Below are 72089 nucleotides of genomic sequence, written 5' to 3'. Positions count from 1 at the left end.
CCAATCGCTGCTCAAGCAGAATAAAGCCCTGACTGAACGCAACAAACTACTGGACGAACAGCTGGAAATCACCAAGGAAGAGGTTATTATTGTTAAAAGACAATCTATTTATCTATATATCGTTCTATATAACGTTTTATTGTTCTATCATTTAAAATTTTTTCTATCGTTTTATTTTTATCTTATAAAATGATAGAACGATAAGACGTTAAATAGAACGATACATAGAACAATAGAACAACAAAACGATAGATGGATAGATAGATAGATGATAGTTGGATAGAAAGATAAAACAATAGAATGATAGAACGAGCGAACGATAGAATAAAAGAACGATAAAATGTTATATAGAACGATACATAGAACAACAGAACGATGGACAGATAGATGATAGATAGAAAGATAAAATAATAGAATGTTAAAATGATAGAACGATACAGAACGATAAAATAAAAGAATGATAAAACGTTAAATAGAACGATACATAGAACAATTGAACAACAGAACGATAGATAGACAGATAGATAGATGGATAGATGATAGATAAAAAGATAAAACAATAAAATGTTAAAATTATACAGTAGAACGATACATATCTATCTATCTATCTATCTATCTATCTTTTTATCGCTCTATGATTTTATCGCTCTCTGTCGTTCTATAATTCTGTCCTCTATTTATCGCTCCATCTTTTCTATCGTTCTATCTGTCTATCGCGCTGACGTTTTATCTATCTATCTATCTATCTATCTATCTATCTATCTATCTATCTATCTATCTATCTATCTATCTATCTATCTATCTATCTATCTATCTATCTATCGTTCTATCGTTCTATCGTTCTATCTATCGTTTTATTGTTCTACCTGTCGTTTTATCATTCTTTCTATCGTTCTTTCGTTCTATCTCGTTCTATCTATCGTTTTATTGTTCTATTGTTTTATCGCTCTGTCTGTCGTTCTATAATTCTGTCCTCTATTTATTTCTCCATCTTTTCTATCGTTCTATCTGTCTATCGCGCTAACATTTTATTGTATCTATCTATCTATCTATCTATCTATCTATCTATCTATCTATCTATCTATCTATCTATCTATCTATCTATCTATCTATCTATCTATCGTTCTATCGTTCTATCTATCGTTCTATCGTTCTATCTATCGTTTTATTGTTCTACCTGTCGTTTTATCATTCTTTCTATCGTTCTTTCGTTCTATCTCGTTCTATATAGATTGATAGATAGAATCATTTTATCGTTCTATATCGTTTTATCACTCTATCATTTTATCGCTCTATCTGTCATTCTATAATTCTGTCTGTTCTATCTATCTATAATTCTATCCATTGTTCGTTCGTTTTATCTCGTTCTATATAGATCGACAGATATCTATCTATCTATCTATCTATCTATCTATCTATCTATCTATCTATCTATCTATCTATCTATCTATCTATCTATCTATCTATCTATCTATCTATCTATCTATCTATCTATCTATCGTTTTATTGTTCTATCGTTTTATCGCTCTGTCTGTCGTTCTGTAATTCTTCTTAACATGCATAGTCACTGTTGTTATATTGCACAGTAAAGAGTCTTCAGAAATATTAGTTTCATGTTTAAATCATAAAAGCATTCAGGATTGAAACAGACTATTTTCAATTTTGTGTGAACTAACAGTTAAATGTTGATATGCACCCAGTGTTTTGTGTTATATGGATGCTTACGGTGACTCTGGGTCTGTTCTTACAGATTGCTCAGCTGCGTCATGAGCTCTCCATGAGGGACGATCTCCTGCACTTTTATGCCAGCACTGAAGATATAGAGCATGCCTCAGAAACACTGTGAGTTTACGTCTCTCACACAAGAACACACTGATCAACAACTTAATCCTGCAGTACTGATAAGTGTTTCATCCTCCTTCAGGCTTATACGGAATGATTCGTCCTCATCTCTCAGCAACTACGTTAATTACGACTTCCTGCAACAGAAACTCAAGGGTTTAGAAGAGGAGAACTTTAAATTGCGCACAGAGGTGTGTTTAAATTGCATACATGCATTCACAAAAATTTGTGCAATATCCAAGTACGTTTTCACACCCATTACTCTTTTTTTAGGCTGACGAGTTAACATTTGAGACCAGCAATTATGAGGAACAAGAGCAACGGCTTATGATGGTGTGTGTGGACGAACTCAGTAAGTAAAACAACCATGCTTCCCAGCACTTCTTTTAGTATCTCTTGATAACAGACTAAAGGGTCCTCTTCTTCTTTCTCTCTCTCCAGCGACGGCAAATAAGCAGGTCGTATCTCTGTCAGAGGAATTGGCCCGGAAGGTGGAAGATTCGCTAAGACAACAAGAGGAGATTAGTGGCCTCCTGGGACAGATTGTCGACCTGGAGCAGCGCTGCAAAGGGGTTAGACACACATACACACCCACACATACTTCCTGTTTTTCTTTCACACCATTTAGAGAATACATTTTTATAAACAAATACATAAAATATGCTTTCAAATTCAGATCACCGCTGAGAATGAAGAGTTAACGCAACATCTGAATGCTTCCCGGGAATCCCAGTCCCAGCTTAAAACAGAGGTACAATGCTCAAAATATCAATATTATATGCCTCCTATGCGTTCTACTTCTGATTTACTGTTTTCAATACAGTGTCAAATGATGATGTTCTGTCTCCCTCTGGTGGCAGCTGAAGGAACTGCAGGAGAGGTACTCAGAATGTGAGGACATGCTTCATGAAGCCAGAGAGGACATTAAAAACCTACGCAGTAAGAGCCTGCCTAACAGCACTGTGCAGCGTTATAGCACCCTGGCATCAGTCGTCCCAATGGATTCACTCGCCGCAGAGATTGAAGGAACTTTCCGGAAAGGCCTAGACAGCCCAGCGCCCACTGAATACAAGTTAGTCATCTGTGTACATATAGCAGCTGTTCATATTCTATAAAAAAATATGTAATCATCTTTTGTTTTACACTGAAATATCTAAATATCTGTAAAAAAAATAAATAAAACGTAACAATTTTTTTAAATATTAAATGAGTATTTCACTTTCAGAACAAAAATTTACAGAGAATGTACTCACCCCCTTGTCATCCAAGATGTTCATGTCTTTCTTTCTTCAGTCGTAAAGAAATTATGTTTTTTGAGGAAAAGGGTTTCTCAGGATTACTCTCCATATAATGGATTTCTGTGGTGCCCCCGAGTTTGAACTTCCAAAATGCAGTTTAAATGCAGCTTCAAAGAGCTCTAAATGATCCCAGCCGAGGAAGAAGGGTCTTATCTAGCAAAACTTATATATAACTATATATACTTTTTAATCTCTACAGAGAGTACACACAGAGCTAGACAAGACGAGCATTTGAGGTTATAAATTGTAATTTTTTTTTTTTTTTTAGAAAATAACCGATCGTTTTGCTAGATAAGACCCTTCTTTCCTTGACTGTGATCGTTTAGAGCCCTTTGAAGCTGCATTTTGGAAGTTCAAACTCGGGGGCACCATAGAAGTCCATTATATGGAGAGAAATCCTGAAATGTTTTCCTCAAAAAAACATAATTTCCTTACGACTAAAGAAAGAAAGACATGAACATCTTGGATAATAAGGGGGTGAGTACATTATCTGTACATTTTTGTTCTGAAAGTGAACTACTCCTTTAAAGAGATCACCAAAAAATTCAAATTATCACATGATTTACGTACCCTCAAGTTATCATAGGTGTATATGACTTTCTTCTTTCAGACGAATACAATCTGTTATATTAAAAAAATGTCCTGGCTCTTCCAATATTTATAGTTTTAGTGAATGGTGAAATTTTCTGCGCAGGAATCATCCGTTGCGGGTGTTTGAGACCGTGAAGGTGGCCAATCACGCGGCTCGGCTACGTTCTCAGGTTCAGTCTCCGCAGGTTCCGGGTTCGAGCCCTGCATCGTTACGCTCTAGTCGGATCAGTACACCACGGACCAGTTATTATGAATCGGACAATATGAGTGTCAGCATGGAGGATAAGCACTCCCCCCCGACGCACACACAGGATCATGGGTCAGTATCTATTTATTTTCAACTTCTCACAAAAATGACTGACCATTAAAGAGATAGTTCACCCAAAAATGAAAATTCTGTCATTAGTTACTCACCCTCATGTCATTCCAAAACTGTAAGACCTTCGTTCACCTTCAGAGCACAAATTAAGATCTTTTTGATGTAATCCGAGAGCTTTCTGACCCTGCGACGCAACTGATACGTTCAAGGCCTAAAAAGGTAGTAAGGAATTTGTTAAAATAGTCCATGTGACATCAGTGGTTCAACCTGTTTGTGCAAAAGTATACTAACTTGTAGATGAACAGAAGAAAGGGTCTTATGGGTTTGGAACGACATGAGAGTGAGTAATTAATAAAAGAATTTTCATTTTTCAAACTATCCCTTTAAGAATGAATCAATAATGAATAATAACTAGGGTGACCATACGTCCTCTTTTACCCGGACATGTCCTCCTTTTTGGCTATAAAATTATGTCCGGGGGGATTTTGTAAAATATCATAAAGTGCAGTAACTACACCAACACTGAAACAGAGAAAAATGCCTTTAAAGTTTTTAGGCCAGCTAGTCAAACATGTTGACACTCTTGTTTCTCGGAAACGCTCTCGTTTCTTTGGGACAAAATTGATCAGGAGACTTTGCCACAAGACAAAACAGTTTTCATAAAGTCCATTTTAAGCCTCAATTTCGACCAAATGCGTTGTTAATGCGTGTGTGTGTGTGTGGGGGGGGGGTGCATCCTGGGGAGGGTGTCCTCTTTTTGGATTCTCAGAATATGGTCGCCCTATAATAACATATTTCCTCATAGGTTTCTGGAGTCGAAACGTTTGGGCCAGCCAGGTACACCAGGTGGGCAGGATTTGGAGGAAGCACTTCGGTCTCTCTCAGAGCGTCAGGAGAGCCACACATCAGAGCGGCCGTTCTTCGAGGTGGAGAGAGAAAGGAAACTGCGTGCCCTGCAAAGTGGAAGCAGCGGCAGTGGTGGCGGCTCCAGCGGCTTCCTGACGCCCAATGGCAGTGTTGCATCCACAGGAACTAACTACTCCGGCACCTCCACGCATTCCTCAGGCACAGGCTCCTCCCGCTCGTACCTGCCTGAACGCCTGCAGATAGTCAAGCCACTGGAGGGTCAGTAGATATGCACACATGTAGCTTAAAGAGATAGTTCACCCAAAAATAAAAATTGTGTCAATGTCGTTCCAAACCTGTAAGACCTTCTTCATCTTCAGAACACAAATTAAGGTATTTTTGATGAAATCCGAGAGCTTTATGACCTTGCATAGACAGCAACGCAACCGACACGTTCAAGGCCTAGAAAGGTAGTTAGGATATCGTTAAAATAGTCAATGTTGAAGACTGACATGTAATAAAGATATTGTTGAATTAAGTTTTTTTTTTTTGTGCACAAAAAGTATTCTTGTAAATTTATAACATCACGGTTGAACCACTGATGACACATGGACAATTTTAACAATGTCCTTACTACCTTTTTGGGCTTGAACGTTTCAGTTGTGTTGCTGTCTATCGCAGATTCAGAAAGCTCTTGGATTTCATCCAATAATCTTATCATTTGTGTTCCAAAGATGAACGTAGGTCTTACAGGTTTGGACATGAGGGTGAGTAATTATTGACAGAATTTTCATTTTTGGGTCAAAGGTCCCAAAACTTCCCCCTTTCAGAATCTGCAAAATGTTAATCACTAAAAAAAGAGTGATCATTCAAAATGCATGTTATTGTTTATTTAGTACTGAGCTGAATAAGATATTTTACATAAAAGATGTTTACACATAGTCCACAAGATAGAATAATAGTTGAATTTATAAAAATGACCCCGCTCAAAAGTTTACATACTCTTGATTCCTAATACTGTGTTGTTACCAGAATGATCCACAGCTGTGTTTTTTGTTTACTGATAGTTGTTCACGAGTCCGTTCTTTGTCCTGAAAAGTTAAACTGCTTGCTGTTCTTTAGAATAATCCTTCCGGTCCCCCAGTTTTTTTGTTTTTTCAGCATTTATGTGTATTTGAACCCTTTGTATAATTTTGAAATCCATCTATCTATTTTGTCTTCTGGAAAACATGTAAATATCTTCTGTAGCCTCTGAAGGCCAGCACTTAATGAAAAAAATATGTTGTTTAGGCAAAATAAGAAAAATGTACACCTCTCCATTCTGTTCAGAAGTTTTCACCCCCAGCTCTTAATGCATCTCCTTTCCTTCTGGAGCATCAGTGAGTGTTTGAACCTTTTGTAATAGTTGCATATGAGTCCCTCAGTTGTCCTCAGAGTGAAAAAATGGATCGCAAAATCATACAGTAATTGTTGGAAAGGGTTCAAATACACAAAATGCTGTAAAACCAAAGAATTTGTGGGACCTGAAGGATTTTTCTGAAGAACAGCAGGCAGTTTAACTGTTCAGGATGAGCAAGGGACTCATGAACAACTATCACTAAACAAAAAAAAAAACACAGCTGTGGATCATTCAGGTAACAAACACAGTATTAAGAATCAAGTGTATGTAAACTTTTGAACATAAATTCAACTATTTTTTTCTCTTTTGGACTAAATGCAAACATATTTCATGTTTAACTTTTGACCTCAACTGTAACCCTTTAAGAATTTCATTCTTATAAAGAGAATCTTGACATCAAAGTATCAAAATATGAGTAGGTCCATGAATATGAATACACCAAACACATAATTTTACTAAACTGTCTACTTTATCTTGCCATTGTCCACAGGCTCAGTGACTCTACACCAATGGCAGCAGCTGGCCAAACCCAATCTTGGGGGCATCCTGCACCCACGGCCAGGAGTCCTCACCAAAGACTTTAGAGAGCTGGATGTGGATTTTCAACATGTCTACAGCCTCAACGACCTCGAGGAAGATGAGCCTGATCTGTCCAAATTCCCCAACCTCCTCAACGGCACTGTGGGTAAGAGCCTGTTCACCTACAGCAACACATTTTCTTCTTAATTCTTTGGTTTGTTTAATTTTTGATGTGTCACACTTCAGATGCAAAATGCTTCTGGATTTGAGTATATTTCACCCTGCCTTCAGTGTAGCACTGTAGGTAACAGTCATGCATAGCTGAGGTTTAGCATGTGTTTGTGTTTCCTCATATAAACGCAGTGTCTTCATCCGGACCTAACATCCCTCAGACCTCACCCACACCCCCAACCACTAGCGGTCAGATCCTCCATCCCTCTGCCCTCCTCTCCTCCTTCTCCACCAGGTAAGATGCTGATGCACGATGCTTACTGTAGGACTGTCAATCATCCATCAAAATTCTCTTGTTTTTTTCTTTTTAATCGGGTGTATGTTTAAAACAAGACAGTGACTTTTGTTCTTACTCGGGCTGTCAAGAATTTTAATAGATATTGTCCTGTGTAATTTTAACATGTTAAATCAATGACCTGAATACTTACATTTAAAAACAATTTGTGACCCTGAACCACAAAACCAGTCTTAAGTAGCATGGGTATATTTGTAGAAATAACCAAAAATACATTGTATGTGTCCAAAATTACTGATTTTTCTTTTATGCCAACAATCATTAGGATATGAAGTAAAGATCAAGTAAAGATTTTGTACATTTCCTACCCTAAATATATCAAAACTTAATTTTTGATTAGTAATATGCATTGTTGAGAACTTAATTTAGACAAATTTAAAGGCGATATTCGCAATATTTAGATTTTTTTTGCACCCTCAGATTCTCAATATTCAAATAGTTGTATCTCGGCCAAATATAGTCATTTTCTAACAAACTTAAAGTCGATATTCTCAATATTCAGATGTTTTTGCACCCTCAGATTCTCAATATTCAAATAGTTGTATCTCGGCTAAATATAGTCCTTTTCTAACAAACTTAAAGACGATATTCTCAATATTCAGATGTTTTTGCACCCTCAAATTCTCAATATTCAAATAGTTGTATCTCGGCTAAATATAGTCCTTTTCTAACAAACTTAAAGACGATATTCTCAATATTTCAATTTTTTTGCACCCTCAGATTCTCAATATTCAAATAGTTGTATCTCGGGCAAATATAGTCCTTTTCTAACAAACTTAAAGGTGATATTCTCAATATTCAGATGTTTTTGCACCCTCAAATTCTCAATATTCAAATAGTTGTATCTCGGCCAAATATAGTCCTTTTCTAACAAACTTAAAGTCGATATTCTCAATATTCAGATGTTTTTGCACCCTCAGATTCTCAATATTCAAATAGTTGTATCTCGGGCAAATATAGTCCTTTTCTAACAAACTTAAAGGCGATATTCTCAATATTCAGATGTTTTTGCACCCTCAGATTCTCAATATTCAAATAGTTGTATCTCGGCCAAATATAGTCCTTTTCTAACAAACTTAAAGGTGATATTCTCAATATTTAGATTTTTTTGCACCCTCAGATTCTAGATTTTCAAATAGTTGTATCTCGGCCAAATATTGTCCTATTCTTACAAACCGTGCATCAATGGAAAGATATTTATTCAGATCTAAAGCATTGATCCTTATGACTGGTTTTGTGGTCCAGGGTCACATTTAAGTAAGGCACTTGGGGAATATTAGAAATGTCTGTGTCTGTTTACAACCGAACCTCATTTTAATATTTAGTTTTTACTTTCTTCCCTCCTTACATCTGTAACAGGAAGCGCTGGAATCTGCTTTTTGTACAGTTATAAGTCCGTCCTCCATGAAGTAAGAAGTATCAGGCATGGTCTCTTTGCACCTTTTACTAGGATCATCCATTAAATTGCAAAATCCATCCACTAACTTTCTTTCTTTCTAACCTTAGGTTTTATTCATGAGCAAACAAAACATGGTAGCATAACAGCATCGGGACATTTTGTTACTAATTCCATCTTCTCTCCTGTACAGATATAGGTTTTGGTATGAGTTAAGAGTTATGTCTGGTTGCACATCTGTTTTAACATTAACTTTTTCTGCTAAGGTTATGTTTTATTGGGGGACATTAATGTTGTCAGGTCATTCTCAAAAAATGTTGAAGTTATGAATGCTTCCATAAAAGTTGGTGTTAAGTACTTAATAACATCTAGACATTAATAATCTGGACTGTTATATGATTTGATTTGATTAAAACTTGGATTAAAACACCAAATTTGTCATAAAAGCAAACTTATACAAATTTAAATTCATTTTACCCTTATTAATAATATGGACTTTTTTATTTTATTTAATTGTATTTTATTTTGTTTTATTTTGATTTGATTAAAACATGGATAAAATGCCAGTGAAACATTTATCATCAATTTAAAAAAAAAAAATTGAATTATTTGTACCCTTTTATTAATTTAATTTAATTTAATTTATTCATTTTATAATTTATTTTAAGTCAGAAACCATTTGAAAAGAACAAAGGATTTCTAAGGCATCTGGCAAAAAAAATGTAATGCATAAGATATAAAACAATTCCATATTATCATTAAAATATTAAATGTTATAGAATAAGAAAAACAGTTCTTATATGGTTTCCTAAATATCTGAAAGCTTGCATCATATTTTGAGAATGACTCACTAAGCCTGCACTGTGCATGCTGTTAACCCACTTGTGGAAGTTTCATCTTTACTTTCTTTCATTCACCAGCATAAACATATATAGTCAAGCCCAAAATGATTCATACCCCTGGCAAATTCTGACTTAACGTTACTTTTATTCAACCAGCAAGTTTTTTTTTTTTGACCGGAAATGACACAGGTTTCTCCCAAAAGATAATAAGACGATGTACAAGAGGCATCATTGTGGAAAAAAAATATTTCTCAGTTTTTATTTACATGTCCAAAATTATTCATACCCTTTGCAAACTGTCACAGTCTATGGGAAAATCCAAAGTTCTATACCATTCCAAATAGTCCAAGCTGTTCTAAAGCATCCTAATTACCCTGATTGATTGGGAACAGCTGCTTTAATCAACTCAACAGGTGAAAAACAGAAGCTCTCTGCTGTTGGTTTGCAGACAGTCATGACTAAGACAAAGGAGCTCACTGAGGACCTGCGGCTGCGCATTGTGGCTGCCCACAAGTCAGGAAAGGGCTATAAGACCATATCTAAATGTTTTGAAGTTCCAGTGGCTACAGTGCAAAGTATTATTAAAAAATACAAGATGTTCCACACTGTGAAAAATCTTAGAGGACGTGGTCGGAAGCCAAAAGTGACACCTGTGCTGGCCAGGAGGATAGTGAGAGAGGAAAGAAAGAATCCAAGGATCACCACTAAGGCCATCCTGATGAATCTGGGCTCTGCTGGTGGCAACATCTCAAGGCAGACAGTCCAACGGACACTGCACACCGCTGGGTTCCTCGGATGCAGACCAAGGAGGACACCACTTCTCCAGATAAGGCACACAAAAGCCCGCTTGGCCTTTGAAAATGCTCACCTGGACAAAGAAGAAGACTTCTGGTCTTCTGTTTCATGGTCAGATGAAACAAAAATTGAATTGTTTGGCCACAATGATGTAGCCTTCGTTTGGTGTAAAAAAGGAGAAGCCTTCAACCCTGAGAACACCATCCCCACTGTTAAACATGGTGGTGGGAACCTAATGTTTTGGGGGTGTTTTTCAGCCGGTGGACCAGGGAACCTAATCACAGTAAATGGCACCATGAAAAAGGAGCAATACATCAAAATTCTCATCAACAACATCAGGCAGTCTGCAGAGAAACTTGGCCTTGGGCACCAGTGGACATTTCAGCACGACAACGACCCAAAACACACAGCAAAATTGGAGAAGAAATGGTTAGCAGACAAAAACATTAACGTTTTGCAGTGGCCCAGCCAGAGTCCTGACTTAAATCCAATTGAGAATCTGTAGAGGGAGCTAAAGATCAGGGTGATGGCAAGGAGACCCTCCGACCTGAAAGAGTTGGAGCTCATGGCTAAAGATGAATGGGCAAAAATACCAGTGGAGACATGCAAAAAGCTGGTCAGCAATTATAGAAAGCGTTTGATTGCTGTAATAGCCAATAAAGGCTTTTCCATTGATTGTTGAGAAGGGTATGAATAATGTAAATAAAAGCTGATAAATATTTTTTTCCACAATAATGCTTCTTTTACATCGTCTTATTATCTTTCGGGAGAAGCCTGTGTCATTTCCAGTCAAAAAAAAAAAAAAACTTGCTGGTTGATTAGAAGTAACTTTAAGAATTTGCCAAGGGTATGAATAATTTCGGGCTTGACTGTATGTTATGCGTTTCTAACCAAAAAAGTTTTCACTAACACTCATGTTCATTCCTTTTTTTATTTCTGGTGTGGTTTGGTTTACTGAAATGGAGCATCTGACATCTTCCTTATTCTCTCCCCAGCATTCGGCCCCGCAGTGCATCCGCTTGTGGGAGCTGTGAGCACGTGAGGACGTCATCAGGCCTCCAGTCCGTCTCTGGGTCCACGTCGCACTTCCACCCGACCTCTTCCCTCAGTCTGCTACAGCTTGTATCGGAGCGCGGCATCTCAGCCGCGGTTCATCCCAACTCCCCTACCTTTATTCACAGAGCCACCGCATCCTCAGAGGAAACACAACAAGGCTTTGCTGGAAGCGAACAGGAGAAAAGAGAAAAGGAACGGCAGGGAAATATTTTCAGCGTCAATCTTGTGGAAAAACTCAGAAGCCTGGGCCTGTACAAAGTGGTTGCCAGAGGCTTTTTGGATTCACAAAGAAAAACCAACCCCCCATGAAAGACAAAAAGCCGTTGTGCATCACCTTCATCGTGGCATGCAGCTAAACTTTTCCCATTTGTAATGGGGCATTCCAAAAGCCATATCAAGTTTGCATTTCTGTAGTGACTTTTTATTGGCACTGGGAATTTTAAGTATGGACTGCACCTCAAAAGATTTCGTTATGAAGTCAAACACATCTGTTTTTTGTATCATTGTATGTGTAGGGTGTTTCAAACACTCTTCAGAAGGGAATCACTGTATATTTGTTGTCCTCTTTTGTTGAGACTTTGTCTTGTCACTATCAGTCTTGAAATCACTCTTTTATTATCAAATTGTTCTTGTGTAGCAGCACTACAGAAAAATGCACTACGTGGCACTATGCTTGCTGCCAACCAAGCATCGATGTCAGTAGTGCGTTTTGCCTCCTGAGGAATACATTTGTTCATAATAGCACTTTTCAGGGCATTCAGATCCCTTTTCCTAGGTACATTATGTGAGGTTATGTACTGTACCTGCAGTCTAAACACTGTTTAAATGAGAAGCTGTATTTATGATGACTGTCGTTGGTCATTTTGGGGAACATTATACAGTCTAAATGATCTTGTGCTTTATTTTCACTGTGCTTTAATGCAAGAACACCTCATTTCATACGACTTTAATATCACAGAGACGTTTTCACTGTAATGTTTGTAATGTGTATGATTGTGTTTTGCCGGAATCAGGGATGCAGTAATAAAGTCGATGCAGTTTTTGCTGCAGTTACGTGCTCTAGAAATAGTAAATACACCATAGAGTAAGTCTAATGTAGGGATGAATTTATCACAGGATTTTTCACTGAACACAGTTTTCTTCTCCTCTTCATTAACATCTTCCATCGTGTCCACTTGTGTCTGTCAACCAAATGAGGAGAAATATGGTAATATATCTGTATATGGAGAAAGCCTTGTATGCTTTGAAATTTTTAAAGGAGCATGATAAAGTAGCATTTACTGATCTAAAGTCTCAGACAAAGTGGTTATTTAAAAAGTAATATATTTAAATAAAAATGTCTATCTTACACACTACTCTGTCAAACACAATGCCTGGTCACCATTTTTGTAGATATGTAAAGAGTTGTATAAAAAAACGGTAAAAGTTATGTAAAGAATTGATCACTTACACAAAGATGAGAGGTTAAAAGTTGAGTAATTGTTGTATTTTTTACATTAGAACAATATTTAGACGCTGTTGAGCCTCACAATGAATAAAAAGCCCCTAAGTTCACCAAGTAACTGTTTCAGGCACTGCTATAGTGTTAAATGGCAATAAAGATTTATGTGTATTTTTTATCTGTACTTTTGTATTTGTGTGTTTATGTGTGAACTAATCTGTTTTTTTTTTAACGAAGAAAAAATCCCATATATGAACAGCAAAGAGAGTATAAAAAGTATAAGACATAACACATAACACTATAGTGACATTAAAGCAGGCAGCTAAATCCTGCTGGAAAATAAAGTCATCATCTCCAAAAAGCTTGATTATGCGTCAAGCCACTCCTGAACCAAAAACAACGTCTGTGCTGGGCTAAGGAGAAAAAGTACTGCTCTGTTGCCCAGTGGTCCCAAGTCCTGTTTTCAGATGAAAGCAAATTTTGCTTTTCATTTGGAAATCAAGGTCCCAGAGTCTGTAGGAAGACTGGAGATGCACAAAAGTCAAGCTGCTTAAAGTCCAGTGTGAAGTTTCCACAGTCAGTGATGGTTTGGGGAGCCATGTCATCTGCTGGTGTGGGTCCATTGACTGTGGACTTGATAAAAGACCACCTGTCTACCAGGAAATTTTAGACAAGCTTTTTGGAGATGATGATTTTATTTTCCAGCAGGATCTGGCACCTGCCCACAAAGCCAAAACTACCAGTAGCTGGTTTAATAGCCATGGAATAACTGTACTTGATCGGCCGGCAAACTCGCCTGACTTAAACCCCATTGAAAATCTATGGGGTATTGTCAAAAGGAAGATGAGACCCCATAATGCAGACGAGCTAAAAGCCAATATCAAAGCAACTTGGGCTACCACAAGTTTTTCAAGATTTTTTTTTGTCTTTAATCCATAATCATTCAAATTAAAACAAACAAAGGCTTGAAATATTTCACTTTGTGTGTAGTGAACTAATGCAACATACAAGTTTCACTTTTTGAAACAAATGATTGAAATAAATGGACTTTCCCTCGATATTCTAATTTTTTGGCACTTACCTATATCTTTAAATCCATTCAAGGTATGACTTTGAATAGGATATCATTTTAAAGCTTATGATCTCCTCTTTCCATTGATTTGGGTCACTGTGACGCATTTTGCTGGATCAGGTCACATATACACCGAGGATGGCTTAAGAGTGAGTAAATCATGGTGTAATTTTCAGTTTTAGGTGAACTATCCCTTAAAAAGCCAGTTGAACTGTCTGATTATTTAGGTTGAGGCCTGTCGTCTTGTGTACGTCGTTACACACTGACATCTAGTGTCAAATAACAGGATGGTTCCTGAGATAAAGTAAGTAGTATTCGGTTGAAAATGTAAACATTGCTGCCCTCATGAGGCGAACCGCTCCATACAACAAAACTGATAGCTGTCTTCATCTTTTTCTCATGTGAGTGAAATTAATGAACACCCGGATGACACAAACACATATAGTTGCAAATATATTTAATGACAAAAATCATTGTACAGAGTTTGACTACTTTGCAGGACAGGTACATCTCAGTTTGTACTCCGGCGCCCAAAATCTACCCAGCCTTGATAATCTGTAACGCAGTCCTCCCGTTGGATGATTTCTGCCAAAAACACGAAGAACAGCAAGTAAGGGTGAGGCTTCGTTTCTTCAAACGCTTCTACCTCCAGAGACACGCACCTGATAGTGCCTGTAAAAGCTGCCGGGACATGAGCTCACGCTGGTCCTCAGTTATCTGCGCGGAGCGCCGCACACGGGACTCCGGTCTCTCGGGGGTCTCAGGTGGTCTCTCCGGAATCCGTTCCGTCGCCTTTGTGTTCGAAGTTGTGACCTTGGACAGAGGAGAGGCCACACATGCCACCGCCAGCATCGCTATAGCGGTCAATACAACGCACTTTCCCATCATTTCTGTAGAAAAACAAGTGTTTAAAATAAGTATTTGCGTCAAATTAAATAAAATAGCCTTATAATAAAGATGCCCACATTTGCTGGAAATCCAACTTATGTTAGCGTAAAACAAATGGTAAATAGTAGATATTTTCTAACTGGTTCAAGCTGGTTATCAACTGTTCCAAAGATAGTCTGGTTTGACTCAAAACCAGTTTAGACCAGCTCCTGCAATTGACCAGCTAGAAACTATTTCAAAATGATAACTTTAGCATTGGAATATTAAGAAAAAGAGATTTTCCTGAATGGTCATATCTTTTGCATTGGTTAATGATGACATAATGTCAGTCACATTTTGTCCAATTTTTAAAACGCATTAAACATTCAGTTCACATACAATGACTGAAACAAACCATTTCTATGATTTTACATTTTTGAATTATGTAAATTCTAAATGTAATTAAATTTTTTGCTTTTTTGCATAAAATAAAAAAATCCAACTTATGTTAGCGTAAAACAAATGGTAAATAGTAGATGGTTTGGTTCAAGCTGGTTATTAACTGTTTCAAAGATAGTCTGGTTGGACTCAAGACCAGTTTAGACCAGCTCCTGCTATTGACCAGCTAGAAGCCATTTCAAAATGAATACTTTAGCATGGGAATATTAAGAAAAAGAGATTTACCTGAATGGTCATATCTTTTGCAATGGTTAATGATGACATAATGTCAGTCACAATTTTTCCAATCTTTAAGTTTGTGGAAAACGCATTAAACATTCAGTTCACATACAATGACTGAAACAAACCATTTCTATGATCATTTTCATTTTTGAATTATGTAAATTCTAAATTTAATTTAATTTTTTGCTTTTTTGCATAAAATTAAAAAATCCAACTTATGTTAGCGTAAAACAAATGGTAAATAGTAGATGGTTTCTAACTGGCTCAAGCTGGTTATTAACTGTTCCAAAGATAGTCTGGTTTGACTCAAAACCAGTTTAGACCAGCTCCTGCTATTGACCAACTAGAAGCCATTTCAAAATGATTACATTAGCATGGGAATATTAAGAAAAAGAGATTTACCTGAATAGTGCTGAGCCAGAAAAGTTTTCAAACAAAACCTGTTAATGCAACATAACAGCTCAGTCCTTTTATATTTAATTTTCAGGTTAAAAAAAGTGTGAATCAATGGATTCAGATAATTATTATTTAGGAGGAGGAGCATGTCAGTCAGAATACGTCAGACATGAGAGTAAACTGAACATGGGAAATTCAATAGTTATTTCTGAGAATTTAACATTGCAAACATTACAAAACCAAATGATCAGTAAAGTCATGGGACTTAAATAATGGCAAACAGCATTAAAATTAATATGACCTCTCAAAAACTAATTAGCAGTGGATTTCGTATTCATGAAAGCATCTAAGTTCTCATCTAATCAATTGTCCGAATGTATTATTATATGATGTGCCATCAATAAGTGACCTTTTTAAAACTGTCTTATTGATTCAAATGAACAGATGGAGAAAGGGTGTGACGCAGAGCTTTTGAGTTTATTGCCGAGGAGGAATCTGTTGCTTCCTTTTAGGACCATTAGTTTTATGTACCTAAAGATTTGACTTAAGAACACAATCCTATCATGTGCGTTTGAGGTGAACAAACAGTTGCCAATCCACCTTTGAATGCATAGCCTGTAAGGTATATGACATCAGATGTTGCTTGATTCGATGTGTTGCATCCTTTTTTATTTTCATTTTCCATCTTTCCATATCTTTAGCATTGGTTAATGATGACATAATGTCAATCACATTTTGTCCAATCTTTAAATTTGTGGAAAACACATTAAACATCCAGTTCACATACAATGACCTGGTCCGTGTACTTTTTCGTTCATTCATTATTCAATTTCGGAATGAAAGATGAAATTTAAAAAAGGGTGCAGCTTGGTTTTTTGTTTAAAAGAAAAAAAGCAGAAATGGCTGTATTTTGTTTTCCAAATGTATTGTTGTCATCAAATAATAGTAATAGAAAATTGGACGCATTTCCGATCGTTTTTTAATTTGTAATATTTATTTGTACATTTATTGTATTTCATTTGAATGATCCTATCTTTACCCGGAAGTAAATTACACCGTCGTGCGGGTAACAGTTATTATTGTCTAGTATTACTTACTAAGATCCATATTACTATCACACGAGCCAATGGAAATTAAATGCACGGATGCATAGGCAGATAATGAATGAAATACAACTGTTCACGAACAGAAGATTGGATTTGATTCATGCTGCATACGCAAAGACAATTATGCCTACTGTATATAGATTTACAACTACGATTAGAGTTGTTTGCATAAAATGCACCGTGAACATTCACACGTTTACCTAGCTGTGATAGGCTCTCCATTAATACTATTTTCTCAATTCTGCGCATATATTTTCACTTACCTTACATCAATTGCTCGATCAATATTATCATCACATATTTTACATTTGTAACTGTAGGTACCACAAACAATTTAATATAGCTAAGTTTGTGTATTTTTACAGGTAGTAAAATGCTGTGTGTGCTCACCAGAGAGATAATGATTCATGAAAAAGATGGTCTTTACTCATCTCACTTGCACAAAATAAATGCAGTAATAGAAATTACAGAAACGCACAAAATACACTGAAATACACTGAGAATTATATATGCATTTAAAAATTTTGTTGAAGTCATCCCCCCGGATCTTCTGCATCCACTCAGCCCATACACATGCAGCGTCAACGGGGAATGAGACGAAACGGTACAAAAATGCACACAACGATCAAGTGCTGAGTCTCCTCTCTTGAATCCTAAAAACACTCAATGTGAAAAAATATCTTTGTGACGACAAAATCATGGATCAGATTCATTACATGTTGTTTAAAGGGCCAAAACGGGTCAGCCTCCGAGAAGTGACAAGTTCTCGTTATTGTTATTAAGTTATTGACAAGTGGTTAGGTTTAGGGGCAGGGGTTGGGTTACGTGCTCTGAATGTGTCTGTTGTGACTGTTTGCATTGAACAATCACACCCCAATACATATGCAATAATGGCAATATTATTACCCAATAGATCATTTAATCATGACGATAAAATTCACAGTGCCTTTCGCGTCAGCTTATTGACGCCAAGGGTTTCTTAAAGTAGTGGAGGACCCTGCACGTCCAAAAATGACGCTGAAGGGGTACCCTGTGCGTCAAAATGCGACGCCAAAGGGTCCTGGCCAAACGTCAATATGTGACGACTTGGGAGTGAGACTGTGTTGCGCGAGCGCACATTCAGCTCTGACTGCAGGCCTGGTGCTATGCGTATTTAAATCTCCTCTGATGCGCATTTTCCTGCATTAGCCAAAATCATGACAGTCAACCACATCCAGTCATGTGTGAATTAATGTAAATATTCGCTAAAAACACACAATAAAGACAGCAATGATGCAGTCAGGACTGTGGCACCGGCTTGCTTTGAAATGTATTTGGTTATTGCGCCTGCTGCGTCTCCCGCACCGAAGTCATTTTAAACAGTACATAATAAAGAAAACAATACCTTACAAATAAAAAGGAGCCGATTTTTATGATCAGAACTTCCTTAAACCAGTGAACCTGTAAACCTTTCAGTCCAAGTAAACGAATGCGTTCAAATAGAAAGTTTAAAACGATATTCATAAATGAAGCATATACCCACTTTTCTTCCGGCACCACTAACGTTACACCACTGATTATCTTGTTATTAATATGATTTGATTTATGGTTCATATTCATAATCGTACAGTATGTTGTTGCCAGTTTAAAGGGCGATGTTTCCAAGCACTTTCGGGCTAAAAAAAAGCTGTTTTCATTTGCATTACAATGCATATTATGCTTATTTAATGGTCGCGGGTGCGGGCAGGTTGTAAAAATAGAAAAAATAAAAAATAGGGCGGGCTGGCTCAGGCCAAATAATTTCATAATTGCGGGACCCGCCGGTTGAAAAAAAAACCCCAACCCACGCATCACTATGGGCCAGTACTTCAGGTGAAAACTTCCGGTGATCTGACAGCGAGAGCGAGAGCGAGTTCCATTACCACAGAGATATTTTTTCACATTGAGTGTTTTTAGGATTCAAGAGAGGAGACTCAGCACTTGATCGTTGTGTGCATTTTTGTACCGTTTCGTCGTATTCCGTTGACGCTGCATGCGTACGGGCTGAGTGGATGCAGAAGATCCGGGGGGATGACTTCAACCCCACCAAATTTTTAAATGCATATAATTCTCGGTGTATTTCAGTGTATTTTGTGCGTTTCTGTATTTATTACTGCATTTATTTTGTGCAAGTGAGATGAGTAAAGAAAGACCATCTTTTTCATGAATCATTATCTCTCTGGTGTTTAGCAGCACACACATTTTACTACCTGTAAAAATACACAAACTTAGCTATATTAAATTGTTTGTGGTACCTACAGTTACAAATGTAAAATATGTGATAATATTGATCGAGCAATTGATGTAAGGTAAATGAAAATATATGCGCAGAATTAAGAAAATAATGGAGATAAATTGTAGCCTATCACAGCTAGACAAACGTGTGAATGTTCACGGTGCATTTTATGCAAACAACTCTAATCGTAGTTGTAAATCTATATTTACAGTAGGCATAATTGTCATGAGTCAAATACAATCTTCTGTTCGTGAACAGTTGTATTTCATTCATTATCTGACTATGCATCCGTGCATTTAATTGCCATTGGCTCGTGTGATAGTAATATGGATCTTAGTAAGTAATACTACTAGACAATAATAACTGATACCCGCAAGACGGTGTAATTTACTTCCGGGTAAAGATAGGATCATTCAAATGAAATACAATAAATGTACAAATAAATATTACAAATTAAAAAACGATCGGAAATGCGTCCAATTTTCTATTACTATTATTTGATGACAACAATACATTTGGAAAACAAAATACAGCCATTTCTGCTTTTTTTCTTTTAACGAAAAAACCAAGCTGCACCCTTTTTTAAATTTCATCTTTCATTCCGAAATTGAATAATGAATGAACGAAAAAGTACACGGACCTGGCTGAAACAAACCATTTCTATGATTTTACATTTTTGAATTATGTAAATTCAAAATTTAATTAAATTTTTTGCTTTTTTGCATAAAATAAAAAAGAAACAACTGTTCTGTCATCATAATTCAAAAACAAAACGCCTTATTACAACAATAAAATTATTGAAAAGAAAACCTTAAAAGGCTTGGTATACAATGAAGTTCACTGGTAACCAAAAAGGTTTGGTTACTGTATTCTTCAGAATATTTTCTTTTGTCATACAGGTTTAAACTAACATAATGATGATACACGGTGCCACCTTTTGAGCAATGCTGCCAATGTGGCCCAGCAACATTGCTCAAAAAGTTACCCCGTGTATCATCAGCCTTCTGTTGGTTTAAACCTGTATGACAAAAGAAAATATTCTGAAGAATACGGTAACCAAACCTCTTCGGTTACCAGTGAACTTCATTGTATAACAATAATAACCCTAAAATATTTCTTTAATTACTTTAATTAACTTCCACAGAAGAAACAATGTCATACAGGTTTGCTCTGACACGAGGGGGAGTGAACAATGACAGAATTTTGATTAAGGCAAACTATTAAGAAAAAATAATTGAACAAAACTGCTTTACTATTAATATTTACCAAATGTATGTTGTCTAAGCAACATGGAAAGATATACATCAATATTATATTTATTAAAGCCAGGTATTAATCTAATCAGGTTAGTGTTTTTAAGCATTTTACATTTATTCGAAAATAATAACTTAAGGTAGTAACAATTTAAACAATAGTTACAATTTGAACAATAGCTCACTTTTAACTATTTTTGAATTTTTTGGATCATCAGTTATCAAAACAGATACAGAGATTCGCTGAGAACTCCCACAGATCATGTTTTCATGCATGTTTTCAGTCTTTTTTGATGTAACTAATTGGTTATATCTAAGTGTGTGAGTTGTTTATTTTATTAAATGAGTGTCCCTATTAATGGCATTATATTTTTCATTCACTCTGATTTGCGAATGTGTTAAGCGTATTGACACGAGTCTTGAGTCACAGCCATATCTCAGACTATGAGTGTGAGATTGCATTTATAAAGCAGTTCGATGGCATGAGAGTGTAAATACAAAAGAAACAACAACGGAGTGTCTTTAAAAACCTTCTTATGTGCAGAACTACTTCTATTTACCATGGATTCAAATCTAAGTTTGACAGTTTAACAGCTGAGTCCAATGCCTCCATTACTAATTCTAAAATGTCACTTTAGAACTAGTAACGAAGGAACGTTGATTTGTTTCATTAAAAGCTTACTGTATTACTGTATTAAAAGCTCACTGTATTATATCGAGTATAATGAGAGAAATGGACTGAGTGTAAACCTGCATTGGATACAACATTCATTCTTCAGCTCAATCTCATATTCAGAATAAACAATAGTTTGAAAGTCCGCTGTCGTACTATCCTTTGAAATTTGATGTTTTTCTGCTTACCCCCAGGACATCCAAGATGTAGGTGACTTTGTTTCTTCAGTAGAACACAAACTAAGACTTTTAACACAAACTGTTGCAGTCTGTCATTTATATAATGGCAGTCAATGGTTACCAAATCTTTAAGAGTAAAAAAATATACACAGACAAAACCAAATTAAACCCTGGCTCATGATGATACATTAAGGTCTTAAGACACAATAATGCTATAATACAACTATAATTTTTTACCATCGCAATGGTCTACTGTCCTGAACGCATTCGCCTAGCTGACGCGTGACACGTCAACGTGATCTGCCATAGTAGATGCACCAGCGGATGCGATCTGTCGCACGTATACGTTACTCATTGTTTACATAGTGCATATTGGCCTCTCAAAATGGCAATTACTTGTGCTTATCCTGTGACCCGATTAAAAAACTAAATGATTATGTTTCCTTGTGCAAACTCATCTGGGAGTGTTGACGCACTGGCTGTTGTGAACGCGCTACATACAGCTGAGCGTTCTGGTGGATCAAAGGTATTTTTTCAGTTTTCAGTTCAGTTTTTTGCACAGATTGATCGTTATGTTTCTGAAGACCTCAATGTATCGTCACGAGCCACAGGGTTTAATTTGGTTTTGTCTGTGTAAGTTTTTTTTTTACTCTTAATGATTTGGTAACCATTGACTGCCGTCATATAACTTATAGACTGCAACAATTCGAGTAAAAAATATTCGTTTGTGTTACACTGAAGAACCTACATCTTGGATGCCCTGGAGGTAAGCAGATAAACAACATTTTTATTTTTATTTTTATCTCTTTAAGGGTGATTTTGGATGACAGCGCTGCTCAGTGCATTTGTTGGCTGCATCTTACAAGCCGTTGTTGGAAGTAAAAAAACTTTCTTGTTTACAACAGCTTGGTTGAGGTATTTGTAGTCTCAGGGTCTGTCCACATGAAGCCAGGGCTTTACCTATTTTAACTTTTTTTCTCATTAAAAAAAGGCTTCTGTAAGGATAGATGCCCACATCTTCTATAATTAAAATGAATGGCTAGCACAGTGGCTTTGACATACGGAAACCTACGAATTATCCATTCAGATAGATAACCTCATATGGTCACGGCGACCTGTTCATGTTCCGGCCAACAATACCTCATCCTCTGCATCTAATTATGAACCCATGCATGTTGGATATGCTCACTTGACATGAGAAAGACAACATCAACTCTGCATGTATTGTGGAAAAGCCGGTCATCTCAAGACATCACACCTCATTCGTTACCAACCCGAATCTTAGATTGGTGAGTTCCTGTTCTCATTTCATCCAAGTCACTTACCGACCAGGCTCTAAGAATACCAAAGCTGATGCACTATCCAGACAGACAGACAAAATTAATCACCTCAACATCGAGAAAAAACATTGTCCTCTAAGCTTTGCTTGTTGTGCCAATACAGTGGGATATAATGACAGAAATTGATTAGATTAACAGGTAGAATCCTCCTCTGCCGAATTGTCCACCTGAACTTACTTGCACTGAACTTGTTCCTGTACCCCTCTGGGAGAAGCTCTTGCATCAGGTGCACACCTCTCCAAGCTCAGGTCACCTGGGTATAAATGCCACCATCCAACTACAGGTGCAGCTAAAAAAAAAAAAATAGAATATCATGAAAAAGTTCTTTTTTTGTTTGTAACTTATTTCAAAAACCGAAACTTTCATATATTTTAGATTCATTACATGTAATATGAAATATTTCTAAAGTTGTTTTGTTTTAATTTTGATGATTAGAGCTTACAGCTTTTTAAAGTCAAAAATCCAGTATCTCAAAATATTATAATATTTCCTAAGATCAATCAAAAAACGGATTTGCAAAACAGAAAAGTTCAAGTTGTTTGAAGTATGTTTATTTACGCACTCGATACTTGGTCGACAGCACATATTTGGTCGGCAGCACACAGCAAATTACTTGCTCTTAGCACAAATTACAGCATTAGTGAAGTGTGGCATGGAAGTGATCAGCCTGTGGCACTGCTGAGGCACTATTGAACCTTCAGATTGTCTGTATATTGTTGGATCGACTGTTTCTCATCTTTCTCTTGAAAATATCCCATAGATTCTCAATGGGGTCCAGGTCAAGCATGTTTGCTGGCACAGTGGACCAACACCAGCAGACGTCACGGCACCCCAAAGCATTACTGACTTAAGAAACTTCACAATGGACTTCGAGCAGCTTGGATTCTCTGCCTCATAGTCTTCCTCCGGACCATGATTTCAATATGAAATGCAAAATTTACTTTTGTCTGAAAAGAGGACTTTGGACCACTGAGCAACATTCCAGTTAATTTTCTCCTTAGCTCAGGTAAGATGCTTCTGACGTTGTTTATGTTTCAGAAGTGGCTTGGTAGTGCTTTTCCTGAAGACGTCTAAATGTGAGGACTCTTGATGCGCTAACTCCGGCTTCATTCTACTCTTTGTGAAGCTCTCCCAATTGTTTAAATCAGCCTTACTTGACAGTATTCTCAAGCTTGTGGTCATCCCTGTTGCTTGTGCACCTTTGCCTACCCAATTTCTTCCTTCCAGTCAAGTTAGCATTTAATATGCTTTGATACAGCACTCTGTAAACAGCCACCCCATTCAGTAATGACCTTTTGTGACTTACCCTCTGTGTGGAGGGTGTCAATGATTGTCTCATGAACCATTGCCAAGTCAGCAGTCTTCTCCATTAGTGTGGTTTCAAAGAACAAGAGATACCTGGAATTTTTACTGTAGGTAAGGTTAGGGCTGCTCGATTAATTGAAGGTGATTGTCATGTGCATTTTGTCAATAAAGCCAGTTCTGTGTTCTGCCTTTGGATGAAGATTTACTGCTGATCACAGATCACATAGAAATGGAGACCGCAGATTACTGTGCATCGCTAAAAGATACGCATAACAATTTCAGCTTCCGATTAATCACGATTACGATTTCATTTAAATTTATCGAGCAGCCCTAGGTATGGCCATTTAATGAAACTCAAATGGAAATATTCTAATATTTTGAGATACTGGATTTTTGACTTTCATGAGCTGTATGCTCTAATAAACAAAATTAAAACAAAAAACTTTTGAAATGTGTTACTTTATATGTAATAAATCTAGAACAAATGACAGTTTAAAGGGGTCAAGCAGTTTGAACTGAAATGTGTGTTGGGAGTGTGTGTACACAACCACCTTAGAATGACAAAGTTCCACCCAGTAGTTTTCTTTTAATTAAGTAAAATAATTTGCCTCTTCTCATATCGAGCCGTTCTCAGATGCCTCTCGACAGAGGCCGCTCCTGCCATAGTTGATAGACAGTAATGTTTTAGCATAGACCCGCCCCGAGTCAGAAGTAAACTAACAGCACTGAGGGAATGTGACCGCCGATCTACCTAAATGGGTTCATGTTTACGCGAATCATTTCTCACCATACTGCTTTAAAAACTAGGCTCAGTATAAAGCTTAGCTTTGTAACGCTAGATTTAAAATGGTGTCTGTTATTAATTAAGATGTCATGTACAATTATTTTTATAAATCGTTTTGGATCAGTTATAACTGCATTAAGGATGGTAACGTTAACGCAATACCTGCAACTGCATATGAGTAAAGACCATAACACTCACATTTATGTTTTTCAATATTAGGACGGGGTAAGTTATGTTAACCGATCACTTTTTTGCTCTTGTTCAATCAGCCATACCTCAGTAAACACATCGCGTTCGTCTCTTTACCTCAGTAAACACAACGAGTTCGTCTCTGTACCTCAGTAAACACAACGCGTTTGTCTCTGTACCTCAGTAAATACGTGTTCGTCTCTGTACCTCAGTAAACACATTGCGTTCGTCTCTGTATGTCATTAAACACATCACGTTCGTTTCTCTCTCAGTACTCTACCCTGACAGTACATGCAAAGATAAATCAAAGTGACATTAAAGGTAGACTGAAGTGCCTTGAAACATGCAGCGTTACTTATTCTATGTGGTGACGTGCTTTTAACTCAAACAAAAACATATCGCCCAGCCCCGCCCACTTATTTTGAATAGCCAATAGCGTTCCATTTATATTAGTTCGGGCCAGAGCCGTTGAGCTCGCATGTGTAGCTTATAACAGCCACAGACTAATAAATTACCCCACAGATTCAAACTCATAATCATGCTGAGGCTGTTAGTTTAACATGCCGATCGCACATATGATCTGCTCCACCGTGTATTGAGTCTCTGTGTAGGGGGCGGGACAATACGGACTCTAGAGAGCATTTGATTGGACAGAACGTTTGATGAGAAACTGAAGTGCACGGTGATATCATCAAAATTGTTGATTCATATTGGCGGAAGTGACGAGACTGTAAGTTTTGAATGCCCATATCTTGTAAACGCAAATTTTGTTGTTGTTTTGAAGCACACTAGCTTATAGATAATCTTAAGGCTAATATATTCATACTAAAAGCCAAAAAACTTTAATTTTGATTTCAGGGGGACTTTAAGTTTACTAACCATTCAGACAGGTCCTGTATAAGCCGTAATTGCCGAACTTCTTTGCGGGTGTCATCTTGTTTCGGTTCCAACTCCAGTTTTTAAATTAAATTTCAAATGGATGGGGTTATCAGTGTCTTCAAAGCATAAATAAAAAGTAAGTGAATCAAAGTATATTACAAATTTTTCATTAGGACCCTAAAGCATCATATTAACTTGTGGAAAATGGGCATCCGATGACCCCTTTAACTTTAAAGCTGTGCTTTTTAAATAAGTTACAATAAAAAAATGTACCTTTTCATGATATTCTAATTTTTTGAGCTGCACCTGTACTAAAGAACCGATTTTGGTGGACTGCTATGTCCACAGACACTATCACATGTGTAAATGCCTGTGTTGCTTGCAATACATCCAAGTCTCCATGACAACTACCTGCAGGTATGCTTCAGCCACTACCCATTACTCATTCTGGTTACCACCAAGACAGGAAGAACAAGCCAATCGTCATCAACGCCCTTATCCCCCAATATGTCCATGGACAATGCGTATCGTATTTCTCCCACATTACATGAATCTCTGCTGAAACCAGCTGGTGGTCCAAGAGGAGAGTCAGAAGAGGGAGCTGAAACCCACATCCCCCAGCTCATCCTGGTTGATGGTGAGGAGGCATACCAAGTTAGAGAACTACTTGATTTTAGGCGCCGGGGTAGAGTATGTCAGTATTTGTTTGACTGGGAGGGGTATGGACCGGAGGAGCGATCTTGGTTCAACTTCCTCGACCCCTCTCTCACAGAGGAGTTCCATAGGAGGCATCCGGAGAGACCGGCCCTTCTACCACATGGTAGACCCCACCGTCGACAGCCTCCTTATGTCTGGAGCCGCTCTCTGTTATAAGTGAGACTTCCCTACTGCCTTCTCTGCACCACCAGAGGGATTGACTGAGTATTGACTGATTATCCTTTGGACTCTGATTCCCATAAACCCACATTCTAGGAATTGATTGCACACACACACCTGCAAGTTATTACACACATGCCTTATATGCCATGAACTCACACCCTTCGCGAAGTCTTGATTTGCCTCGGTAATCATTTCTGAGCGTTTCTTCATTGTGGATAGTTATTCTTTGGACTGTGATTCTCTGCCCCCTGCCCTGATCCGTATGTTTATTGGACTGTGATTCTCTGCCATCAACCCTGACTTCTAAATCACAGTCCAATAAACAGATATAGATCCACCTGATCTGTATCTGTTTATTGGACTGTAATTCTCTGCCACCTGCCCTGATCTGTATCTGTTTATTGGACTGTGATTCTCTGCCATCAACCTCATGGCTCATGGCCCGCTCCGATCAGTACCTGTGACTGTTCACACTCCTGTATTACTGTTACCATTTGATCTGTTGTTAATAAACTGCACATGGATCCTTACTGCTCAGACTCGTCATTACACTGTTTAACCACTATAGAGACATCAGAGCCAGCAGAAAATTCATGAAGATCTGTCCGAGGTAAGGCTGCTCTCAGTGGATTCATGAACGTTGAATGGCCGCTGGCATCCTAGAGCTGAGATTTCGAATGACGAGGTATGACGAGGTATCATATCAATCACAAGTGCAGTATGGAGTACCTCAAGGCTCAGTACTAGGGCCATTACTTTTTACGCTTTATATGTTACCCTTGGGAGATATCATTAGGAGTTAGCTTTAACTGTTATGTTTTACTGTGATGATACTCAACTCTATATTTCTTCACAGCCCGGTGAAACATACCAATTTGAAAAACTAACAGAATACGTAGTTGATATACAAAATTGGATGGCGAGTAAATTCTAACTGCTAAATTCTGAAAAAAAGAGGTGTTAGTTTTTGGACCTAAAACCTCCGCATGTAATAACCTTAACGACTGTCTAATACTCGATGGCTGCTCTGTCAATTCTTCATCATCAGTTAGGAACCTATGTGTCTTATTCGATAGCAATCTTTTCTTCGAAATCCACATTTCTAGCATTTGCAAAAACGAAATTTTTCCATATAAAAATATATCGAAATTATGACCAATGCATGTTCTCTGGGTTCGGGCTCCATCCCGAGCTCGGAGCCCTCCCACCGGACAGCACGCCAAATATGCTTATTAAATTGCCTTATCACATTATATGAGAGTGCGAACTCGTGAAAGTATCTTTCTTTCTTATTCCGAGGTCACTGTAGCCACCAGATCATGTATCCAGATCAGACGAACCAGTCCGTACCCAGCCCAGTTGGTGGATCAGCACCCAGAGATATCCACTACAGCCCTAATTGTCAGCAGAGACCATGTCAACTAGATGAGCCCCAGAGACAGATCATCAGTGAAGACCTCATCACCAAGATGGCCATCAACGCAAGACCGTGAGAACCAGATGAGTCCTCTCCAATCTGACTTTGTGGCAAAATTGAACTTTTGCATCTACATTAATATTAGTCTGTTTCTTCTTATTCCGAGGTCTGTATCCAGATCAGATGGTCACTGCATTCCCCTGGATCCAGTCCGTACCAAGAGCAGATGGTGGATCAGCACCTACAGCCGAATGTCAGCGGATACTATGTCGACTAGATGAGCCCCAGAGACAGATCATCAGTAAAGAACTCCTAACATAGATGGCCGCTGGCACAAGGCCATGGGAACCAGATGAGTCCTCTGCAATCTGACTTTGATGCAATATGGAACTTTTCCATTATTGACACGCTATTGTCCTATTTTAATACTGTAAGGTTGTTATGACACAACTTGTATTGTAAAAAGCGCTGTAAAAATAACCTTGACTTGACACTCACTGTGAGAAAAAAACTAGAGCGAAATGAGACAAATGGTGAAACGGTTAAAGTTGTGCTATCATTCAAATATCACACTCTTATCAGATTCGAGGACTAGAAAGAACTGTTGTATAAATATAAATAATGACATTAATGGATTAAATAATTCTGATTATTTACGTTGGTTGAAAAACATATCTAAATGCATTTTTGAAATGACACTCTGGACAAAAGAAAGATGCATTTAAGTGACAGATTTTGGAAATTTACCAAAGGGAATACATGCGTTTACAAGATTTTATTCAGAATGGGTCGGGCAATTTTCTTGTGATTTGCACGCAAGTTCTGACAGTAGAATTCAAAATACTTTGACAACATGACTGATTTCCTTTGAATTTCACCATTCACTTACTTTTTAAAAGTCAACAGGCATATCCCCTTATTGTCAACTACACCAGCTAATCTGTTTTATCAGGGCTCACATCTGTACATTTCAAAAGATGGTGATCTGGTATTAGGCTACTGATGGGGAAAAATGTACTTAAGAGATGTGTTTTTAGTTCATCATGATTGATGGTTATTGTTCAGGTTACATGACATTTAAGTGTGTTTTCTTTCCAAGCTTGAGAAAGTACAATGTTTGTAAAACCTGATGAATTTTGTGGTGAATACACAAAATAAACAAGCATCTGAAAAAGGATTTAAGATGTAGTCTTACATACTGTCATATGTATGCAATGGTTGCGTTTAAAAGAAGAAAAAGTGGTATTTTTTTTTTATAAAAGCCTCTGGTATTACTTTCATTTGGCACATGTCCAATACAAACAATCAGTTTATACAATAGTAAAACAGTTAAGATGCAATCTGTCTAAGCCACAAATCATTTTACAGGTTTTGAAGGTCAAGGGTGTGATAGCAGGTTTTTGAAAAGTCTCTTTCACATTCCATCTATTCACTGGAACTAGAAATCTGACACCGTGTGGGATGCAACAGGGCTATATAAGAAATCTTTAGTGCAAATCGATTTAGGTGCTTCGTTTCAACACTGAAGAACATCTTAACTTCCACAGATCTTCTCGCTCAGCCATGTCAGCCACGTCGGTCCGTCGCAGTAGTAAGACGTTCTCCACTCGGAGTATGTTCGGGTCATCCAGCAAGGGTTCCTCTGGTGGACTGGTCATGAATGGATTCAGTGATCAAAATTATGGCAATGCTGGGGGCTTTGGTGCCCGCCTCTTCAGATCTTTGTCCACTTCATCCTTGACGACGGGTGGTTATGAGGTCATGTTCCACGGCAATGAGAAGCAGACAATGCAGAACCTCAATGACCGCCTGGCATCTTACCTGGAGCAGGTAACACACCTTTTATTAGTTGACTTAATAATGGAGGAAAAATGCCATTCATCAGTATTCTAATGAATACTGATGAATGGTTTTTAAAAATGATGATAAACTTAAATATTTTTTACGATTATTTTACTAAGTCAGTAACAATGTATTTTTTTTAAAGTTTATATATTAATTCTTGTAAAAGTCAGACTAAAATTCCTATATATCCCAAATTATTTTTAAATACATTTTATAACATTCAAAATTTACATTCTGTATAAAAAGGTTTTCTCTGTTATGAACCAATGCAATCATTTTATTGCATCATTGCTTTAGAATTTTTTTTAAAGAAAAATGAAATAGTAAATTTACAGAAGCTGTTATTCTTATTATTTAGTAACTTTGGAATGCATTTGGATTACTATATGTGGATACATTTTTTTTGTCATATTTATATACAATCATTGTAGTAATTATATGATTATATAATTATTTTACTATAAAAAGTTTGGTTTAAATTAAGAAAATTCATATCTATATTTCTATATTTCCAAAAATGATAAGACTGAGCATTACAAATTCAATTACATTCACCCTTGAATTTTTGTCTAGTCTTGTCTTTACTGATTTTCCAAAGATCCGCGCATGTGTTTTATCTTTTAGGTGCACACTTTGGAGCAGGCCAACAAGAAATTTGATCTGCAAATTAAGGAGTTTTATGACAACAAGAGGCCAATGCAGAGCAAAGACTTTAGTGTTCATTTCATAACCATTTCAGAGCTCCGCACACAGGTAAATCCACTGTCATTCATCAGAAAGATCACACCCCTGAAATGACTGAGATGGCATGAGGTGAACGTTGCCTCACCTTATGCCATGCTTTGTGTTTCTGTTCACACGCTGTTTAGCATTTGTTCACAGTTGATGTTAACAAAAACCTAAAATATGGTTTCATTTAAAATTTTTAATGCATGCATAATGAGTTTATTTACAATTTAGAGGATATATTAAAAACCTTTGATTAACCACACATTCCAATTTGTCCAAAGATTTACAACCGCTTTATGGAGAACGCTGGGCTCCGTCTGAAGCTGGACAATGCCAAGCTCGCAGCTGAAGATTTCCATATCAAGTATGTGTTGTGTAAACCAACTTCAGGTTTCTTTTAATTTTGACTAGAATTACACAGTATTTTCAGAGTAGGTTGCTTTATCTTCAAGATTAAAACTTGTGAAATAGCATATACTGTTTTTTGTCCTCGGCTGTGGCAGGTATGACACTGAAATGAACATGCGTATGGTTGTGGAAGCGGATTCGGCTCGACTGCGGGGGGTTCTGGGAGAGATTAAATTTTCCATCGGAGACCTCCAGAGCCAGCTTACTGGATTGACAGAGGAGTTGCAGTACCTCAAGAAGAACCATGAAGAGGTCACCTTACTATTTCACTGCCACCTCACAAAAGATTTGTGGAAGAGTGGGTGCTCATTTCTCTTCTCTTCTTTTCCACAGGATCTGTATTTGTTGCGAGAGCAGCATAGCGGCTCTGTTAACGTGGAAATTGACTGTTCATCTCGGTCAGACCTTGACAAGGAGCTGCAAGAGATGAGATCTCAATATGAGATGCTGATTGAGAAAAGCCGCAGGGAGGCTGAAAGATGGTTCCAGAGCAAGGTGAGCCTGTAGGACAAGTTGACATCTTCACTTTCAAGAAAACTATATGTTAGACCTAGCAGAGGCGGTTGAACATTTCTCTAAAAGGTTAGAGGAGTTTAGGAAATAAAAAGAGTGAAATGTAATTCATTGTCACAATGTTTTTTTTTTATTTAAAGTTAATCTCCTAATAATGATTGAGATGCCAGATGTGTGATGGTATGCTTTAGAACAAAGCACTATGTAAAAGGAATGTGATTGCGATGTTCAAGTAATCGTTAAAGTCTTTCTGCTGTCAAAACTTCCGAATATTTTGTTTTGTCTGGCTTAGACAACTGTAGGGGCAGGACCTGCTATAGTAAAAGTATTCTCAGTGTGTTAGAACTTATGTGTGCACTCTTAAGGGAATTATAAACAAATTTAATGTTTTGGTGAATTGGTGGCAAATTTGTGTGAATTCATACTGTAGCTGCATTTATAGATTTTTGCATGATCTGCTTACATCTCACTGAGGGTTAGATTTAGTGGTGGACCTTTATGGTTAGTTATTTTCTAAAAATGGTACATTTTAATCAATCATACTCAAATCGTTCAAATCAGTATGTACCACAAATGGAAATAAATTTGGCGAAATTAAAAATAGTTATGTTATCTCATGAGAACGTGTTGGGTCATCTGTTTATTTTGTAGTAATACAACAGTTGTGAACTCAAATGTAGACATCCACAGCAGGCAGTATTCAGAATATACAGAAGGTTACATATTGTAATTGACCAAACTTGACTATTTTATAATGTATTCCTCATTACTTACTCTGTGTCTGTATTTGTAGGCGGAGACATTGCAAACTCAGGTGACCTCCAGCTATACTGAAATCCAGACATCTCAGACTGAGATCACTGAACTGAAGAGAACTTACCAGAGCCTGGAGATAGAAGTACAAGGGGTTCTCACAATGGTATATTGCCTTTTCATTATACAACCGTTATTTTCGGTCCCTTAAATGTGATTGGCTGAGCAGCATTTACTGTTTTTATCAAGCTGCTTGTGCGTGTTTGCACATTCCAGACAGAAACACCTTTGAGATTTTTTGGTCAATTTTCGAAGGTGGGTCATTCTTGGGATTCGATGCCTTTTGTGTCCCCAGTAAAGATCAAGATGTTATTGCCTTATAATTTACAACAACATACATTTTAAAGTTGTCTTTGGCATGAATAACACCTTTTGAACTTTAAGCAACTTTAAACAATTCTAAAAATTTTAAACCACCAAATATAACCATTTTCCACCTTGTTAAGGGTACTGGGTAATTCCCAGTTCTTGTGTAATTATGATAGGGAGATGAAAAACGTGAAAAATAATTTTAGTCAATCTTAGGTATATAAATTTAAGGATCCATTTACTAAATGTGTCCATCCTGTTAGATTTTCTGACTTAACAGGGTGGACATTTTGACCTAAAATCAGCTATAAGCAAAAAATGCCAGCACAGAAGGTCTGTCAAATAAAGAATTGAAAGTTTTTTAAAATGGAACTGTTAAAGGGATAGTTCACCCAAAAATGAAAATTCTGTCATTAATTACTCATTCTCATGTCGTTCCAAACCTGTAAGACCTTGGTTCATCTTCTGAACACAAATTAAGATATTTTTGACCAAATCGGAGAGCTTTCTGACCTTGCATAGACAGCAACACAATTACCACATTCAAGGCCTAGAAAGGTAGGAAGGACATTGTTGTAAAAGTCCATGTGACATCAGTGGTTCAACCACAATTTTTGTCTGAAGATTTCCAAAGAGAGGATGACTTGCAGTTTTTTGCCCAGCCTTACTTATTCGAAACCAGAATATACAATGAACTAAAAGAGATGGATGACTTCTGCGTATGCATGTGCTGTGTTACGCTTGTGAAAGTGCGTCAAAGACTGATACGGAAGAGTAGAAATAGTTGAATAAACTCATTATTTTCGTTTTCTTTGCGCACAAAAAGTATTCCTGTAGCTACCTAAAATTAAGGTTGAACCCACATGGACTATTTTACCGATGTCCTTACTACCTTTCCGGGCCTTGAACGTGTCAGATGCGTTGGTGTCTATGGAGGGTCAGAAAGCTCTCGGATTTCTTGACATCAGGGTGAGTAATTAATGACAGAATTTTTTGGGGGGGGTGAACGAACCCAAGATATACAAGATATTTCTGAAGCAGTTTACTGTTGAAAATTGACCAAACAATGCTACATGTGATGTGACCGCATCTAACAAAAGTTATGTCTTGAAATATCTAGCGGACTTGAGGTATAACATGATATTTCCACTTTTTAATCTATGTACTGTTTACACTCACTCTGCACAGAAACAAAACCTGGAGCAGAGTTTGTCTGATGTAGGTGTGCGCTATTCAGGCCAGCTGAGTCAGCTGCAGTTGCGCATAGATCACCTGCAGGAGGAGGTACAGAAAATCAAAGCCAACATCCAACAACAGTCTTCAGACTACCTGATACTACTGGACATCAAGATGAGGCTGGAGATGGAGATCGCTGAGTACAGGAGGCTGCTGGAAGGAGAAGCTCACTCGTATGTGGAACAGATTTGTTTTAAAGGAACACTCCACTTTTTTGGAAATATGCTCATTCTCCAACTCCCCCTCGAGTTAATGAGTTGAGTTTTACTAGGGCTGGGTATTGTGACCAATTTGGCAATTCGATTCGATTCTTATTTTTATGGTTTTAATTCGATTCGATTTCGATTCGATATCGATTAGCTATCAATAATTCATTTAAAATGTTAGTTTTGCAGACATGTGATCCATATTTTGATATAAATGCTGGTAACTGAAACTCTCCTACTTAAGTTTATTACTGAAATACACATCTACATTAATAATAGGGTGCACACAGTTGTTTATTTTAAACAACTTTTATTTTAAATGAACACTGTAACAAGAAGTCATAAATATGTGCATCCATTGTACACCATGTAAACAAATGGCAAAATGCACATTACTGTAAAAAATAAAAAGACTGTAAATGTGCAACAGTGAAATCTATTAAGAACTTCAAACATGTTTAAGAAATAAAATATTTTTCTAAATTCAAAACGTTCAAGACAGGCCCATCATAAAGCCCTTGTCTGCGTATACAAAACATTCTAGCTGTCCATAAAACTAACAGTTCTTAACTACAGCCTAATCATTTTTCTGCAAAAAAAGCAGCTGATCAACATGTTCTGATCTGATCTAAGGCAGCTCCTTTGCGCTGTGATTAGATCACCAGCGGTTGAGAAAACTCTCTCAGCAGGAACACTAGTGACACCTTCAGGACGAGAGGTGAATATTCATATCCTCTTAGGTGAAGCACGTGCATTAAGAATCGATTCGGGGATTTCCCGAATCGATATCGTTGAGTTAAACTGAAGATCCGATTAAAATCGGAGAATCGATATTTTTTTACCCAGCCCTAAGTTTTACCGTTTTGAAATCCATTCAGCCGTTTTCTTGTTCTGGCGAAATCACGTTTAGCATAGCTTAGCATAGATCATTGAATTCTATGAGACCAATAGCATCTATTTAAAACTTGACTCTTCTGTAGTTATATTGTCTCCTAATACCGACGGAAAAGGCGACTTTCTAGGTCGATAAGATTAGGACTACACTCCCATTCCAGTCATTTTTGAACGCGATGCTATTGGTCCAATAGAATTCAATGATCTATGCTAAGCTATGCTAAAAGTGATATTGGCAGAACAGGAGAACGGCTGAACGGATTTCAAAACGGGGGGAGCCTATTTCCAAACAAAAGTGGAGTGTTCTTTTAATATTTTCACTAAGTTGTAAATGTCAGTAAAGTTGGTGAGCTTATGCACTTATATCATTGTGTCCTGTAGGACCGTCATAAGCACATCTTCATCTACCTTGTCTAAAACTTCCGTGACGGAGACAAAAACAGTGAACACCAAAACGATAGAGGAGACAGTGGAAAAGGAAGAGGAAGGTGAGTGAAATGAAATTCTCTCCATTGGTTTCAGCTAATGCAGTGCAAAAATGAATGAAACTAGACATTAATCCATATATGTCTGTTAAACCTTTATAGTGTATAACCCACACCTCCAGCGCAGAGTGAAGGTCATTGTGGAGGAGATTGTGGATGGTGAAGTCGTATCTTCTTCTGTTAAGGAGAAAATTGAAGAAGTTAGCTGAGAAGATAATGCAACAGCAAAAACATATCTTATCTTGTGTGTAAACTATATAGACAAATGTTAATACTAAGGTGGCCATGCTTTTTTGCAGAAAAAAACTTGCTGAGTTTTCTAAATTGTCTAAAGTGTCCTGGGCTTGGCTTTGTTTTCCTGTTGTTTTCATACTTGCTGAAGGTAATGATTGAAAAGTAGTTTGCCCAATAACATGGAGGCATTGTACACAATCGACCAATCGTGGCATGCGAGAAGGCGGGATCTACAGAGAATGTTCAAAGCAATGCAAATACCCATACATGAAATGTATGTGAGTACTGTAGTGAGCAGGTGAGCAGGAAAACAAAGGCTAACCCCAGACATTTTTGGTAGCTTAGAAATCTTGGCCAGGATATATATATATATATATAGAAAATATTGTCAATTTAGATTATGCAAAGATTAAATACAGTAATAAAGTAAACAGTTGGCAGTAAATTGGGATTGTTGGAATTAGTCTTTTTTATTGCACTAAGGATAAAATCTGTTTATAATTAATGCTAATATTTTAGGGTTCCTATTTTGTCCTCCAGTCACCTGGAATTTAGAATTACTGTGGTGTTGCTACTTTGGTGTATTTTGGATACTAACCACTAGATGTCGCAATATGCCAATTTTTTTGGCTATAGAGTAAGGATGAGAGTATGAAAGAAGGTGGATGTCAGGGTGTGATGGCGACATGGGCAGAGGTTTTTCTAAATCATGCAAATAAAATATAAACATGACATGTATCACTCAGGAAATGCTTAAAGTGATTTAATTCTTGTGCGACCTTATGGACATTTTTGTCCATGTCAGTTTTGTTTTTTGTTATAAGTGTGCCTGTGTTAATGCCAACTGCATACATTTTGGCTCAGGTGTTTATTTTTATCACAATTTTAACATTTCACCCTCATTTCCTTCAAAAAATAAATTTTACCCTCCGTACAAACAATACTCACATTCAGGACCTTTAGGACAAAAATGTCCACATTGAAACCCATTAAAACTGCAATATTTTAACCCAGGGCCATTTGACTATAAAATTATGCAATATTTGCTAATAGGCATTCATTCTATCAGCAAGGCCTCAAATTTTACATTTTTTACCATTTTTTACTAGATTGTGATTTTTTTAAAATTTAAATCTGGCATTTACATAAAAAAAGAAAAATGTAACACTACTTAACGAATATAAATACCTCAACATTAATGTTGTTGTTCTTCACTGACACACCCAAGAATCTAATAAGCAAAGAAAAAAATTCTGCTTATCATTTAGTATATGGAAATTACTACCATTTTTTCATTTTTTTTTTCATAAAAAAAGACCTGTGGCATTATGTGAACAAACCAGCATTTAAAGGGTTACAATTCTGAAAATTAAGAAATGTTTGATATCTATGGATAGAACAGATGCTGGTTAAAAAATCGACATCAGTGCAAGTGGAAAAAAATATTAATAAATCATATTTTTATGAGTTTTTTATGTGTAACTTTTTGTTTTAAATGCACAAGGGTTAAATAAAGTATAACAAATAAAAAAACTAAATAAAAAAGATTTTATTTGACAAAATAAAAAATAAAACCAACCTTTTTAATCAACATAAATGTTAAATATCTAAGTGTTCTTGATGAATGCAGGATATTGTCCACTAGATGTCATTGTACATCTACTGTATGTGCTGTTATAGTCATAAATGTCATTCCTGTTTTGCAGTACATTTTCATATCCCTATCATATATCAAAAGTTAAATTTGCAATTTGTAATGGAAACTCACATACTTTGAAAATAACATAGAATTAAAAGAAAATCAAGTTATGTTGCCATGTTTGAGTGCTATGAAAAACTATACAATTAAAGTCAAAAGTTTACATACACCTTGCAGAACCTGCAAAATGTTAATTATTTGACCAAAATAAAAGGGATTATACAAAATTCATGTTCTTTTTTATTTAGTACTGACCTGACTAAGATATTTCACATAAAAGACACCATATAGTCCACAAGAGAAAATAGTAGTTGAATTTATAAAAATGACCTTTTTTTGAGATCCTTCTTTTCACACTGAGAACAACTGAGGGACTCATATGCAACTATTACAGAAGGTTCAAATGCTCATGGATGCTTCAGAAGGAAACACAATGCATTAAGGTGTACACTTTTGAACAGAAAGAAGATGTGTACATTTTTCTTATTTTGCATATTTTAGTACTGCCCTTCAAAAGCCACAGAAGATACTTACAAGTTTCCTAGAAGACAAAATAAGTTAAATTTACACTGATCTCCAAATTTACAACGTTATAAAGAATCCCTCAGTTGTTCAAATACACAAAAATGCTGAAAAACCAATGAATCTGTGGAACCTGAAGGACTTTTCTAAAGAACAGTGGGCAGTTTAATTGTTCAGGACAAACAAGGGACTCGTTAACTATTATCACTGAAAAAGTGAATAAAAAAAAAAAAAAACTCTTTTGAAGAATTTGAAGAACTTTCTTAGTATGGAAAGAAATACAATAGAGGTAAATGGGGACCAAAAACTGTTTGGTTATTTTCTTTTGTGTTCAGCAAAAGAAAGATATTCAAACAGGTTTGGAACAACTTAAGGGTGAATAAATGATGCCAAAAATTTTCATTTTTGGTAGAACTATGCCTAAAAATCTGTAATATGTTTTCAGAATCTCAAAAGATGAATAAAACAATATCAACATTAAATTGACACCCTCATGTAAGCTTACTGTTAATCACTTTAATCACAAATATCTGAGCTTGTCTAATGCATATTTCTGCTAAACATTTTTATATTTTTTTCTTAAATTACAACACAAGTTTACAAAGTTTAAATATACTTTTAAAACATAATGTCAAACACATTCTGAAACATAATTAGGCCATGTAATTTACATCATTACATTACTTGATGTAATAGTAATTAGTTAAATCAAATAATTACCACAAGTCCATAGTCTTTAAATGTTGTACAGATGAAGGATTAAGTCAAAAGGATAACACAACGATTAAGGGTTTGGTTAATGGTTATATCATTGTTAAAGCTTTTTAAAAATTATTTTTTCTTCTTTTTTCTAACCAACATTTTTAAAGGCTTTGAGGCACCTATAGAAGATCTCTTGTTGTGACAATCATGTATCTCATTTCTGACTTTATAAACATTATTGAGTTAGTTTGAAAGCATATTTTGGCCATGTTTGGCCCTGGCCTGCTTTATTTTGTTATATAATGTGGGTGTAGACAGATATTGGAGGCCAGATGTCAAAGTGCCTTCCGAATATTTTTTTATTTGACTTTGAATTGAATACTTGTCAAAAAGAATTAAGTCTTGCGGTAAACATTTTGAAAAGATCTCATCTTCATGAAAAGTCTTTTTAATTGCTTAACAAACATAATTAAGAACATCAAGTCACTATTTTCAGGCCCTTGGCTAAAAAGCTGGCATGAGATGGCATCAGATTAATAACCGAGTCACCAGTGAAAACTAGTTTTGTCAAGCTGATGCAAGCTCTCACACTAGGAGGTAGAAGCCACACCCATGACCGATCCACTATCAACACAGCTGCTCTGCCTCACAGAAAAACCAGCATGATCTATGCAGCCAAGGAATTTTCTCATAGTGCTCAAAGATCATTCAGTTCAGAATGGAAATCAATCAATCTGGTTCTGTAAGTCCTTGTTTCTATAAGTCATAGACAGCACAATGAACAGTATTTACAGAATACATTCAGCAGGACTGGGAATCATTCCAACAGTTTATATAAATAGTTCTTTCTGAGGGCAGCAAATCTGATATCTTTTGTTCTCTCTCTCTTTCTCTTCTGTAGTTCTAGTTCGGTTATATTTGTGATACACATACTGTACAGTTGAAGTCAAAAGTTTACATACACCTTGCAGAATCTGTTAACCCTGCAAAAAATGTTAATTATTTTACCAAAATACATACAAAATCCATGTTGTTTTTTATTTAGTACTGGCCTGAATAAGATACTTCACATAAAATATATTTACAAAATAGTTGAATTTATAAAAATGACACTTGAGTCCTAATACTGTGTTGTTACCTGAAAGATCCACAGCTGTGTTTTTGTTTAGTTTAGTTGTTCATGAGTCCCTTGTATTGTCCTGAACAGTTAAACTGGCCGCTGTTCTTCAGAAAAATCCTTCAGGTCCCACAAATCCTTTGGTTTTTTTTCAGCATTTTTGTGTATTTGAACCCTTTCCAACAATGACTGTATGATTTTGAGATCCATCTTTTCACACTGAGGACAACTGAAAGACTCATATGCAACTATTACAGAAGGTTCAAACACTCTGATGCTTCAGAAGACAAAACTATGCATTAAGAGCCAGGGGGTGAAAACTTTTGAACGGAATGAGGATGTGTACATTTGTCTTATTTTGCCTAAATATCCAATTTTTTTCATTTAGTACTGCCCTTCAGAAGCTATAGAAGATACATATATGTTCCCCAGAAGACAAAATAAGTTAAATTTACCCTGATCTTTAAATTCAAAAAGTTTTTACCCCCGGCTCTTCATGCATCATGTTTCCTTCTGGAGCATCAGTGAGCGTTTGAACCTTCTGTAAGGTGGATCTCAAAATCATACAGTCATTGTCAATTATTTTACCAAAATAAAAGGAACCATACTTTTAACAGATTCTGCAAGGTGCATGTAAACTTTTGACTTTAACTGTATACTACAGGTCAAAATTGGAATAATTATGATTTTTAATGTTTCTGAAAGAAGTCTCTCTTCTTATGTTCACCAAGGCTGCATTTATATGATTGAAAATACACAAAAACTGTAATATGGTGAAACATAATTACCATTATTACCATTTAAGAAACTGTTTTCTATTTTAAGACATTTTAAAATGTAATTTATTGTGATTTTCAGCAGCGATTACTCCAGTCACAGTGTCACACAATCCTTCAAAATTTATTTTAATATACTAAATATTTCTTATCATTATCAGTGTTGAAAACGGTAATTACTGATTATTATAATTGTGGAAACCATGCTGCATTAAAAAAACAATGTCATGAATAGAAAAATCTGAAGATCAGGATTTATTTGAAATATAAATATTTGATAACAATATAAATGTCTTTACTGTCACTTAAAAAGTGATACATTTAATGCTTTTTCTTGCTGAATATTTTTTTAAAGAATTTTTTTAACGAACTTACCCTAAACTATAAATTAACTTACTTAACGTACCCTAAAGTATTGAATGGTATGCATCACGGTATCCACAAAAATATTAAATAGCAAAACTGGTTCAATAAATATTTCACAATATTACTGTGTTTTCAAATACATGCACTTTATAACACATTTTCAAAAACATTATTGTTGTTGAAAGAAGCCTCTAATGCTCACCAAGGCTGCATTCATTTGATAAAAATATAGTAAAACAATAAAAATCTTTAATGAATATTTGTTTTGCAACAACTTTTTTGCTCTTAAGACCTACACTCTCATTTTCTCTCTTTAGTCTTTTTAATTTAATGTCATTTCATTGATATAATCTTGCATATTTAAAATGTAATCAATTTATTTATTCATCATCATCGAAAAACTGGAAAAGTAACCATTTGAATAAACTTGTTACAAATGACCTGCCGCTTAATCATGCAACTGAACGATTAAATCCTCGCAACAACAGAATCCACCCATGATTCTAGAGTTGTGCTTCTGCATGACAGGTTAAAGCCTTGAGAAAACATGTTTGGATCATGAGAAATCCAAATCATCACAGAAGGTCTGTAATATCATGTCTTTATATTGCAGTTGATAAACAAAAATTATGTGGTCACCCACTTCTAACTAACGGTATTGTTCAGGCTCTTAATTCGAGTGTGAACAAATCTTAATGCTAGTAAATATGTCAATCAGTGCTTCCAACTGTCAGCATTTTGGTTCACAAAGCAAAGTCCCTATAAAGTCAAGAAGAGCTTGTCTGGCCTGCACAAAGCCTACATCTGAACCCCATTGATCATCTTTGGAATGAAATGGAACACTGACTGTGAGCCAGACGCCGTCATCAAAAACACTGTCACATACCTGACTTTGACTGCTTATGTGTCTAAACAGGAGAAAATCCCTGCATCCATGTTCCAACAGTGTAAAGCCATGTGTTGAAATCAAATGTTCAAAAAGCAGATAGAAGGGTGTGGTGAATGAGTATCCTCTCCATATATAGTGTGTCTAAATGGATCTTTGATTCAAATTCTATGATACGAGTTAAAGGGGTCATCGGATGCAAAACTAACTTTTACTTATGTTGTTTGAACATTAATGTGTGTTGCAGTTTGTGTAGGCCTACACAACCACCCTACAATGATAAAAATCCACCAGTGGTATTTTTTAATCTTTAAAAGTAATATCCCCTTTTTAAAATCAGGTCATTCTCAGCTTCTTGTCATTGTGAGGAAACATAATTGATTGACATGAGCACCGTACCTTAGACCCACCCTCATGAGCTGAAACACTCCGAATGCGATCGCAATTGCATCGACTCAGGTGCAGTGAAAGACAAGAATGTCTCTGATTGAGCAATTGAGGCGTTCTGTTGTAAGATATAATAACTCCTGACATCTGAGCCACTTAAGAGGCAGAGGACAACGTTACTTTCGTTTTTTAAAAGGAAAGCGCCGATCCCGATCTACATATGCATCTATGTTTGTGTGAATCATTCGTGATGCAGCTTCACCAACAGCAGAAGTGAGTATAAGGGTTTTTTATACATCTTTGCAAATGGCCTTTCTTGATAATGTGCTTGTTGGCAAGTTTCGCGGATAAACGCGGCTAAATGCAGCTAAACGCGGCTAAATGCGGCTAAAGAAAACATTACAGCTCATAATCCCTCAGCAGAGAGGGGCGGGGCGAGCAGAGCTCATTTGCATTTGAAGGGCCCATGCAATAAAATGATCTGATATTTTGCAGAGCTGATTTTGACAAGATAAAAGGGTGTTTTTTTTACATTACTATTGAGATTTTTTAACCAAAGTATATTAGGGACTTTTCATTAAGACCCTAAAGAATCATATGAACTTGTGGAAAATGGGCATCCAATGACCCCTTTAACGAAGCGCAATACTTTTGGATGAGAAAGCAAATGTTTTGCAAGCAAACGCAAAGTTTCTTGAAGGAACACTATAGTTAAGCAAGAGAACGCTAATGTTTCATGAGAGAATTTTCCAGAAAAAACGACAGCAAGTGAATGGGCATTTTTTAAAATGCCCCCTAAAAGAAGAAGTTCACTTCCAGAACAAAAATGTACACATAATTTACTCACCACCTTGTCATCCAAGATGTTCATGTCTTGCTTTCTTCAGTCGTAAAGAAAATGTTTTTTGAGGCAATAATGTTTCTCCATATAATGGACTTCAACGGTGCCCACGAGTTTGAACTTCCAAAATGCACTTTAAATGCAGCTTCAAAGGGCTCTAAAAGATCCAAACCAAAAATTAAAGTTTTTTTTTTCTAGCAAAACGATTGGTTATTTATTTTTTTTTTTAAAAAGATTTACAGTTATACTTTTGAACCTCAAATGCTCATCTTGTCTAGCTCTGAGTGAACTCCGGGTCAAGACAGTTAGGGTATGTTGAACAACTCCCATCTCATTTTCTCCTCCAACTTCAAAATCGTCCTAAATCGCTGCAGAAGTACCGACCCAGTGTTTACAAAGTGAATGTGCAAGGAAAGGGTCAAACTTTACAAGAAAACTGTAAAACAGTGATGTAAGACGATTTTGAAAAAAAATCATAAAAAAATTTGATAACTGTCATAACCGGAATACACAAAGTTCACACAGAGCTAGACAAGACGAGCGTATGATGTTAAAAAGTATATAAATCGTTATATACTTCGTAATAATCATACATTAATCGATCCTTTCACTAGATAAGACCCTTCTTCCTCGGCTGGGATTGTTTAGAGCCCTTTGAAGCTGCATTTAAACTTAATTTGGGAAGTTCAAACTCGCGGGCACTATAGAAGTCTACTATATGGAGAACTATGTTGGGGGTAACGCATTACAAGTAACGCAAGTTGTGTAATAATATTACTTTTTCCAAGTAACTAGTAGAGTAACGCATTACCTTTTAACTGACAAGAAAATATCTGAGTTACTTTTTCAAATAAGTAACGCCAGTTACTTTTCCACCCCATTTATTGATTAAAAGCTCTCCTGTCCTCATGTTGAGAGAAATCGCGAGTAAGATGTTACTTTAGTTCTAGAATAAATGTGAACCTGCGTTAATTCATCTCACTCACTACAAAAACAGATACAGCATTCCCTTAAAATGAATAAAAACAGTGAAATTCAATGCAAACCTGCAATAATTAAATGGTAAATAATACAAATATCCTTTATGTATTTAATCCCATTTTATTAACTGATGTTTTTGCTGCCGACCTTCGATGATCCAATTCATCCATACTAATAAGCAAAAATTACTCAAGATAATCTAACATTTGTTTCCCTTTTTATTTTATTGCTAAAAGGTTGAAATTTTTTCTTCTGCGGTCTACTGTACAGATGTGAATTTACTTTTCTCTAAGCCTGAGGCTTTTGGTGTAAAACAGCTTTTACATTTGCCAAAAATGCTTTTTATATTAAAAACAAACGAGCAAGCCCTGCCCAGATTTAAAAAGTAACCCAAAGCATTACTTTCCATAAAAAGTAACTAATGTAATTAGTTACTATTTTAGGGAGTAACTCAATATTGTAATGCATTACTTTTAAAAGTAACTTTCCCCAACACTGATGGAGAACATTCCTGAAAATTTTTCCTCAAAAAACAATATCTGTTGGCGCCAATAGCCTTGTGGGCAGCACGCTGACAAATAGCGGCATTGCGCTCTGGGCGTCCCGTGTTCGAGTCCCGACTCGACGACCTCGTGCCTCCTATCTCTGTATCGTGATTCTGTCTGGAATCGATTCTAAGTTTTTTTAACAGCAGGTGGCGCTCTAATCTAGTTTTTAACCACACACTCAGACGCTCACGGTCATGTAATTCATGCAATTGCACGACTAGGAAATGCTTTTATGATGCAAGAATAATGTACACCCATGCAATTCGCTTCAATCTTTTGTTTATGAATAATTATTTTAGTTTATGAATAATTATTTTAGGTTCAGGTGTTAGGAATTGGAAGCAAACAAAGTACAGATGTTTTTAAAGTATGCAGTGACATATGCTGTTAAAAACTAAGCTGCAGAATCGATTTGAAAAAGCATCGCGATGCATTCGGAAAATCTCAGAATCGATGCAAAATCATTCTCAATTCGCGATGCATCGATTTATCGTCGCGCTATTTGTGCCTGCATTAGTAACGTCTTATATTTAAACGTGAACTGTAATTGATGTAGCCTAATGTGGTGCTTAGAATGCCAGCATTCACTTTGACACAAAAGCTTACTCTAGCAATTTTTTACGGTGTTAGATAATTACACCTTTCACCGCCACCCAATAACCACCGTGCGTGATTCAACCCTCAAGATTTCCAATTTCACCACCGATTTGGATTTGAAATTGACTTCGCACAAATGTTTGCCAGTGCTGCATAGAACAACGAGTATTGGCATGAACTGGCTGAACAAAACAGGAAGCCTGAGACCGCGGTGAGTCATGAACACCGGCTTCCTGCAGGCGATAACAGGGTGGATACCTCAACAAAAGCCAGAGCTGTCATTCATACCTCCGAATCCTAGAAGTGTAATTCTAGTGCTTCATTCAGGGCAGGGCAGAAAGAGAGTCATATTTCTTACTACACTCTTAGAAGAGATATATGAGCTGTTCAAAGATCTTTAATCATGTTTTCTGACCTACAGTAACAGTTTGTGAGCATATTTCCAATGGGCATAATACAAAATACAGCAAGCACACAACTTTCTTACCACACCTAATATGTGACCCTGAACCACAAAACCAGTCTCAATGAGCAGTTTTTTTGTAATTGAGATTTTTACATCATCTGAAAGCTGAATAAATCGTCTTTTTTACATGTATGGTTTATTAGGATAGGACAATATTTGTCCGAGAGATGCAACTATTTGGAAATCAGGAATCTGAGGGTGCAAAAAAATCTAAATATTGAGAACCTTTAAAGTTGTCCAAATGAAGTTCTTAGCAATGCATATTACAAATCAAAAATTAAGTTTTGATATATTAATAGTAGAAATCTACAAAATATCTTCATGCAACATGATCTTTACTTTGATTTTTGACATAAAAGAAAAATAAAAAAAGTTCAAACTCGGGGCACCATAGAAGTCCACTATATGGAGAGAAATCCTGAAATGTTTTCCTCCAAAAACACCATTTATTTACGACTGAAAAAAGAAAGACATGAACATCTTGGATGACAAGAGGGTGAGTTGTTCTGAAAGTGAACTACTCCTTTAAGACTGGTTTTGTGGTCCAGGGTCACATAGGCTATGTGTTTCATTTATAAGTAACTTTTATACAGATTTTTAACCATGTGATTATTATTATTTTTATTCATTTTAATACATCTGCTCTTATTACAATAATACAACTGCCGTTACTGTAATAGTAGTCTCAGCCTCAGACGTCACGCCCACGGAACGTTGGCTAAACGTCTGATGCATATGGTACACTTAACTGGAAACACTTCAGGAATGTCGAAGTCGTCATCTGATTAGTTGAATTTGACCGGATTTCCGGGATATGCGAGTGTCGCGTTTGCTTTCGGTCCTCCGGGAAACAAAGCCCTGACTGATTTACTCGGCGTTTTGCTAAAAGGTGCTTATGCAGATGCGATTGTTGTTATACACTTTTGCGACGTTCGCGAACAAATTATTGACGTACTGCTTGTTCTCCCTCTTCTTATTTAACTGGTTATTTCAATGACTGACTTGTTGCACGCCAGTCTGTTGTTGAGGCATTTCCATGCACCGAAACGTGACGCTGAACGAAACGAACTGTGATTGGCTGTTTGGCATGTCGGTCAAACGGCCTTATGGGCGGGCCTTGGCCAATTAAAGCTGCCATGAATTCCAGACCTTCAGCCGTCAGTCTGAAGGTCTGGCTACGCGAGACTACTGTAATAGTAACAGTTTTTAATAATATGGTGCTGTTTTAAGTAAGTGTCTTAGAACAGCAAAAACAAACATGTGCATTCCTTTTACAGTATTTTATTTGCCTTACATGTTAACTACATCTGTTTATTATGTAAACACATTATCCATGTAAGTTTTTGCAATCTTTCAGCATACAGCAGGATAGACTTTAAAGGACTTTGTAAACAAGGGACGTAATAGGAGAGGGCATGTAAAAGGCACATAAAACAATAAATTGTTCTTTTATAGAGTCCCTTGACTCATTATTTTACTACAAGACAAGAACAACCAGTTTGTCTTTTAAAGTTTGAGTTTCAATGAATCCCTCTTTGTGTAATGACAGTGTTTTCATTGTCTGTGAAACAGAGACTGTTTATCTAAGTTTTAGTATCCCGTAAATGGCCAAAAGAGAATGTAATTGCTTCCCTTCATTTAGATATCAATATAATATGATGGTAATATGACATATTATTCTCTTAGTATTATCTTAGGTACTAAATGTGTTAAATTAGTCATATAAAGATTTTGTGATTGCGCTTACAGAAATAAGAAACATGGAAAAGTGTCTGATATCAGTGATGCTGCTATCTAAAATATGGATCAGGTTTATGACTGCCACACCCAGTACAAAGAAACACACTGAGGTTCTGTAACAAATTCAATAAGTAGCATAGGAATGAAGAACCCTGTTATAAAGTCAGAGGGGAAAATGACTAAATAGGGAAAGCGGTATAAGATGTAGGCTACTTTCAGTGGAAAAGTGTATTATATTTAATGGTTTTTGCGTTCATTCGAAAAGGTTTGCTTTCTTCAAGAAACTTACGAAACTGACAAACAGACATGCTGATAAAAACAAAATATGAAATGTAAGGAAAATTATATTTCAGGGTTTTGTGTTTGTTTGCAAAAGTTTGTGTTCCCCCGAGAAACTTGCATTTCCTCGCAAACGTTTTGCATTACTCTGAGAAACTTCACAAAATGATGATGGAAAATGATACAGAGCACCTGAAGGGACATGGTGATAGAATACCTGTTTGCAAAGAACTTTTTTAAGTGTACCCTTTGGTTGGTCTGTGAAATAATGATATGAGTTGGTGGGGGAAGTTATATTGCAATGTTTTTGTTGGAAAACTTCAAGTTTCCCAGTGGATTACAAAACTTTTGCACACAAATGAAAAGCTTCCTGCGGAATGGCAAAAGCTTTGTGAACGATTGCAAAAGATTCTAAATTTTCTTTTATTTTAGCCCACTTGCAGTTGCTTCTTTTGTCAGTAGTAAATTCCCACAGCGAAAGTAAAAGGCTCACTAAGACTACAGTCATTAATGGATTAACTTCCACATGGCATGTTTACAAAAGCGTGCACATAAATATGTAATTTAAATTACAGTTATATAGCGATCTTGCAGTAACAAGGTGATCTTTTAATCCATCGAAAACATTCCCTGAATTTGTGATCAAAAATAGAGCAAGTAAGAGCTTGTTTGGAAGAAGCACATATGGATCAAATAAATCTTGTCATTCATTATCTCACAAAATTCACACCATTCTGCACCGTCTAACCCGCGGGCATAATCACTCAGCTTCACTTGATGAATCAGTTGATATATAGCCTACATTAAAATTCTTGTTCAGTTATCTTTCCAGCATTGTTTTCATTGATTGTATAATGACAGCTATACAAAAGTACAATGTAACCTTCGTAAATGTGTTCAAACTAGCAATTACGCTACTGATGTACATCTTCATGCAACAGCCTTTTATTGACTCTTAAATAGCTTAACTGCTGATAGAAATAAATCAGTCGAATTGCATGGTCATGCTTTCCAAAGCAAGCAGTTTAAAGTTTCTTACACATACAGTAAAAGAATTTTCTGAGACAAAAGTAAAGCCTTCTGGAGTGGTGTATCTGAGTCATGGCTTAAGCTCTCCGAAAAAGTTACGCAAGACGAGCGGAACCGCTCTAGTACGTCTCCAGATGGCTCTTGTGCAATTTAAAAGTTCACTTTGGAAAATGTTTCTCTCTCTTGCTATGTTTTTGTTCTGTTCATGTTTGAAAAGACAAAGGGAGGTCTGTTCTGGGGAAGTTGGCAGCATTCCACGTGCAAGAGCCCATTTCACTCTGTGGTTTTAGCTTGCTGTTTATAAGTGTTTATCACATCCAGTACTCAGTTGTCTTGGAAACCCCGCTGGCAGGCACAGGTCATCCTGTCAACACACATGTTATGAATCCTGTAACACAGACCGAATGGCAGTAACATGAAACCCTATGCAGACATGCATGGGAAAATCAAGTCCTACATAACAAAACAATCACATTCTGTGAAAAATTTTGCAGGTTTTACATGCATGCATATTTTGAGATAAGATGTGTGCATGCTCTGGTGTTTCTCATCTTTTGCACGTATCCCTGGGCTATGGGCTCTCACTCAGAGCTCATTCCAACAAATCATGTCATTTCACCTGCCAGATCCTCTGCCTCTGGGCATGTTTTGGGCGGAGAGTGAAGTTTTGAGTTCATATTCTCCCCTCACCCCCTCCTCCATCTCTACCTCCACCCACCCCTTACCTCATCCCACAAACATATAAAAATCAATCAGCCTCGTCTGTGCACCACATTCCCTCTCCTTCCAGCAAAAAGAATCTCGCCTCTGCACCCCAGCAATGACGTCCTTCAGCAGCCAAAGTTTTAGGTCTTCTGGAGGGGGCTTCGGTGGAGCCTCCATGCGGGGTGCTTCTCTAGGAAGGTCATCCTTCGGGGGCGGTGGAATCAGCGGCGGCCAAATAAGCTCCATGCGTGCTGGCAGCGTGTATGGGGGTGCAGGAGGCCGCGGCGTCCGAATCTCCACTGGATCGAGCCTCTTTTCATCTGGTGGTGGCGGCGGCGGTGGTGGAGGAGCAGGCTTTGGCTTTGGATCTGGTGGTGGAGGAGGGTTTGGCTTTGGTGGTGGCGCTGGTGGTGGTGGAGGAGGGTTTAGCTTTGGTAGTGGCTCTGGAGGAGGCTTTGGAGGAGGCGATATGGACATCAACGCGCCCGTCAATGAGAAAGCAACCATGCAGAACCTGAACGACCGTCTGGCAACTTACCTGGACAAGGTGCACTCTCTGGAGAAGGCCAACGCAGAACTTGAGTTGAAGATCAGGCAGTTTCTGGAGAACAAAACCTCACCTTCTGCAAGAGATTACTCTGCCTACCAGGCCACAATCAGCGACCTGCAGGATAAGGTACTGCTACAAGATATTGTTTTCATAGCTGCAGGTTTAAGGGCGTGGTCATGTTTGCAGTTTCCTGCACCTCAGAATGAAACCAAGCCATGCACTTGTATTGTTATGCATGTATGCCACCTCCTAAAATGGGTGCAACAGACAATATTTGCATGTGCATCTTAATAATGCATATTTGGAAGCTATGCATTTTGCAAAAACATCATTTAAAGCATCTCTTGTCTCTGACAGATCCAAGATGCCACCCGTGTCAATGGAGGAGTCTACCTGGCCCTCGATAATGCAAAACTGGCAGCTGACGACTTTAAGAACAAGTAAGTCCAAACCTACAGTGTATGAAACCTCTAACTTAGGGGAAGAGTTACTTATAAGCTGCTCTGTTTTGATTCACTCAGGTATGAGAATGAGTTGGCCATGCGCCAGTCTGTGGAAGCAGATATTGCCGGGCTGAAGAGACTCCTTGATGAGCTGACATTGGCAAGATCCGATCTGGAGATGCAGATTGAAGGCTTAAAGGAGGAACTTATCTTCCTCAAGAAGAATCATGAGGAGGTAAAAACCTGTCCTGTCAATCACATTGCTGTTTGATTGTTATCTACATAACAAGCAAGATCTTGCCAAAACAGACATGTTCCTCTGAACATAAAATGAACTGACAAGGCAATGGAATGTGATGCCCATAAGCACTGTAAATTTAAAAAATGTGCCTCGGGGGTCATACATCATCTCAAATTATTCTTCTCTTTGTAGGAACTGGCAGCCATGCGTGGTCAGATGACCGGTTCAGTGAACGTGGAAGTGGACGCAGCTCCTCAGGAGGATCTGAACCGCGTGATGTCTGAGATCCGTGAGCAGTATGAGGGAGTCGCTGCCAAAAACCGACGTGAACTAGAGGCCTGGTTCCAAACAAAGGTAGAAGAGGGCTAATAAATCTGAACTAGTCAGAACTAGAACAATTCATCCTGCAAGTTTTGGTCTTTGGAGACACTTGACTAAACTCTGAATGTTATTTATCTGCAGTCAGAGACACTGACCAAGGAGGTTGTTGCCAGTACAGAGGTACTACAAGAGTCCAAGACTGAAATCAGTGAGCTTAGACGCACCCTTCAAGGCCTGGAGATCGAGTTACAATCTGAACTCAGTAAAGTAAGTGTGTTAGGATATATCAATACCAATATGGTAACTTTATTATGCCATTCTAAGCTGGTTTACATTGGTCTCCAAGCTGACATTCTACTGTTTCCTTACCTACTCTACAGAAAGCTTCTGTTGAGGGAACTCTTAGGGACACAGAAGCACGGTACTCCACGAAGCTGGGTCAAATACAGGCTCACGTAACAAGTCTGGAGGAGCAGATTGTTCAGCTCAGAGCTAACATGGACAGACAAGGTCAGGAGTACAAAATGCTGTTGGACATTAAGACCCGGCTGGAAATGGAAATCGCAGAGTACAGGAGACTGCTGGATGGAGGAGCAAGCAGGTAGGAGATGTTGGAAGATGGATAGTGACACTGACACCGTGTCTACACCGCGCCGCAACAGCTAAAGTCTGTCTACACTGGACGCAGCAAAGCGACCGTTGCAAATCATTTAAACTTTTTGTGAGCACGTCATAAATAGAACGCGGCAGCAGATTACTGTCGGAGATTTGCTGTGTCGCGCCGCGCCGCATCCAGTGTAGACAGCATAATAGGTTCTAATGTCATTTGTCGCGTCGCGTCCGGTGTAGACATGGTGTGAGTGTATGTGTGTTTGTTGTTGCAAAGAACACGTATTAACATTTTCTCTTTGTCAGCATTGTCACTGGTGGAGGAGGAGGAGGAGGGGGAGTAGGAGTTGGAGGAGGAGTAGGAGGAGGTGGAGGAGGAGTGAGCTCTGCCAAAACCGTCATGGTGAAGACCATTGTGGAAGACATTGTTGATGGAGAAGTGGTGTCAACTACTACAAAATAAATGCCAAATGTCATAATACACTGCTCATCTACACCTGTCGCAGCAGACTTTGTCATCCACTGTTTTTGATAATAAAATCAGTGATGCCACAGAAACATGATCGTGCTTTGTCTCATGTTAAATCTGTTTACTGTTTAATGATACATTTTAAGATTTGTGCTTTTAGTACATCAGGCATATGAACCCCCCCCCCCCCCAAAAAAAACAACAAACAAAAACAAATTCACATTCAGATAATCATGTTCATAATCTAACACAAGCAAACTTTCAATTGCTTCATTAACTGTGTAAGTGTGCAATACAGAGGTTTTGAACAGAATGAATTAGTAAAACATGTGATGTCCTCAGCTGAAGTGTGTTTTTGAACAGATTAGTCATTTTTCTCATTAACATTCACACTCTCGCTGCTGCCCGCAATCTTCCCGTCCACGAAGGTCTCCACCACTGTGATAGTTTTGGTGACAATTTCTACAAACAGACAATGGGAGATGTTTAATTAGCAATGCACTATAACATAATAATACACAAAATATATTGTTTACTGTAAAACAGTCACTTACTGTTGTGGTGTTCCCTGTAAAAACAGAGGGAGAGAGAGAGAGTTGGTGTTAGTAATTCAATTCGATAATCAATTATTTAATACAAGATATTCAATTCAAAAAAATAATTTCATGAGCATCACTTCTCATCTCCATCCAGTAGTCTCCTGTACTCTGCAATCTCACGCTCCAGTCTGGTCTTGACGTCCAAGAGTGTTTCGTACTCTCGTTTGTTGTTGCCAATGTTAGCATGAAATTGACTGAGCTTGTCCTCCAGGTTGGTGACAGTTGCCTGAAGCCTAGCCAACTCATCTCCATATTGGGCCTGTGTTTCCTCCAGTTCACCATCAAGGGCTGATTTCTGTGTACAGGCATTATATAGGCATTACACACACACATATATATATATATATATATATATATATATATATATATATATATATATATATATATATATAGCCTAGTAAAGCAACATGACACGACCAAGACAGTGCAGTTTTCCCTGAAAACCAGTACAACTGCAAATCTGACAATACAACTGCAAATTTTGATTCTATACAAGAGTTCAGATCAGTAGTTAATATTAAGTGACTTACGTTTTAGACATAATATTGTTAATGTTGACTGTTTTTGAAAATTTGCTTACAAAAATAGTTCCAAACAAAGATCACAGCCCAGAAGCGCTTCTCTGAGCAACAGCGCCAGCTGTGTTTTGTTACTGATTGATTCAGTGTTTTGAATGAACTGGGTGAATCGAATGATTCAATAACCTATTAAGCTTAGCTGTCTGAAAGAATCATTTGAATGAATCACTCAATGACTCACTTCTTAAGACAGTTACTTGCTGCCTCCTACTGGTGGCCTACATCTACAGTCAAATATTATTCAGACATCAGATATCATTTTTGATGTTTTTTTTTTTTTTTTTTTTTACTATTAGGTGCAGGACACTATACTGCCCTCCAACGGCAAAGCGCAGTAACTACATATTTGGTCAAAATTGAGTTGAGGCTTAAAATGGACTTTGTGACAACTGTTTTGTCTTGTGGCAAAGTAGCCTGGTTAAATTGTGTCCTGTTTCAGAGAAACAAGAGTTTCAACATGTTTGACTAGCTGGTGTAAAAATTTTAAAGGCATTTTTCTCAGTTTCAGTGTTTGCGTAGTTACTGCACTTTGCCTTTGGAGGGCAGTATAGTTCATTTATGACAGTGAGGATAGCAAAATAAAGTAAACTGTGACATTATATGCCCAAAAATTATTCATACAGTGGACTACCAGACCGAAAATTTGATTTGAGCCATTGACCTGACCATGTTTTGTTACATACCTTTCTATCAATGTTATCTGAGGTTATCAAGATGAATTTGTTCTCACACAGTTTAACTCTTGAGTTATTGTCACATTTTACTACCATTTTCTAAACTATAGTGAATAGGGGAGAGTGGGGTGAGTTGTGCCAGTTTTTACTCAAATTGACTTTATAGTGAAGCCATGACAGTAATCCCCCCAATTTAAGTATGTACATATATTTCAGGATGTGGTGCATCCCTGGGAACAATAACTTTGGATCTGAAATAAACTGATTCAGAATTATAGCTTTCAGAAAAAAAGTGGTCTCGTGTAATTTACCCCGATGTATTCTCCCCAAAGGCACAACTTACCCCGCACCGGGGGCAAGTTGTGCCTTTGGGGGGAATACATCGGGGTAAATTGTGCCAGTGATTATTTAAGTAAAAAAGAACATTTTAATTTCATGAACTGTAATGCTATATAAAATCAAGACAAATTCAATAAAAAATGACTAATTTAAAGTTTAGATATCATTACCCTTTTAAACTATTGGCATGTCATATTTTCTACTTTTTCAGAAAACTAAAAAAAACTCAAATATACAATATATGATATTTGTAAATAATTAGAAGACTGTCGGTCAATCATGTAACATTTAATAAAAAAGTGACTTATTATTGAACATTTCTGAACATCCGATTGTGATTAAGCCACTTAAAAAACTAACAAACGGCAGGTAAATCAAACACTAATGAGGCACGCTCATCTCCTTATACAGATTATCTCTCTCTGTATGTAAGTCTAGATCAGGGATGCCCAACCCTGTTCCTGGAGATCTACCATCCTACAAAGTTCAGCTCAAACCCTAATCAAACACCCCTGAACCAGCTAATTAATCTCTTAGGTAGCATGTGATAAGCACAGACAGCTGTGTGGGAGCAGGACTGGAACTAAAGTCTGCAGGTACTGTAGGTAGATCTCCAGGAACAGGGTTGGGCAGCCCTGGTCTAGATGGTCTAAATCCAGACTATTACTTAACATCCCACTGGCACAACTTACCCCTGCCCCTTTGGCACAAATCACCCCAGCCCGACAATTTTGAAAAACTAGCATGATCCCGCAGTTTAGAGCTAACATTATGCTAACTGTATAGACTCACTGTGTAGTGTGATAATGTGAGAAATGGTAAAAGTGTCTGAATAAATGTTGGTTTGTTGAGTTATGTTAATTTTATTTGCTAACAGCTCTATTGTGTTTTATTATATTAACTGAAATTAATAATAAAAGTATAATTTGATAGGAAAGATGACACAAACACAAAGACTGACCTTTATACGCAAAAATGGCATGGAAATCAATGTATGCAAATTTTAGTATGCCATAGTCAACTTTAAATATATAAAACTTCATTTCCCAACAACAAAATTGTGGCCAGTGAAAATGCTTCATATATTTATATAGCTTGAATACACTTCATATATTTATATAATACTTGTTTGTTTACTTACTTACAATAATTATTTAATAATACATACTTTACTGTGCACAATGCTATTTGGTGCAGTAGGGCAGCGTTAAATGGAAACAGTGCTAATGACCCACACGTTTGAGACACTATCTCCTGTTTAAACAGTCTATCTCTTGTTCTTCCACAAATGTAAGCAGAGGAAATTACAGCACATTTTCCCTGACTGCTTTTAAAGTCCTAAAGCTGGCAGAGCGCTGGTTGGTGAACTAGAAGGGGTGAGGCTGAAGCTCACGGACAGAAAGAAAAAACAGCCTGGCACAACAGTTTCTGCCTAGACATGTTGCCACAGACTTTGAAATTATAGTGCATTGCTTCTTCCCTTTTATCCTACAACTCAATGAGGTGATGAAAGCATAGAAAAGCGAGTTTTGCAATATAAATAAATGGCTTATTGTAAAGGGTGTACAGGTTTACCATGCTCTGATGGGTTTGCAGTTCAATCTGTAGTCTCTGCAAGGCGTTTGTCAACTCCTTCAGCTCTGTTCTGCTGTGCTGAAGGTCTTCATTATGTGTGACCACCTCCTGTTGCACTGTGGCGATCTGCAGTTAACAAAATCAAAAACAACTATAACATCACATGCATCCCACTATAAAAGAATTGTGTTCACACGTGAGCGACGGAAGTCCATGTGATTAAAGCTGGAATCTCAAATGCAAATCATTATACTCTGCCATATTTACATTTTAAAGATAGAAATGTCGTTTTCAAGATATCAAAAATAATAGTATTCAATTATAAAAGTATGTGTGGTTTTAACTTCACCTTTTTCTCATACCAGGACTCCAGTTCTTTACGGTTTTTCTCAGTCACAGTCTCATAATGTTGTCTGATCTCAGTCATGGCCTGGTTGAGGTCCATAGAGGGCGCTGCATCCACACAAACGTTAACCTGACCTCCAGCCTCAGCGCTTGCCAGAGACATCTCCTGTGAAAAAAAAAACCAACATCAGAAAATGCCTGATCTAGCACAGAGACGAAGATGGATTGTATAATGATACTGACGTGGGATTAATCATCTAATTGTAGATTTGTAAAGAATAAAAAATGTGGGAGCGGTGCGATGAGCCTAGTGATTTAATCTCAAACATGTCTGGACGGTTTCAGTAGAAAAATTAGGTTTTGTGCACTTCCGTTTATTATAAAAAACCTTAGCACTTAGAAAAGTTCGAAAAGTCTTCTTAAGTGTGTTTATGCGTGAATGATGGCCCTTTCATAAACCCAAGAGGCCCAGCGATAATACTGTTTAGTTTAAAATGATGTAATGGAACGGAAAATCCCCCAGCAGAGCCACAGAAGAACAAAAGAAAAAGGAAAAAGGAAGGAACACTCTTAATGACCCCTCTGTTTTTCTGATGTGGAAACTGTTATCGCTGAAATGGCCGATTATGGGCAGCTACAGTAACCTATCAACATCAGAATTTGTCTTTCAATTGTTTTAAGATGAAAAAAACCTCAAAACAAAAGATATTAACTAATTTTTCTTCCACCCACAATCAGTTAAGAAAACATTCACTACTGTTTCAAAGCTCAGGATCACTGTGGTTTAGTTTCACTATGGTTTTCACATACTTTTTTCCAGCAAAGATGCATTAAAATGATCATATTATGCAGTAATGACAAAAGTATTTATATTTTAAGGCAAGACACTGCAGGTAAATAGGGTAAAAACAAACAAACTAATAGTTATGGCCTTACTTACCCAGTTGATTGATTACATTGATAATTGCAAAAAAATTGTATTACAAGTTTTCTAAAATGTTAGGTTTAAATATGCAAATGAGCCATTATTTAATCAAATATCTAAACACTGGATGAAGTCAGTTTCAAAATTCTTGTTTAATTTTTTTTTGACATATTAGAGTCAAAAGTTTTACAGAGGGAATTTTGTCTCATTTCGTCACGCCATAATTCAGAAAAAAAACGTACAGGAAACACAATTTTTTTTTTTTTTTTACAATTTTTTGGGCAATAAAATGTATAAAATCAAGCAAATTACATGTAAACAAATCCCTCTGTAAAAACCTTCAGGATATAGACAGGAATACAAATTTTAAGGTTGGTGTGTGTAAGTGTTACTGAAGTGGAGATTTATGGCTCAGTGTAAGAGAAAAAAACTAATTTTGAGAAAATGGCCTTTAAAAATATGCATTGTAATTGCAATCTATTGACACAAATAGATAAAGTGCTATAAAAGAAACACTTAACAGTGCTTTTTGTATGTATTTTTTATGACTTTTATGAAACACAAAAAAGCCCAAAATCTCAAACTTGATAGGTGCACGAAAAAACAGCCTTTTTGCCTGCAGTGTCTCCCCTTAAATTAGATACAAATAGCATTGGTTAACATGAGTATAACTCCTGTGCATACATTATCACTCTTTTATATCAGTGTTTTAATATATGTGTGACCCTGGACCACAAAACCAGTCATAAGGGTCAAGATATACAACTATTTGAAAGGCCGAGATACAATCAAAAAATCTAAATATTGAGAAAATCGCATTTAAAGTTGTCCAAATGAAGTTTTTAGCAATGCATTTTATTTAAATTTATGGTAGGAAATTTACAAAATAACTTCATGGAACATGATCTTTATTTAATATCCTAATGATTTTACAAATATATCCGTGCTACTTAAGACTGGTTTTGTAGTGAAGGGTCACATTTTTGGTATGCAACTGAAACGTTTTGAAGTTTGTGTATCACTGTTCAATATAAGGTAAACTTATATCTGGATATCATTTACAGGTCTTTATATTTCACAGGTTTTAAGAGCTGTGTTGTATTCAGTGAGTACCAGGGTGTGTGCTCGTCTGTTTGTGGAAGGGTTGGAATGTGAGGAGTGGTGGAATCTCACACTGAGAGGAGATCCACATCTTTGCTTTTGAATTAAATGGGCCATTCAGAAAGTATAAAACACAAGCAGAATCCTTAACTTGTCCCTCCAATGTTGGCACAGAACAGCACAATGGACTTCTAGGGACAGTCTCCCTGCAGAAACTTTGTCTGGACGTTCACACTGACGGTGATTTGCCGTGACAAAGCAACAGGAAGTCATTAATTTTCATTAGAAGTTGATAATCCTACTGGATCGCAAAAGGGAAGCATGAAGTTCAAAAACACTGCTAGATATGGAAAACAGTCATTCGTTTGTAGCAGTGGTAGTAATTAGGATAAATAATGATAGTGAAGTACTGTATCTTGTTGTATATGCTAAGCTAGTAGGCTAACCAGCTAGCATAGGTCTACACTACCAGTCAAAAGTTTTTAAACAGTAACATTTTAAATGTTTTTTTAAAGAAGTCTCTTCTGCTCGCCAAGCCTGCATTTATTTGATCCAAAGTACAGTAAAAACTGTGAAATTTTGAAATATTTTTTACTATTTACGACAACTGTTTTCTACTGTATATTTTTTAGAATTGAATTTATTCCTGTGATTTCAATGCATATTTTTTAGTCAGTCACATGATCCTTCAGAAATAATTTGAATATTCTGATTTGCTGCTCAAAAAACATTTATTATAGGTTTCTTAGATTAATAGAAAGTTCAGAAGAACAGCATTTTTCTGAAATAGAAATCTTCTGTAACATTATAAATGGCCTTATCATCACTTTTGATCAATTTAAAGCATCCTTGCTAAATAAAACTAATCATTTCTATAATTTCTGTAAACATTATACTGACTCCAAGCTTTTGAATGGTATAGTGTATAATGTTACAAAAGATTTTTGTTTTAGATAAATTCTTATATTTGGATCTTTCTATTTATCAAAGAATTCTAAAAAAAAGTACTCAACTATTTTGAATTGTGGTATTAACAATAATAAATAATGTTTCTTAAACAGCAAAAATCAGCATATTAGAATGATTTCTAAAGGATTTCTGATACTGAAAACCGGAGTAAGGATGCTGAAAATGTAGCTTTGATTACAGAAAAAAAAAACATATTTTAAAATATATTCAAATAGAAAGCTGTTATTTTAAATAGTAAAACTATTTCACAATATCATTGCTTTTGCTGTATTTTAGATCAAATAAGTGCAGGCTTGGTGAGCAGAACAGACTTCTTTGAAAACATTAAACGTCTTACTGTTCAAAAACTTTTGACTGGTAGTGTTACTGAAAATATATCTAAGAAATGTTTTAGAACAGAGTCTGAATGACATCACTATACCACATCACCATGGTAATATTTACCGTATACAGTGCGGTGTAAACGTTTCCAGATTAGGCTACTTGTGATTATATAACAGGTTTGTGTAAAACAGGAATCAGTTTGTGGGTGGAATATCTGAATGACCGGTCTCATGGGCATTGCCCTAAATAGAAATCCTGTCATGGTGATTTCACCGCTGTGTACAAGCTAGAATCTTTTAGAATATACAATAATATACTGTTAAACTAACACCAATTTACAGTTCTATCCAGTTTAATTAAATTAAATGAGTTTTTAAACAAGATAAACCACAAAGACAGCACAGGCGTAGCCTATAACCACACTGAAGACTGCTCAGTGAGGCAAAAATAGGAAATATGTGTCATATATCGTACCTCCTCGTGGTTTCTCTTCATTATGATGAGCTCCTCATTCAAAGCCTCAATCTGCATCTCCAGATCCGACCGCCTGAGGCTAAACTCATCCAGAAGTTTCCTCAGACTGGTGATGTCGGCTTCAACGGCCCTACGCATGGCCAGCTCATTTTCATACCTGAGGCGATGGTTCATGGAATTAATGATCTTCTAATGACCAATTATAGAATTAATGATCTTCTAATGACCAATTAAATCAATTGCAATACATAAAAGTTCACGTTCTCACTTTAGCTTGAAGTCATCAGCAGCCAGTTTGCCATTGTCCGCAGACAGGATTAATGTGGCGTTGTCTTGGGAAGCCAGTTGAATCTGCCAGTTAGAAAAGGAAAATTTGTTGTATCATACAGATGGTTATACACAAACAACAAGTGCCAATGATGTCAGAATATTTAGAAGGTTATAGAAAATACGCCCTCAGAACACTTAATTCCAAATGAGAGGAAAAAAGTCTATTGCACAATAAACATTCTGGCACCTGAAGCCATTTTAATTTCTGTGGAATTGAGTACAGCCACAGAATGTGGAACCAAAGCCAAATCTGACAACAAAACTTGTTCAGTCTGTTTTTTAACATATATTTGTCTAGATGCTATCGCATACTTGTCAATCAGTGGATATATGTATATAAACTAAGAGCTAAAATAAATAAAAATGCCACAAGCAAGTAAGTGTTTGTTCTGTCGTCAGTGTTACTTTTATTACCTTGATGATGTAATTAAACTCTGTATTGTACACATTTAAAATGCTCTGGCAATACTGTAACACAAATGTCATGCCAATAAAGCCACTTGAACTTGTTACTTTAGCATTATTGGCTGACGAACGTTCTAAGGTGTGCATTATTTTCAGGGAAATGCATGGCGAACATAGTTCCAGGCAGCTCTTGACCGCATTACATGTCTGTATCACTTCGCCATGTGGTTTCAGTTATTTCAAAGGTCCTTACAGGCTTAAACAGCAAAATAACTAAAACCCATAACGACGCTGTCCAAACAAATAAATACAGTAATCAACAGGATAAAAACGACAGATTATTTCCACGTTCACACAATTACGTTTTATTATGAACGGAAAGCACATACTCTATTTATCCCACTCTCTCTCCCTTACAGACGCACACACAGTAACATACGCGCTAATGTTGTTAGCACTGCTCTAACGATTAACAACTTAAAAATTATGTGGCATTTCTCACAAGCGAGGAAATACCGCCGCTGTTCCTGAAGAAAATGAACTTAAAATTTCTCTATCAGTAGTGACTCTACTACTGATAACTTTTAAGAGATGCACAGACTGAGAGAGGTAATTCACGAGCTCTCTCTCTTTCTCTCTCTCTCTTGCTGCGTCCCAATGTCCCTACTTATACTATGCCCTTACTGTATGTACTCTTTTGGTGAAGAAATAATACACACTTTTGAGTGTGTAGTAGAAGAGTAGGCAAGCTTTGGGTCATACTAACACGTCACACAACTGCGTCTTAAACTGGCCTGTCAATCATCTTGTCACAGTTAATTAACATCCTCCACATTTAACTTTATTTAACGTCCTATCTTATTGGAGAGAAAAGAAGTAGCACATTGATCTGCCTTATGAAAACTCATATTTTCTGCATGATGATGCATTTAAAAGTTAATGAACAAATGGTTGTTTATAAAAGTTCACATTGCTGTTGCAGATGAAATATAACACAGATAACATTATATATATATTTTTTTTACCGGGTTAATGTTGATTATTAGTAATTTAAAATTTTTCTAAACATCTCTACCTAACCGCAGGTCGTGCACTTCCGCCATGCTTGTAGTTTTTTTAATGTGTTTTATTCGTGTTTGTAGTTCTGGACAGAATCCTTTGCCAAAGCGCAACAGACTGTGGCCAATATTAGCCATTAGAGTGTGCACGGATCCGCACTTAAAAAATCGACCTGAAATAGTAGACCATCCAGGAACTTTTAGCATACTCTTTTCAGCATACTATGCTTTTGGTTTCACATACTATTTAGGATGGATAGTATGAACATTGGGACGCAGGGTCTCTCTTTCTCTGTTTCCATCTGTCTGTTGTCCGCCTGTCTGCCTGTCTGCTTGTCTGTCTGTCTAAAAACTTCATTATTTCGTTAACTGCATTCAACGGCTCAGATGTTGTTAGGTCTAAAATTACGTTTTGGAATTAGCAACGGAGGCATTGGCTGAGCTGCGTAAGAAATTAATCCTACTCACCATAGAGTTTTAAGGACAAAACCCAGACGAATGCCTTAAAATATATCATCTGATCGATGTCTTGAGGTGTGGTAACCGTAGTATAAGCAGAATAATTCACTTCGGTCTGTTGAATTATTAGGGCGTGTTCACACTCGGCGTCTTTTTTGACAAGAAAAAGTTGACAAGGGTGCTTTTTTAGTTAAAAAAAAATCTGGCAGTGCTGCCCCTGCTGAAAAAAACAGCTAAAACCAGCCTAGGCTGGTTGGCTGGTCTTAGCTGGTTTAAGCTGGAAGTAGCTGGTTTTAGCTGGTGGATTCCCAGGCTGGGAAAGTGGCCAAAATCCCTCTAAGACCAGCCTGCTCACCAACTATGACCAGCTAAAACCAGGCTGGTTTTTCACCAGGGGCAGCCGAGGGCATCTTCAGTATTATAATAATAATGCTCCGCTTCGCACCGTGGCCGTACCACCACCTAGGATGTGCATTGTTTACTAAGAATTTAATGGCGCATCGTCAATTATTTCTTACTTATTGTTATTTATTCATATTTAGATCTTCTTTTTTTAGTGATTTTGTTATGTGCTTTTGTCATTTTGTCACTTACCTTGTTCCTCAGGTCCTTGATGGTGTCCAGGAACATGGTGTGGTCAAATGTAAAATCAGGGCGACTTTCATACCACTCTCTGATCTTCTTCTCCAGCTCAGCGTTGGCCTTCTCCAGTGAGCGCACCTTCTCTAGATAGTTGGCCAGGCGGTTGTTCAAATTCTGCATGGTGGCCTTCTCATCAACTGATGGGTCTAAACCATCAGCTAGGTTGAAGCCCCTTGGTGAAGAGGAGATCCTGGTTCCTCTGCCACCGGCTCCTCCATATACACTGAGGGTCCTGGATGAAGGGTAAGACATACTGACGTCCTGGATAAATTCTTGAGCATGGAAGTGGGAGACAAGACACGAAAGCAAATGCTTGGCTGTGACTTTGTCAGATTCAGAAAAATCTTTAAATACCTGCCCAGGATGAGGGAGGGGAGTGGACGTTTGGCTTTTCAAGGAACAGGTGAGTATGAACCCTTGTCCTCTAGAACCCGAACATCAACATTTTTTATGCCCTTTAAAGTCAAAATGTGGCATTTCTTGTCCTAGACTGAATTATCAAGAATTCTAATCATAACATTTCCATTAATCTGAAACCGAAATGTTTTCTTTTTTAAATGAACACACCCAGGCGTAACACATGGTCAAAGGTCTTGTTGAATGTCAACACACTAGATCCCTATCGTGGCTGACTGAATCAGTGAATGACTGAAATTGAAGATTATAGAACTAAAATGGCAATATAACATTTTTTAAGCCAAGTCTTGTATAGAATACTAAGTTTTTACATTTGCAGGAGAACTTTTACATAAATTAAAAAATAAAAAGGGTGATGTATATTGTTTAGTATTTGTGTTCACTAACTGAGACAAATAAACACAATTCCTCTTACCACTAAAGGTAGGCCATTTAAACCGAAAGTTATCTCCTTGTAAATCATCCTCAGATCATATTACAACTTTTAACTACAAATGCAAGGCAATTTTTTAATGGTGGCAGATATGGCATTTGTCTTTGACTTTTCACACTTGAAATCATAGTTATTATATGTTTAAGTTTCATTGATTGGATGAACAGCTCTAGCATTGCTGAATGGAATTTTCATTGGACTATTAAGGTATGGTTTAGTAATTTAGTCAGTTACCATATTAGAGATACTCCGATGTAAACAACAGCATTGATTGCATGGTTAATGTATTACTGAATATGTTGTTCTGCTAATTTATGCTGTCTAAAAAATGTGTGGATGCTGCTAAATCATATAGAGAAGGACTTAGTAAGCAGGAAAGGGCAATATTTTGACAAACTAAAGTTAATAGGTGGTAAAGATACTTTCAAGCAGTATTAATTAAGATATTGGCCTATATTTTATCTACCGTAAATGATAAGAACAAACACGAATGTTGTCAAGATTTTTGCCCTGGAATTCCTGGTTCAGTTTGGCCAACCACAAACGCCTTTTGTTCCGCAGACAGTTTTTTACACTCTTCTCCTTGATTTGTAACTTTCAGCAGTCTATAGTACTCCAAATATTTTGTCCTGGTCCGACCAATAAGTACAGCCCAAAACATGACAATAATTGATCATTTTCAGTAGCAGTAATCATTAAAATATGCGAGTTTCATTCGGTTCAGTGGCATTGTTTACGCTCAGTGCCACCAATATGGTCAATGAATGACATGTCATGAAAACACTCTATACAAGGCACGCCTTTGACTGTCGGTTGTTAACCATTTAGTCGTAACATTCTAACACCGCATCGTTTCACACTTTGACATCTCAATGTGGAGTAAAAACTGCAAAAAACCCCACAGTGTTTCATAACCAAGGGTAAAAAGCAGTGCTAACCTCACTTTTAAATTACAAATGTGAAATATGGCAAAAACCTAATTGCCCACAAACACTATAGGTTCAAAAGGTAAACAAGCAAGTGTGTTTTTTTACGAGCAGGGTGTGTCGAATGTGTGGTTTCACACCAAAAGTTCATGATGTTCAAACTGATAACAACTTAAATATTTTCATCTCATGTAACTGAGCACATTGGTTGACTCTTCTATCTCCTTCTTTACTAATGTGTTTCCAAAAGTGACTAAATGTCCATCTTTCTTTTCTGTTATTTATCTAGTTATAAGACAATTATGTAGGTTATAATTTTCAGTACAAACATGCAGTGTGACAAACCAACCCCCTTTTCCCTTTCATCATTCTCTATCCAAAAGAAAAAAAATCCTTTTACATGGACGGTTATATATATCTGGTAAAGCAGCATTCTGGAGTATACAGTATCATCTCATCTTGACGTATCTTATGTAATGAGGGCGCAGGTACACTCCTATGACAGCGTAAAGAGATAAGATTTAGATGACTGAAAAGATGTCTACACTTCAGCATAGTGGAGACTTTTGATTTATCCAGCTTGACACTGTAAAAAATATGTTGTACTGTATCCATAATGAGCTTTAAAGAGTGTTCACCCATAACCTGAGCAAGAAAATTAAAAATTTTCAGCAGCAGCTGAGCTTCAGTGTTATGCTTAGAAATACTACCAATGATTTTGTAATGACATTGTTGGCTACTTTGGAAATGTAATAGGTTACAGATTACAAATTAGCCTATTTAAAATGTAATAAGTAGTGTAACTTTTTCATTTACTTTGTATTACATATTACATTTGATTACTTTTCAACATTTCTAATGAATGTTTTCAGCTGTTAATAATTTTCAAACAGTTAAAGCAGACAGGGTTAATCTTAGAGCAGTACTCAGCAATGATTACTGTCAGACTTTCAAAATCCTTCATTACTGTAATTAAGATTATAATAATTACATTTTAAACCACAGCCGCCACAAAATCAGACTTTAAAACCACTTTTCACTTTGAGATCATTCTAAGGTTAAATACAGATTAAAATCATAAGATGTAATTTCATAGCTATGTAAATGAAATCTTTGCTTAGCTATGACAAACAACACTGGAATTCAACAATGCCTAGGAAAAAAACAGTTAATCTTAAAAAATAAAGCATATGCATAAATCCAAATAGAAAATTAAAGTTTCAGAATTAGCATGACAGATTGCAGTTACATTTATTTTGTAATCAAATTATGTAATTCTGTTACATGTAACTAGTTACTCCCCAACACTGATTGTTGGTTATTAAAATATATTATATATATTTTTTGTCACCCTCATGTCATTACAAACTCTTGACTCTTTGTGGGACAGAAATGCTGACAAATGCAGTTTGGTTTCTTCATCACATAGAGCTAGACTTGAAAAGACTTGAAAAGACAAATTGTACAAAACAAACAAACAAACAAACAAAAAAGTTTTAAATGTACATTTTGGCAATTATTAAACTTATTTTTACAATTTTACAGTTTTATTTGAACAATTTTACTTATTTCACAATTTTAAGATCTCTGAAGAACAAACACCTCCCCCAGAGTGCTTAAAATAAAAAAAGTACAATTGTTTTCTATTTCAAATAAAGACAGTGCAGTTCAAAATGTGTGTGGGGGGGGTCTACATTTTTCGTATATCACAGAAGGATGTTAAGTCAGGTTTGTGTAAATAATGTTTAGCTGAACCATTGCTTTAAATAGGTGTCAGCAGAAAAAAAAAACATGACACATCTAGAACAATGTGAACAGACACAGATCATTGACCGTAGACTAGTGTAAACTTGAGGTGTTGCATGATTCATTATAATTTAAAGTGGGTGCAGCTCAATAGGTGTGTTTGGATGAAACACAAAAACTAATAAATAAAAGCAAAAAACAATCTCAAGTTTGCAAACAGAAGGAGGTGCTTGTATACAACACAGAATATGGTGTGAAATGTGTGTGAATCAGAGTAGGTGTGTGGCAGTGGCCGTGTTTTCTGGTGTGCCTGATGCCACAGTAGAGGTGTTTAACCACCAGGTGATGCTATGTGACAGTCATTAATTTTGTGTCCTTTTGAACAATTTAAAATCAAACACTAGCTAGATGGAATGTGCTGGAAAATTCATTTTCATTGTTCAGAATACTTTGCAAATTGCAATCAATGAAGAGAGAGGCTTTTTGGGTTCAGATGGTATGGTAGTAACTGGAACATGTTAAGCAGCATAGCATGGGTTTTCCTATTGATGTCAAATGTGTTCAAATGTAAGTGTATGACATCAAAATACTGCGAGAGCATTTCAAAAGCATAAGAAGCTGACTCTTGCGAATGAACTGTGACTCGTTACTATAATGTCATACACCGACTGGTATGCTTTCTACAGTCCTCATACATTATGTACAGGTGCTGGCCATATAATATCTTCAAAAAGTGTATTTATTACTCTAATTCAATTCAAGAAGTGAAACTTGTATAATGTATACATTCATTCCACACAGACTGATTTATTTCAAGTGTTTATTTCTTTTCATTTTGATGATTATAACTGACAACTAATGAAAATCCAAATTCAGTATCTCAGAAAATTAGAATATTGTGAAAAGATTTAGTATTGAAGACACCTGGTGCCACACTCTAACCAGCTAATTAACTCAAAACACCTGCAAAGGCCTTTAAATGGTCTCTCAGTCTAGTTCTATGGTTACACAATCATGGGGAAGACTGCTGATTTGACAGTTGTCCAAAAGACGACCATTGGCACCTTGCACAAGGAGGGCAAGACACAAAAGGTCATTGCAAAAGAGGCTGGCTGTTCACAGAGTTCTGTGTCTAAGCACATTAATAGAGAGGTGAAGGGAAAGAAAAGATGTGGTAGAAAAAAGCGTACAAGCAATAGGGATAACCGCACCCTGGAGAGAACTGTGAAACCAAATCCATTTAAAAATGTTGGGGAGATTCACAAAGAGTGGACTGCAGCTGGAGTCAGTGCTTCAAGAACCACTACGCACAGATGTACGCAAGACATGGGTTTCAGCTGCCGCATTCCTTGTGTCAAGCCACTCTTGACCAACAGACAGCGTCAGAAGTGTCTCGCCTAGGCCAAAGACAAAAAGGACTGGACTGCTGCTGAGTGGTCCAAAGTTATGTTCACTGATGAAAGTAAATTTTGCATTTCCTTTGGAAATCAGGGTCCCAGAGTCTGGAGGAAGAGAGGAGAGGCACAGAATCCACGTTGCTTGAGGTCCAGTGTAAGTTTTCACAGTCAGTGATGGTTTGGGGTGCCATGTCATCTGCTGGTGTTGGTCCACTGTGTTTTTTTTTGAGGTCCAAGGTCAACGCAGCTGTATACCAGGACGTTTTAGAGCACTTGATGCTTTCTGCTGCTGACCAACTTTATGGAGATGCAGATTTCATTTTCCAACAGGACTTGGCACCTGCACACAGTGCCAAAGCTACCACTACCTTGTTTTAAAGACCATGGTATCCTTGTTCTTAATTGGCCAGCAAACTCGCCTGACCTTAACCCCATAGAAAATCTATGGGGTATTGTGAAGAGGAAGATGCGATATGTCAGACCCAACAATGCAGAAAAGCTGAAGGCCACTATCAGAGCAAACTGGGCTCTCATAATACCTGAGCAGTGCCACAGACTGATCGACTCTATGCCACGTCGCATTGCTGCAGTAATTCAGGCAAAAGGAGCCCCAACTAAGTATTGAGTACTGTACATGCTCATACTTTTCATGTTCATTCTCCTCTCAGTTGGCCAAGATTTCTAAAAATCCTTTCTTTGTATTAGTCTTAAGTAATATTCTAATTTAATATAGGGATACTGAATTTGGGGTTTTCATTAGTTGTCAGTTATAATCATCAAAATTAAAACAATGCTTTGTTTAAAACAAAGTATTGTTTACAATGCTTGCACTTTATTATTCAAACCTCTTTTTCAGTCATTACCTTTGGTAGCTATGAAAACAATACCATAAAAAAGGCAAAACCTGGCAATTTAGAAATCCTGCCCTGGACAATTCAACAAAGGCATCAGTACATTATTAGAGAAAGTTTAGTAATACACATTTGAGTCATTCTGAGAACGTAAGTTGATGAATAATGGAAAAAAAATCTAATTGACTCAAAACTTACATGTTCAAAATTATTCAACCTCCAAAAGTCAAATTTGGTGCAAAATCTTTTATTCTTTAAAACCACCAATAAACGCTGCTTGGACGTGCTTAGAAGCTTCTGTCACCTCTCTACTGCAAACTTGGCCCATTCTTTGCCTAAAAAGCCTTTAGATAAGGTTATAATCTGTACAATGCTTGTACTTTATTAATCAAACCTCTTTTTGAGTCATTACCTTTGGCAGCTATGTATAACAGTAGCATAAAAAAAAGGCAAAACCCAGATTTAGAAATCCTGGTCAGGAAATGTTTAGGAAAAAGAGCTAGTATGGTCACCTTAAAATTGGTGTTGACAAACCATCTACATCAACTGGTCTAATCAGCTTCAGGTGGTTAAGTTGGTTGTTAGAATAACCATACCATCTAACCATCTAACCTAACCATCTAACAATCTACTAACACTAGTTAGTTAGTTGACATGTTGTTGCAAAAGAATAGGCCTATGAGAGTTAGTTGATGCCGTCTAACAGTCTACTAATACTCTAATGAGAGTTACTTAACTTAACGAGTTAGTTGACATAGTTGCAAAGTTACATAGTTGTGTTTAGAATGTCCAAAGTGGACAAAATACAATATTGAAATACAGTGTAACCTAACCCAAATACAACTACTGTACCAGTTTAAGCTTAATATTCTGATAGAGGTGATTGGACTTAGATTTGGACTGGTTTGTCTTGAATCTAACATATTGTGCTATTTTATATATACACCCTAAAGGAAACAATTTGTTTTATAATGGCAGCAGCTGCGGTTTTTAAAACACAATTAAATAAGGAAGGGCCTTAATAAAAGTACAACTGTAGTTATCTATTGTGCCTGTAGCATAAACTATAGTAAATTAAAGCGCATAATATGAACCTATTGATAGTGACAGGGGTGGAGGACATGCATTGTAAATGCTAAGATATTCACAATAGGACTGCATAACCTGTAATTTGGTATTAGAGCAATAAGCCCCAAGAAGTCGTGGTTTACAGTGAATTTATAACAGCTAAGGGGCGTTGTTAGGCACGACGTGCATTTGAGTAATTCTGAGAACGGAAGTTAATGAATAATAAAAAAAAATTAAATTGACTCTAAACGTTCATGTTCAAAATTATTCAACCCCCCCAAAGTCAAATTTGGTGCAGATTCTTTTATTCCTTAAAACCACAAATAAACGCTGCTTGGAAGTGCTTAGAAGCTTCTCTACTGTAGTCTTGGCCATTTTCTCGCCTGAAAAAGCTTTCAGATCACTGATAATTTTTGGTTTTTATTTTGACACTGCTTTCTTCAAATTCATAAGTAGATTTGGATGTATACTTTGGGATGATTGTCCTGCAGGAAAGCCCATTGATCATTAGCTTCAGTCTTTGCACTAGAGGTATCACAATTCTTGCTAAAATAACCTGATACTTCAAAGAATCCATGATGTCCTTCATACGATCATGATTTCTACTTCCTGCTACAGTAAAACACCCCCATAACAGTTCTGGCCTACCTCCATGTTTAACAATGGAGATGGTGTTCTTCTGCTTAAAAAGTTCCAGTTTAGTCACATCACCCCATAAAACATTCTTCTAGATCTCCACAGGTCTATTTAAATAAATGTTAGCATGTTCAAGTTGCCCTTTTTGTTCTTCTTGGTATTGCCTCTTCTTGCCTCAATCTTACACTCAGAATTGAAATGTTTTTCCTCCTTTCGTTGGGTCATCTTGCAAGTCTTTGGCTGTACATTGCAGGGTTTTCTGGTTGTTCTGATCAAACATTTTATGATATTGTGCTTTTTTGTTCAACATCCTCAAAGGTTTTCTGCTACAACACATTTTAAACAAATGAATATGGCTGTCAGCAGTGTCTCTAGGAACTTTTAATGCCTTGGAAATCTTCCTGTAGTCTTAGACTTTCTAATATGATAAAACTATTTCTACTATAGCTTTTTTGAGAGCTCTGTTAACTTTAGCATATTTGCTACTCAACTTCAGCACATGGATGGGCTAAATGTATGTATATGTGTAACCAACGTGATGTCATGATAATTTGTATGTATTTTACGTAAAATGTGGTTCTACAAAACGTACATTTACTTACGTTTTTAGCTAAAAATACGTCTAAATTGTACGTTTTGTGCCTCTAAACGTTACATATAAATACCTAGAAACAATGAGACCAGGCTGGTGTAGGAGCTGCATTAGCAAAAGCTAATTCTGTTTTTTTTTAAATAGAGTTTATAAAGGCTTAATTATGTTTTAAGACAATTTTGTTCCCCACCATAAAAATAAGTCACTTCAAAATAGCAATGTTGAATAGGGGGTGAATAATTATGACATAGCTGTGTTTTTTAAAAAAATCCTATAATTCAAAAACATTACATTATATTATGACATTATCACTTTTAATATGCCAGTAAACTGTTGAAGATGCAATTTTTATAAAGACCTAGATCTTCAGAAAAGCTTGTATTAGTAAAGTACTGCAGTCTCTGGGGGTTGAATATTTTCGATTGCAACTGTATATAAATTTTACTGGAAAAAAGTTTGGGAACAGTAAGAGATGCATTCAGTTGATTAAAAGGGACAGTAAAGACATTTATAATATTACCAAAAAATAACCCTTGAGAAGTGTGTCATGGTTTCCACAGGAAAAAAAGCAGGATATTAGAGTGATTTCCGAAAGATTACATGACACTAAATCTAATATTACAATTTTTGTATTATATTTTGGTAGCACTTTATTTTATAGTCCTCTTCCTTATGTACATACTATGTACTTATTATAGTAATTACAATAACTAGGTGATAACTAGGTACTAACCCTGAACCTAACCCTACTCCATGTAGTTACCTCATATTACAGAACTTTCTTAGATTGGTACACTGTAAGTACACAACAAGTTCACATATTACCATATTTTTGATCAAAAAAAGCTGCCTTGTATGTAAATTATCTTGTCTGTAAGTTTCCTTAGAGACCACAAATTTTGAACAGGGTCTATATAGAGAAATCTATATCTATATATAGAATCACTTTCTATATTATGCCACAAATCAACCTCAATAACCACAGCCAAAATAGAGAGAGACTATAAAGACAACCGTCTGTCCCCCTAGGGACATCCTTGTTTGTTAGCCAAACGGATTTCACTATAAAAAGTCTCTCAACAAAGCCCTGCAGGTTTACTCACAGCACGTGGATGATACATTTGAGTGCATTATTA

At 36.7% G+C, this 72089-nt stretch overlaps 5 protein-coding genes across 7 annotated transcripts in view; 3 read left to right on the top strand and 2 right to left on the bottom strand.

Annotated features, from left to right (window-relative positions):
- Nucleotides 1-13054, top strand: part of hap1 (huntingtin associated protein 1) — a 21674-nt gene extending 8620 nt beyond the window's left edge. The window contains exons 3-15 of one of the 3 annotated variants that reach the window (XM_073825641.1): nucleotides 1-82; nucleotides 1751-1842; nucleotides 1925-2033; nucleotides 2116-2194; nucleotides 2284-2414; nucleotides 2519-2593; nucleotides 2703-2914; nucleotides 3835-4050; nucleotides 4856-5175; nucleotides 6786-6980; nucleotides 7178-7280; nucleotides 8700-8749; nucleotides 11369-11506. The exon at nucleotides 1-82 is cut by the window's left edge and continues 35 nt beyond it. In XM_073825641.1, the coding sequence (XP_073681742.1) occupies nucleotides 1-82; nucleotides 1751-1842; nucleotides 1925-2033; nucleotides 2116-2194; nucleotides 2284-2414; nucleotides 2519-2593; nucleotides 2703-2914; nucleotides 3835-4050; nucleotides 4856-5175; nucleotides 6786-6980; nucleotides 7178-7280; nucleotides 8700-8733 (1648 nt within the window). In that variant the 3' untranslated portion in view covers nucleotides 8734-8749; nucleotides 11369-11506. Of the gene's footprint in view, nucleotides 83-1750; nucleotides 1843-1924; nucleotides 2034-2115; nucleotides 2195-2283; nucleotides 2415-2518; nucleotides 2594-2702; nucleotides 2915-3834; nucleotides 4051-4855; nucleotides 5176-6785; nucleotides 6981-7177; nucleotides 7281-8699; nucleotides 8750-11368 lie in introns of all 3 variants that reach the window. The other 2 variants (XM_073825640.1, XM_073825642.1) reach the window with 2 other exon arrangements.
- Nucleotides 13055-14389: 1335 nt separating this feature from the next.
- LOC141293227 (uncharacterized) lies at nucleotides 14390-15929 on the bottom strand. The gene is made up of 3 exons (XM_073825258.1): nucleotides 15893-15929; nucleotides 14605-14832; nucleotides 14390-14527 (listed from the first exon to the last, which is right to left on the bottom strand). The coding sequence occupies exons 2-3, from the start codon at nucleotides 14828-14830 to the stop codon at nucleotides 14454-14456; spliced, it is 300 nt and encodes a 99-aa protein (XP_073681359.1). The 5' UTR covers nucleotides 14831-14832; nucleotides 15893-15929; the 3' UTR covers nucleotides 14390-14453.
- Nucleotides 15930-29632: 13703 nt separating this feature from the next.
- krt99 (keratin 99) lies at nucleotides 29633-36267 on the top strand. The gene is made up of 9 exons (XM_073825467.1): nucleotides 29633-29974; nucleotides 30614-30742; nucleotides 31000-31082; nucleotides 31222-31378; nucleotides 31460-31621; nucleotides 32433-32558; nucleotides 33950-34170; nucleotides 35479-35585; nucleotides 35685-36267. Exons 1-9 carry the CDS (start codon nucleotides 29708-29710, stop codon nucleotides 35789-35791), a joined length of 1359 nt encoding a protein of 452 aa, XP_073681568.1. The 5' UTR covers nucleotides 29633-29707; the 3' UTR covers nucleotides 35792-36267.
- Nucleotides 36268-49524: 13257 nt separating this feature from the next.
- Nucleotides 49525-52184, top strand: krt15 (keratin 15). The gene is made up of 7 exons (XM_073825466.1): nucleotides 49525-50133; nucleotides 50365-50447; nucleotides 50529-50685; nucleotides 50884-51045; nucleotides 51154-51279; nucleotides 51393-51613; nucleotides 51928-52184. The coding sequence occupies exons 1-7, from the start codon at nucleotides 49573-49575 to the stop codon at nucleotides 52082-52084; spliced, it is 1467 nt and encodes a 488-aa protein (XP_073681567.1). The 5' UTR covers nucleotides 49525-49572; the 3' UTR covers nucleotides 52085-52184.
- Nucleotides 52185-52283: 99 nt separating this feature from the next.
- krt98 (keratin 98) lies at nucleotides 52284-63139 on the bottom strand. The gene is made up of 8 exons (XM_073825468.1): nucleotides 62840-63139; nucleotides 60262-60344; nucleotides 59994-60150; nucleotides 56205-56366; nucleotides 55856-55981; nucleotides 52767-52984; nucleotides 52645-52658; nucleotides 52284-52552 (listed from the first exon to the last, which is right to left on the bottom strand). Exons 1-8 carry the CDS (start codon nucleotides 63137-63139, stop codon nucleotides 52455-52457), a joined length of 1158 nt encoding a protein of 385 aa, XP_073681569.1. The 3' UTR covers nucleotides 52284-52454.
- Between the last annotated feature and the right edge of the window lie 8950 nt (nucleotides 63140-72089).

This window comes from Garra rufa, chromosome 20, assembly GCF_049309525.1.
Source record: "Garra rufa chromosome 20, GarRuf1.0, whole genome shotgun sequence".
Classification (NCBI taxonomy): domain Eukaryota; kingdom Metazoa; phylum Chordata; class Actinopteri; order Cypriniformes; family Cyprinidae; genus Garra; species Garra rufa.
This window is presented reverse-complemented; position numbering and strand designations above follow the sequence as displayed.

Excerpts from the sequence above, each read along its gene's own strand:
- krt98 (XM_073825468.1), bottom strand. The coding sequence starts at position 63,139 with ATGTCTTACCCTTCATCCAGGACCCTCAGTGTATATGGAGGAGCCGGT. Across the intron at positions 60,345-62,839 it reads TCAAGGACCTGAGGAACAAG|ATTCAACTGGCTTCCCAAGA; the intron begins GTAAGTGACAAA and ends TCTAACTGGCAG. Across the intron at positions 56,367-59,993 it reads TGAAGAGAAACCACGAGGAG|GAGATGTCTCTGGCAAGCGC; the intron begins GTACGATATATG and ends TTTTTTTCACAG.
- krt99 (XM_073825467.1), top strand. The coding sequence starts at position 29,708 with ATGTCAGCCACGTCGGTCCGTCGCAGTAGTAAGACGTTCTCCACTCGG. Across the intron at positions 30,743-30,999 it reads TTTCAGAGCTCCGCACACAG|ATTTACAACCGCTTTATGGA; the intron begins GTAAATCCACTG and ends ATTTGTCCAAAG. Across the intron at positions 32,559-33,949 it reads TACAAGGGGTTCTCACAATG|AAACAAAACCTGGAGCAGAG; the intron begins GTATATTGCCTT and ends CACTCTGCACAG.
- LOC141293227 (XM_073825258.1), bottom strand. The coding sequence starts at position 14,830 with ATGATGGGAAAGTGCGTTGTATTGACCGCTATAGCGATGCTGGCGGTG. Across the intron at positions 14,528-14,604 it reads GCTTTTACAGGCACTATCAG|AAATCATCCAACGGGAGGAC; the intron begins GTGCGTGTCTCT and ends TGTTTTTGGCAG.
- krt15 (XM_073825466.1), top strand. The coding sequence starts at position 49,573 with ATGACGTCCTTCAGCAGCCAAAGTTTTAGGTCTTCTGGAGGGGGCTTC. Across the intron at positions 50,448-50,528 it reads GCTGACGACTTTAAGAACAA|GTATGAGAATGAGTTGGCCA; the intron begins GTAAGTCCAAAC and ends TGATTCACTCAG. Across the intron at positions 51,614-51,927 it reads CTGGATGGAGGAGCAAGCAG|CATTGTCACTGGTGGAGGAG; the intron begins GTAGGAGATGTT and ends TCTCTTTGTCAG.